At 40.1% G+C, this 60,948-nt stretch overlaps 1 protein-coding gene across 1 annotated transcript; it reads right to left on the bottom strand.

Annotated features, from left to right (window-relative positions):
- Positions 1–287: 287 nt before the first annotated feature.
- On the bottom strand, positions 288–47,790 carry tnmd (tenomodulin). Its single transcript, XM_034211819.1, has 7 exons — positions 47,659–47,790; positions 44,697–44,831; positions 21,061–21,201; positions 15,291–15,398; positions 9,101–9,260; positions 5,974–6,068; positions 288–1,957 (listed from the first exon to the last, which is right to left on the bottom strand). Exons 1-7 carry the CDS (start codon positions 47,704–47,706, stop codon positions 1,748–1,750), a joined length of 897 nt encoding a protein of 298 aa, XP_034067710.1. The 5' UTR covers positions 47,707–47,790; the 3' UTR covers positions 288–1,747.
- Between the last annotated feature and the right edge of the window lie 13,158 nt (positions 47,791–60,948).

The raw sequence follows: 60,948 nt of genomic DNA, 5'->3' as shown, positions 1-60,948 counted from the left end.
CTCTACAATGATACCAGCAGTAACAGCGTGCTATATGCAACTATTTGAATAAACACTCCATTATTCGATGTGAAATGCGAGACATAGTGAGAAATGAATTATATAAACACTGATTTTATGAACTTTTCAGAAACGCCTCGGGGGCTTTGCTCTGCACTTGTCAGTTTATTTGAAGTATGTTTGCAATTATTGCATTTGTTAAATCATGCCACTGTTTTTTACTTGACACGTTGCTTTGGGCTATTGACATTATTGATTTAAAAATAACAATATGGTTGCATTGTGAACTCCATTTATGAACATATCCATGAAACATTTACATACAGTAATATCTTTCGCCCTCTGTTTCACAAAATCCATTTTGCTGCCAAATATTGATATCACTGACATTATTATCACACCGAGCAAACATGAGTCAACATGCAGCTTTACTTACCAGGCGATGTGCTTTTATATTAGTGTAAACAATCAGATACACAAGAGAGACTATAGAAACTCAAACACCAAATTGAGGCTAAGTATTTCTTACTAATGAGCAATGGGACTAATGGATAACATGGAAGGAGGTCTGTGTATTGTAGGGATTGCATACATCTTCACTTCAGCTTTCACATCATATTGTTTCATATGATAGGGCAACTCAGATTATTAATTCAATGACATTTTAATTGGGAAAAAAACAGGAAAGGGACAGAAAGACACAGAAGGCTTCAAAGCAAACCATGACAACATGAGTGCTCCATTTTTGTCTCTCTGTTTAACTTTTGAATATTTCACATCGCTTGAATACTCTTGGGCATTTATGCACCTTGTTATTCTGATGACAGAACATCAATTGTATATGCCTATCTTACTCGCTTATCTGTTTCTTGCAGATGAGAGTTATTTCAGATCGACAGATTGAGACGTGGTGTTGCAGATTAAAATCACCTCGGCAAAGAAGAAAAATGTTTGAGGAGTCGCACTATTTAAAGCATTTTGTGGATTGCAACAAGAAAACAATGGAGCAGAAGAAAAACAGCAAAAACATCACACAGACAGCTGAGGCCTGTGCATCTACAATTATACTGTACCTCCTTAGTTTAACATGATCTTAAAACACACTTGTTATAAAGCCAGCAAGAAAGGCTTCCTTTAATTCCATTAAGTGTTTCTTTTGTTAGCTTATTTGTTTTTTTCCCACATTTGTATCACTTTGATTAGCATATGTTGTTCTGATTTCATGTTAATATGGGAAGGCTTGTATCTGCTTAAGCAATAATGAAAAAGTGGATGACAAACAACTGAGACAAAACATATATTTAGATAAATGGCACTACTCGGACTTTTGCACATATTAATATTCTGCATGTAGATTTTCTCACATTACAGTATTAGCAGAACAAGTATTTTTAATCTAAAAGTAAAAAAAAAATGACTGCATGACAAAGTCAGAACAGACAGTGCTGAAGTATTTCATTGCGAGCAGATTAGTTTCTGGTGACATCTTCCAAACTAAATTGCACCCACTCGACAGAATCAAACAGCGAGAATACTTAATGGGTAGATAAGCACAGAAAATTAGACAGCTGTAAGAAAGAATCAAAACGCTTCAAATGACATTTAGACTGTTTAAACTGACTAAAGCTCAGTGGGCCAACTTTCATATTGGATAATAATTGTGTGGTTTGCTCTCACAAGTGAAATGTAATATTTATCAAAAAGGGGGGATTTTGCACTAACAACAGTTTAAATCAAAGCGCCCTCCTCAGACCCTTCCCAGCATGCGGGCGATCCACCAGTTGCACGGCATGACGATATGACAGATGACCCTCCCTCCTTGGTAGTAATACGGCCACTGGTTGAAGCCTCCCAGGGGCTCGTGGTAGCGCTGGCAGTAGCGGTAACCACGGCGACAGTGCTGGCAGCAGAAGCCCTCGTCGTCCAGACGGTTATCCAGCTCGATTCCCACATCTCTCTGCAGAGGACACAGGGTTACAATCACACACATGATGACAAATGCCAGTCCACTCCCAAAGGCAAGGGCAAGAGAAGAAGAAGAAGAAGAAGAAGAGGGGATGGTGGGAATATATGAGCGCGCTTCGCTTGTAGGTCAGCAGAATATATGTAAAAACCAAACAAAAGGGAAAAGATCAGAATTGATGTCTGTGAAAATGCAAAGTTGTGCCATGCTTGATGACTATGACAAAGAGATCAAGATAGCAGGGGATAGTGAGCGAGCTTGATTTAAGCTGCAGGAGCATAACACATGATATAATACCCTTGACCTTTCTATTATACCAGAGGTAACACGACTTCACAACGCCCCGTCTCTGAATCCAGCATTCACAGCCGCTCTGTCAGCACTATCTTCAATCAAAGAGACTCTTACGCTGGTAGTTACCAGCATAATTACACTATTTCTTTCATCTCTGACCTCTTCACTCCCTCGACCGAGGACCACACTCTGCTCCAAAATGGCTGCCCCTCCTTCAATAGAGCATTCAAATTAGAGCTCCCCACGTCTTGGCGCCCTCCCCCTGACCTTGACTTTAAGTGCATGGCACATTCCTAAAGCAATTAGCAGAGTAATGATCGCCTAACAAGGATTCTTTCATTTGCTCTTGCTGGCTGCCTCTGAATTTATAGAGGAGCCAAATGAAACCCAAACGAAAGGTAAATTGGGTAGAATTAATGGCCCTTGGATTTTTCCATTGTGCCGGTTGGTTCATGCCCTCGTAGACTCGTGGGGGCTGAGTGCCATGCCTTTGATCAAGAGCAACTCCAAATGGGGTTCGGAGAAGTGCCACTTAACTCACCGCGCAAGTTGAGGCAGCAACTGCCCTCAGTATGCATTTGACCACGTTTCAATCTCTTTTAGTAAATGAATCCGCAGAGACAATCCGGCGCTGTCTCGTTAAACTGCTTGGATCCAGGAGTCGATGACTTCTCATTCAGAACAAAACTAGCATAATTCTTTGCAAGTGCTTGCAGTGACTCAGCTTCGTGCAATAGGGCTGAACAAAACACATCCACTGTTGGGAAAAGAAAATGTGTGGGAATTGTTTAAGAGGACAGGACCCGCAGGAGCAACTCCAGTCCCTTCAGTCTTCAGCTACATTAAGTGTGGGAATTAGGAGTTTACTTTATTCTACAAGACAGTGGGCAGTCAATCCGAGTGGTTTTTCATGCATTTCATTGGTTTATTTTCTTTAGCAACTATCAAAACATAGCAATAAATTCAACATCAGCATGATCCAAAAAGTACACTATGCATTTAATGTAAACTGTGATAAATTGAGTGAAATTACACACTCATGAGACATCCTAAAAACACATAGAAGGGTGCGACAAATTATATCTAGGATAGCTGGGTTTGATTTATTAGCATGACAAGTGCAGGTAGGCTTTTAATGATTTATTATATCAGTCAAGTTTCAGGTCATCAGCTTCCAGGCAACAATCTGTTATGGAAACAACACGAAAGCTGTCAATGGACCAACGATAATCTTATCTGCTCCTCGCAGCCCAAACTGGGGGGTTACGAAATCTAGAGCTCCGGCTCGGAAAATGAAGGAAATATTTTATTCAAATTATGCCGCGTTTATCAAAGCAAACAGCCAATGGGCATCATTGTAGCTTAAAGACAATTAATCAGAGCTATCCTTTTAAAACGGAGGGTACATATTAATCACTCTGGCTTTGAGTTGCCAGCTCTTGTGGGATGCTGCGGTGATAAGAATGGTTCACCTTGGGAAATCTGAGGCAGTCACTCAAAAACAAGCAGCATTAATGAAGAGTAAAAGCCATTACCCCCGTGCTGCATCTGATTTCATCACACACTCGGGCTCACGTATACAAATGCAAACACACACACAGAGGCACCTCTGTGCATAATACGGGGCGCTGGATATGAATGAGCCTGCAGAGTAGAAAACGGCGTCAGTCTTTCAAAAATATGTAATGAATCAAAGCACGACTCCTCTAATCTGCACACTTGTTGGTGTTATTTCACACACACTGATCACCGCTCTTCATGAGCTTGAAGCGTGTGTCTGGATGTGGCTTTAAATCTCATGGCTGAGCTCGTCACATTCATCCTGGGATCAAAACAGCAGAGATAACATTTATGTTTCAGACCCTGCTTTGTATTCCAAAGGGTTTTTTATGTAGAAGCACAGGACAGTGCAACGTATAATGCTTCACCGCTTGTCCCTGATCTCAGATTCTCATCTCATGTGCTCTACAGTGAGGTGGAATGACAGTGAAATTGGATGTAATTGAATACAGACATAGTCATGTATTTCAGTAAACACTGATGGTTTTCAGGGCCGATAATGGACTTTAGCTTCAGTGAAAATATTTCTCAGAAGGCGCAAAGAGGTCCTACATCCACAGATTTGAATTATTTCAACTATTTGCACCTCTGTTCATCCATTCACGATCCTTGATGTGAATTCAACACATTACAACCACAGGCAGAAACACCCATGAAACATGTTTACACGTGTATGTTTGTGAGGTCAACTCTTATTAGAAGCCATTTCTTACTTTATGGGTCAAGGACTGTGATACCATCGCCTCAGCCTTGTCAGATGGCAGTTATTCAGTTTGAAATGTCCAGGGCCACCTCTGATGGACAATACACTCTGACTTGGCAGCCGTGGCAAAGGTCGGCTTCATATATCTGTCAACATATGCCACAAGGACTCAAACGCTTATTCTGCTTAAGAAACCTGAACTGTGGGGAGACTTGGCTCTGAAATCCAGAAGCAGAAAAAAGTGAACGCATTGGATTTTGTGTGAGTATGATAGATGAAAGGGTGTTGGGTAGAACAAGTGCGAGCAGGAGACTGTGTTTGTGTGTGTGCTGGTTGTTTTCTGACTGTGTGGACATCTACATGAGTTCTGGCTAACACTTTTATCCACAGCCACAAGGTTTGGCTAGCACATGTGTTATCCCACCGGTATGAGCGAGGGTTCAGACTCCCAATTACAGACTGCTGCCTGCCCTTTGCTTGGTCACAAAGGCCTTTGTTATCGCCGGACCCACAAACAGAGCCTGGATGTGCTGCTGGAAAGGATTGCACTGGTATGCATTACTCAGCTGATAGTGCCAGAACATTTCAAAAGGAAAGCAGAGTTTTTCATCCCCTGGTATGTTTTAATTGCATAGCACTGCATCTCCTGCCGCAGACGATGAAGGGGAAGACAGGGAAGGCTGGGGGGGAAATTGAGGAGTTGAGCGGGAAGTGTTTCTGGGACAGCCTGATAAATGTCAACTTTATAGGACGTCTCACTTCCCTGCGTGTCTCTCACCGTTTCTCACAGCTCAGAGAAGGATACAGAGCCGACTTATTCTCCTTGAATTTAGCTTCAGTGGTTATTCACCTGTAGATGCTGAATGTGTGTGTGTGTGTGTGTATATATCTTTGCACCTGTATATGTCCCTGATATCTTTAGTGTTTAACTGCAATTTTCTGGTGTCAGTATAAGTGCATAATTCCTTTGTAATATACTGCTTTAAATGATTTCCCCTCAGCGTCAGGGATGATTAAACATTCTCTATTGAGATGCAGTATGCCAAAATATGCCACTTGGCCTTTCCAGACATTTTATACGCTTTGATAATTAAAGCGGTAATAATAAATGTACTTTATCTGTGGAGCAATGAGTGACCTTGAGTGTGCTTCTTTGTAGTGCCTCAGCAAGAAGGAAGTGAGAAGATGAGCTAAAGGTTGCTGTAAGGCACACGTTTCTGCCTTTGAAAGCCTGGATATTCCTCTCAATTAATGGAGAGACATTAAGGGAGTCTTCAATGAACTGGCCTTACTTAAACAGATATATAGAGCAATTGCCGTGCCCTCTGGTGCACAAAGTCAGTTTTAACATCAATTAGTGAGCGATTTATATGCAGAAAGAGTCGAGGCAGAGCTGGAGCTGATTGAAGTGACTCTACTGTGTCTCATGGTCCCGGCACAGAGGCACACTCACATAGTCGTTCACGGCAGGGTGGTCCAGGACGTCACGGGCGAAGCGCTGACCTGTGACCTCTGCGTCAGGTGCGTCCTCATTTCCCATCTCAGCATCTGCCAGACAGTATGAAGAGAGGAGATGTTTATGTGCTTGCAACACTTTTCCTACTGTTTTTTAAGTAAAGCTCTTAGATTAAATGTTGGCTCGTGCACTCTATTTTCCCAGTGGCTTGACATTCAGAAGAAAAACGCTGGAACTCATTCAAAGGTTTTTCATGCTTCTGTCTAACAATGTTTTGTTGTTGCTGTTGTGATACTAACACACAAATCACAAATCAATTTCCCCGGATCCTAATTAGTAAAGCCTTCAAATCCTTTTGCGGAACAAAAAAAACAAATCTCCAGATGACCATCAACAGTGAGGGAATTTCACTATGGACATTTTGTTAAGCACAGTTTTGAGGCAGTTGTATTTTACTTTTCAAAGTATTTTCATTTTCTATATCATATTATTTTCTTAAAATCATTAGATTGTTAAAGTTACTTTTATATACAGTACTGCACACACTACAATCTTGTTCATCTTACAGGTGATTTATCTTTTATTTAGGGCGAGACACGGCAGGCAAAAACATCGTTTTTCAAGTACTGGTAAATTTTGAGATTTTGTGCTATTTTGATTCCATAACATGTTTTCTTTCAGGCTTTTGGAAGGAAAACGTACAAAATACACATTTAAGTGTTTATTTTACTATAGTTTGTCTATTTGCGTCTGTAGATTTCTCATAAATTCACCAAAAGTTAGCATTCTAACGTAACATAAAGTACCGCGACCGCTGTGTGCACCATGTCAACAGAGGTATCCCTGGAAAGCTCCGTCTTTCCTGCACAATCTCATCGGATCCAAATATGGTCATTTCCTTTGTATCAGCAACCAATCGTGAAAGCACAAAGGGGTCTTAAACCAAGAAACGAAATCTCATTGGCTGGTGTCAATTTCTGACAACGTGATTCGTTCAGATGCGTCACGTGGTGTGCTAAAACACTTCCTGGTTAGCTTTCAGCTAGAAATTGAAATCTCAAAATGCCAAAAGAACGGCGAAAAAAACGTTCACAGAGAAGACGACAACAATTGTCACTTGCACGAAGCAAGGTTATATAAAAAAAAATGACCCTGAACATGAAATACCTTCACGGAGTGCGTCGATGCGCAAGCTGTCATTCAAAGAACAGGAGGGTTTAGCTAGCGCCTCACTGCAATCTTTAAAGGTCGTTTTCTCAAAATGAGTTTTTTCTCCTACTCTGAGTTCGAAATTTCAACTTCAGTAGCACGTAGAGACACCAAACCGTCCAGTTATATTCCTATCAATATTATGAAGGCTTTTACAGAAGGGTTTGTTCATATATAATTCATAGCCTGAATTATACAACATTGTATACCTACAAACATGGCGAAAATGGATATTTTAGGGCTGTTGACAGTATTTTCTGATTTATGGAATGATAAAAAGAGATATCCAATATCCCTTCTGTAAAAGCCTTTGATACTAATATGACTACAAAATGAAAGAAGAATTTTGAATCTGGCTAGATCCAAAATTCAGATTTCGATTCCTGAAATGTGTTAAAATATGTGCATATTTAATGAGATAATGGATAATTTGCATATTTAAACATGCTATTTCAGAAAACTTGTAATACAACAGACAATTGCCTTATTGTAAGTAATTAACTGGAGAAATTTCTAGCTGATACCTTTAAGTTAAATTTTTTTACCCTATTCACCTGGGGTGTCTCGCCTTAAAGTCTTACCTCCTTAAAGGATTCGACAAGCTCTGCCATTGTGGTGTTTTCCATCTGTTCAATAGAATTTGACCGTTTGTTATATGCTGTGCAATGCGGTAACATTTTTTCAAAAGAAAAGGGAACCCTTATTCTTCCTTCTTTTAAGATGTATTCATCTATCATTCATTTTGCAACAAAGAAATATATAAAATCCAATGTGAGACAACAAAATGGAAATTCAATGATTGAAAAATACAGAAGAATAGAAAAATCTTACCTGCCTAAGATACAAAAAGGGTCTACCAAGGTCCAAGGTTTTACAAAACTATTTATTGGACACTGTGGACATACTATATGACTATGCATCATATTGTCAATTATTTCGGCTTTTCTTTGATGAATAATAGATGATAGTATTTAAATGTGTTCTTTTACTCTTTGGTTGGTATGTTTCCTTGAATCTAAATTATTTATATTGTACCGCTCTCTTAGTATATAAAGTGAATATTATATACAGTATACATACAGTTGAATATGTGTTGCCCCCGGTTGCCCCCCACTACTGCAGTAACTAGACATAAAAGAAGCTCAACAAGTGCCAACATATTTTGTTTGTTCAGAAATAATACTTTTGGACATTTTTTAAAGCTATGTGAGTTACCCCTGAGAAAGCTTATCTTAAATGATACCTCCAAGTTTTGATTTTAGACACCCTGTCAATATTAACTCCATTGATATCATGACTTCACCATACATTTTTTCTAAGACTGATGAAATAAATGAGTTGCTACTCAGATCAGTCCATCTGGTTGAAATGATCCAGAGATGCAAACAAAAAGGACTCACGTATATTTTATACATTCTACAGAACTAAATATAATCATCATACAAACCCTTCAAAGTCAGATCCACTTACACCAGCTACAATATTAAAATGCTGCTTACACAATGATATATTAAAAATATTAAAAATATTAAAACACTTGTTCTGCATAATGATTGTGTTTAAGTTTTGATACTTTGGTTCATGTATTAGTCTCCTAACATCACTTTATTCTAATTAATCGATTTTGACTTATAATGGACTATTTTCCACCCTTTTTTTGGATACTTTTGCTTCAATTTTGGGAAGGCCACCAGCAAAAGAAAGCAATATTTTAAAACCTACTCTTGCTTTAGGTTAAGGATCTGTGAGATTCTTCCAACACTGACCATCACTCTTATAACTTTCTGTAAACACACAGAAGCCCAGGCTGGATGCTCATGCGGTCCCTAAGGACCTGCAGATGGTCTGTGGGGATGCCCTGCAGCGAAAGTGTTCATCGCCTGCATTTAGAGGCAGCGATGGCCCTTGCTCTCACCGCTCAGAGGGGAGGGATGGATCCAGTGGATGGGCAGTTCCTGGCAAATCTCCCAGATCTTGGAGCCCAAAAGGAAATCCGGGTTAACGATGGGCTCCTCGGCTGGAACCCACACTTGGGAGTCTTCCACCTTCATATCCACGGCCTCTGTCTCATCCACCTGCGAGAAAACACACACACACACGCACACGCACGCACACGCACGCACGCACACACACACACACACACACACACACACACACACACACACACACACACACACACACACACACACACACACACACACACACACACACACACACACACACACACACACATTGCATGTCAGAGCCTGTTAAAATGTCGAGGCCCCGCACAAAATACATTTCTGCATTTGCACTCTCCCTCCCTTGAGCCTCGCAGCAGCTCCGGCCTCGTCATTTTTATCTATCACCTTTCTGTCCGCTGAGAGGGTGGCAGCTTCTTGACTCCTGCATCCCCCTCGCCCTGACTCCCTCCTCTTTCTCTCCCTCGCCCTGTTCTCGAGCCTGCGGCACGCTCTTTCTATACATCATTGAAATTCACAGACAGTGATGATTTGACTTTTAAATGACTTTAGAAGTGGTCTTCATTACTCTGAGTGTGGCTGCAATATCGTTTAATGAGATAGACACAATAAAGCTTTGCATTTTCCTCCCCCATCCCCCCTTCACTCCCCCCTCTTCCACAATGCTTCGCTTGGCACTCTGCGCTATCAGAGGGCTTAATTTGTTGATACTGTAGTTCATGAGCTGTAAAGTAAACTATTATTGCTTAATGATAGGGACTATGTCAGTGATGTCTAATAGAGACGTATGAAGGGGATTTGCTAATGCTCTGCCCTAACAGTGCAGATATTTATTTTCTTCATGTATATGTAAATACACACACAAACAAACCCCTCTTCCCATTCCCTTGTTAATTAGCAACCCAGAACAGAAAAACAGTTCACTTGACAAATGTTTTTACAAGGTGATTTTCTCCCAGTCTAAAGCTTAATTGCACATTAGTTAAGCTTGACGTAGAATCCTAAGGCTGTAGAGGAGCAACATCATTTATATTGGGTGGTGCCCCCTCCCTCATTTTCACTCCTGTCACTCCAGCTTGATTTACATTTTCGCTTTCTATGCCGCTTGTGTTTGTCATGAAGCGACACAGTTGTGACCCGCAGAGAGGGGGGAAAAGACTCGAGCACATTCCTTTAGATTGTGTTTGGGCATGAGGAGTGTTTAGCCCAAGCTTTTGACACACTTTCCTCCACTTTCAGGCTCCGACCAGTAAACTAATGACGACTCAGAGTACGGGTGTAGCCGGGTTGGGTCGGCACGCAGAGGGGGGGGGGGGGGGGGGGGGGGGGGGGGGGGAGCTGTTGCACTCACTGTTGCTGTGGTTTGCAGAAATTAAAATCAAACTCTCAGAACACAAACAGCCCTCTCTAATTGGACCTCTTAACCACTGAAGCCAAGTGAGTCTTCTCTGGAAATAAATGGAGGTCACGACACGGGGCTCACAACATGACTTTGACTTCACAGTTGAAAAACGACTTCCAATAAGTTGCAGGAGAGGGTAAAGGTCAGCATTTTAGCATGGGGCTGGGATTTCTAAATGCCAGTTGACAAGCACAAAGACAACATGATTACAGCCTTCCAGTTTATACACACTTTTAAAAGGCTTTTCCCTTTTCATATTGACAAATGCTATATTATTAGGACATAAGCTACTTTTTTAAACTATTGGACCTTGGGAATTATGGTAATTTGTTATTTGTGGCCTGCTCCTGCTGGTGCATGTTTGCTCTCCGCCCACAATGCACAACTTAATTATACACAAGTTGCGCTGGAGTTAATGAATTTACCCTCTCCTGCCACTGTGCCCAAAATGGAGGGGGGGGGGGAAACACTGTCTAGAATGATATACTAGACAAGGGGCGCTGTGTTTGCCATTTCAACATAATTTTTCCTATGACTACCAAGAGCTTTCATATACTGTACAAAACACAGGCAGGTGGTTTAATTATTCAGAGTACCATGTGGGAAATTTAAGTCGACACTTAAGCAAAAAAGAGTGCTGGCATTTGCTAAAAGGGAATGCTTATTTTCTTTAGCCTTTTACTTGAATTTTGTTAATCTGTGTTCTTTTTTCTTTGAGTTTAACTTTGGTTCACTTTGACATGCAAATAACTGTCTGACAGCGCTGACCTTTAAAGGAACAGACTGAGTGGGAGTACAAAACTAAGGAAGCTGTAGTTTTGTATCTGTTTGTCCTTGTCCAGTTATATTTAACCTTTCTCTGAGGTGTGGCAAACCAGAGGAAACAGTCAAGCCAATCCAGCACAAGGGGCGGTCTACCAATTCAGGTTGTGGGCGGGGAGAGAGAGAGCCTGTTAATCCATTTCTGGTGTTGCAGCCACTTCCTACATGGCTTTGGTCACATTTGCAGCCAATTTGGTAGTCAGGGGACGCATTCATTCACTCAGCTTCCTACCAGCAGACGCAGCAGACAGTTTGCATAGAAGACCAAGCAGGAAACAACACTCTTTCCACTGGCAAGAAGATCACTGGTTCAGGAGAATCAACACAGTCCGCACAGAGGTAAAGACTCACCCTCTCTCAGACCACACAGGATACTGAAAGCCTGCCTTGAGAGAAAGGCGAAAGGCAAAAAATAACGTCCCAAATGTCTTCGTTAAGGGACACTTTATGTTTTACGTTAACTGCAGAGCGTCCAATTGATATTGAAGCCTACCTTTGTCATGGCTTGCCACAGAAAAGCAAACTGCCCAGCAAAAGAGACATGGTCAATAGATCATTTTCAGACTGTAGTTGATTGCACAAATACATTTTTTAAGGGCTGACCTACATTAGCAAGCTTGTTAGCTTGGATAGAATACAGTTCTACAAGTTAGCAATTCATTGTATGGAATTGAATGGGTTGTTGGGTTTTTTGGTTAGGTGCCTGAAATGAAGTTTGTGGTTAAACCCAGGCTTGCCAGGTATGTCCAAGACATACATCAGTAAATGCCCGATGTGATTTGTAATTTTGAAGCTTTAACATATCTTAAAAAGGCTAGTGGACAAATGTCTTCATGCAAAACATTAGTTTGCCCTTACTGAGCCTTGATTGAGTATGTCCCCAACTGCAGGAATTGAACTGTTTTTTTTTATTTTGTTGCAAAATAGTCCCACTGGTATTGCTGTTACGAATCAATCTTACATTTTCATGCAGACAGATATGAGTAAAAGCAAACCGTAGGACCTTGCAGGACTTTCACATCCTCTGCTGTTTTTCTGTTTGCAGTTGCTGTCTGAGTGGGAGGTTTTTGGATGCTGGGTGAGCTTTGGTCATCCATATTAAGTGGCTGTTTAATGGAGCAAGCAGCATCAGTTGACAATGTTGAGGGGTGTGAGGGAGGTGGATGGCGATTTCTGTGTCAGACTGGAGAAACTGGAATGAAGCTCAGGGATTACTCCCTCAGACGTTTCATAGAGGAGGCAAATTGAAAAGGGAGGAAAAAATCCTGGCAAACAATTCATGTTTGTCACCTGGTTCTCCCTCGCAGGGGCTGAATTTCCTTATCAGCAGCTTGCAGTTTTCCCGCAATTTTTTCCATTGTTTTTCACCTCGGCACTAAAGCCTGCCACGGCTGCTCTGAGCCATCTTTCCTAAAGCCTGTGGCTGGGTTAAGCTAGGAACCATTACTGCTTGGCTATAACCCCTGTGAGCTGGGTTTTTCCCCACCTAAAGGGAAAACTTGTGCTGCTCTTCTCAGGGGTCGCACGTGGGAGGATGTTCAAGGAGGACGGATCAGGGGTCGCTGTCTAATGTGATAACAGAGCTTGGTGAGGTCAGGCTAAGGTCACTGTGTATTACCTAAATATGATATTTAGTATATTTCTCTTGTTCAATATAGTGTTTGACATAAATAAAACATACCTTCTTTATTGACAACAATGGTAGAAAGAATAATTTATGGCGTTTCTTTGATCGATTTTCCACTGTTGTGTCTATCAAATTATGTGCAGTTTATTTATCTTCAATATAGGCCATATAAATCCAGTGAAGTGTGTTGTTTACCTCATGTATTCATTAGTTTTGCAGATCATTGGTATTGCTATTATTTATTAATAAGTGAGGTTTAGAGATGCTGGTAAACTGATTCTTTTTACCTTTGTAGAGAGCTTGGTTTTCAGTCTTTACGCTAAGCTCACCGGCTTTTGACTGTAGTTTAAAATTCACCGCACAGATACAATATCCTCAATATCAAGGTCATCTGACCCAAAAGTCCTTTTGAGAATTCCACATTAAAAGAATATTGCTTTGCAACAGCCAACATTTAAAATGTCAAAGATCAAACATATATAATGTGAAATATGTCACCACAAATTCAGCCAGTTCCTGGTGTTCATTATGTTGCTCCTCTGATTTCTCTGCCATAACTCTCCTGTCATTCAAGATCCCTCCCTCCTGCCTGCAGTAACTCCTTTTGCACCATTTCCATCAACTGACCATCCCCTCCCACCTTCTCACATGTTCCCCATTTAACTTATTAGTATTGCAGTAAAGATATTGGCTTATTTCCAAAGGTTTTTTTTCTTTCCGGCTGGATTGATGATACTCTGCCATCACCTTATTCACCTGTTCTGCCGGTTAATTTATTCAGCTCAACACTCAAATTTGCAGTTTTTTCTAAATCATTAAAAAGTTGTTTTCCTGCAATATTCTTATTTTTCCAAAACAAAATCTGCTTCTTGCAACTGAATAATTAGAAAAACATTGTTTTTGTTGCCTAAGCCTAAACATACAGGATTTGGGATGCAAATCCTAATCTCCAGTATCAAAGTCCTTCACTTTTGTACGACCACAATCCACCTTAACCTCCTCCCTCAAACTAGCATGCGGCACAGACACTCAAATATTGCCTATGAATAAAATCCAGGCAGCAATTATGTATTCCCAACTCAATACAACACATTAGTAGTATGTAAGCGTAGTTTCTAGGAGACAGGGTATATTCTGGGCTGCCTGGTTATCACTTCTTAGTCTATTTAAGGCTCCCTACTAATTGTACTTTAGTGTCATCTCATACTGCAACACTGTGTAAAACTATTCATAGTGATTGATCAGAACACCCTTATGTAAACCACAGCATAAAAACACTTGAACACTATTGTATTGAACATGGTGTTTAATAATCTGTTCACTCATGTACGTCAAAGTCAGGTCTGTTTTAGCTGGTAAAAACCCTACTCACTTTTTTGGCCTTCAATTATTCACTTTAGAGCTGTGAATTAAGCCAACTATGCTTCACAGCGCACAGAAAAAAGACCGAAATGGCCTGGACATATGGTGCTGCCTGGGCAATTAGTATTTGTAAGCATGGATCAGACATTATGAAGATAAGAGGAAAAACATAGCAAAACACTGTTTGGTTTTTGGTGTAACAGCTTGTGTTCTTAAAGTTAAAAACTGAGACTGGGCTGACAATTGCCTTATTCTGTTTTTAAAGTGAAGCAGTGAGCGAGGAGCGTCATATATTTGCCAGCTACTTCTTCCCAGCTACAATGTGAAATGTAAATGAGAGCATGCAAGCAGTAGAGACATTTGAGAGAGGGGTTTTCTCTTTGAACACACAGCCCACTGAGTGTATTGCACTGTGACATTGAAAAAAATAGAGAATTTGATTGATTGAATTTCCTCCATCCCTTTTTTGCTGAAGTTCACAACGATAAGAACCAAAAGAATCACTCTGTACTTGGAAAGGGAGCGTCGTCAATATTACAAAGTAACCGTCTTTTAAAAAATACTGTTTTAATGGCTTACCTCTCACCCAGACCTCTACTGCACCCTTCCCCCTTTAGGCTATTTGGGTAGAGCTTTTGGAAGAGATGATTAAACATTTATTTTGGCTCAAGATTGACAGCAAACACCATTTGATGTGAACCACAAAGATGCCTTGGGTTTGTGGGCAGCTCTCTGACGGTTTCACAGCACCACAAACCACAGTTTACTCTTCTGTGAGGAGGGTGGGGGAGATAGGATAAGGTGGACAGACGGAGGATTTGTGTGGTGCTCCTCACAGAGCTCTACTCTGGTTATCTCCCTACAATATGCATGACAGCCTCTGTTGCACTACAGAGGCTGACAGTATAGACAGAAAAGGCAGGAGGCATACCAGTAGCTCCGTGTCCCCGGCCTCCACCTCTGCCACTGTGGGTAGTTTCCTGGTTTGGGTCCTGATGTAGCACCTCTGATGTTCAGCAAACCGGATCCCAGTGATTCCCTTTGAAAAAAAGGAAAAAAGGAAACGAAAGGATACTCAGAAATTCAGATGTATCATTAATTAGCTTTCTGTGATGTGGATATCCCATAAGCACTGGGGCAACCGTTTTAAAATGCTCCTCTTTCTGCTGATTATCAAAGCTCTTAAAAAAGTCAAAGCAGTTCAAACCTAATGAGTGAGAAGAGGTGTGTTTTGATCTTTTTCCTTTTAGCACTATGAAATTCACGACTGCCTGGCCTTTGCAACACAGCTCTTGCTTTCAGGCTGAATTTAAGTAAAAAGGCAGGGGTGTTCCTCCGAGGATGAATAGTAGTTTGTGGCAGATAGCAGTATATATATCGCACAGGAGAGCAAAGTGACAATGAAGTGTTTTCTACAGAGAGTGCCCCCATTGAATTAGTCAGTCATAGGTCCCTGTCACTCTCTTAATCTGTGCAGTCGAGTGTGGAGTCACTCTCTTCAGCTCCACTGATGATCCTCCACCATGTGGACTGTGGCTCTATTCACTCTGACACACAGAGCCTCACAGAGCCTCAAAAGGTAAGAAAGATCTGTTAATTCTCTCCCGCTGCCATTCTGTGTTAATCTAAGATATTCAGCCGGAATAACTCTGAAAGACTCTCAGTATCTTAGATTGTATCCAATTTATTTTATGCAGAGTGGAGCTGCTCATTCAGCACACTGTATTAGAACAGACGGCAGGATCTACATCTGCCACGGCTGCTTTAGAATTGTATCAACTGAAAATTGTATGAGCCGTACCATGAAAATGGACTTGATTCAATCTAAATTTAATTACACTAACACAGTGATTGCTTTGACATCTCCTTTGAATCGGTTAACTTGACCATGTGGGTGCTTTTTCTACATATTCTGTGGTGCTGTCACTCTGAAAACCAGATACCAGCCGCACATGACATGATACAAAGTGATGGCTGTCATAATCTACCGCGTGTAATTTCTTCTGTGCGGGAAAAGGATGGAGCAATAATGGTCTCCAGCACAAAAGCATGATGTTTATGCCAGGCTTTATTGTGATGAGTCTCTGTTTAATTTGGGTCTTCTGTGTTGGTGAGCTGCAGCAGAAGAGGAGAGGGCAATGTTGTGATGAGATACAGTGATTACTGGGGTTGGTCATTTAGAAAATGAAGACAGACACATTAACACACAGATGAGAAATGGACAAATTATGTAATTTAAACACACAATGATAAAATGTCCACTTGGAGCATCCATGTGCAAGATGCTAATCTATTCATGAGGAAGATGGAGAACTTGTTACTGCATGCATCATTCAGCTCCTGTGAAGGAAGAAGTCAAGTAGTGTCAGCAGGTATTACTGTGGGACATAATCAACACAAGGGGACATTTCCTACTCTTTAAAATATCATTTTTGTGCCTGTTTCTGTTTATAACTGTAGTTTTGGCTTCATAAATCTTTGCCTAAATCACTGTTCAATGAATGTTTGTAACACTGCCCTTTTCTGGACATCAGTGAGGAGCTTCAAAATCTGTAGGCTGTTCTCCACACCCTCAGTAGTTTTTTTTGCATGATCCATTTTAACATTTTTGACCAGATGAAACGCTGAAGGGCTTTTTGTTTAGCTCCCATACGATTTGAAATGCAGTGAACAGCGGCAGAAAGAAAAGGTTAACTTTTAAAAACGTTGTTTATTTCCCTCTGACAGCCAAATCCTCATGGCTAAAGATGATATGAAAGGCAGCACAAATGGTTACAGACTACACCTGCAGAAGCATTTTATTTGAAGGGAAGGATTTGTGACAAAGAATTTTTATAATAAGTCTAGTTGATAGAATTCATTTCGAAAAGCTTTGATAGATGGTTTGACAAAACGTTGCCTATTTAGTATAGCCAACATTTTAGTTTCCTTCTAACAGTTGTTTTCACATTTTATCAGCCAAGTCTTCTACAGTATATGACTTTTAAACAGTTATAGGGTACACTGTTTGGCTTTGTTGTTGTATTGCTTCCTCGTTGATTTTGCTAGTGTTTGGGTTAGTTGGCCATTTTTATTGTGCTTCCAGTTAGCCTGCAGGTTCTCTTTTATATACTGTTTTTGTTAGCTTTCTCCTTTTATCTTGACCTGCATGCTAGGTATTTTATGAGCTATCTTTTATTGGCGTGCTATTTTTTTGTGGTGGGCAACAACCACATTTTTCTTTTGTACTCAGTCAAAATTCATGACTTTTGGATGTGGACTTTTTTGAAGAATAGACTTGTTAAGATTCTGTGAGACTCCAAAGACAACTGTTAGGTCTACTTTTAAAACTAATATTTTCTGTGTCTCAAGGTCTCTGCTTCAGTTGTGTTTTTCCTCTCTGTCCCTATTTGCAGCCTCATTCCAACTATTCATTGCCATTTCTCTACCTGTCCACCAGATGCCCTCAGACCCTCCTGTCTCAGTCACATGACTTCCTCACCAGCCACTCCCTCATGTCCTGTAGTACCCTCTCTCCTGCCACTCCCATCACCTGACCCCCCCCTCCCCCTCCCCCCACGCACCTGCTCACCTGTTTCACATTTCTCTAATTAGTCTCAGGGTGTAAATAAACCCAACACCATCAGCACTTCTCCTCCCATTCTCTTAAGATATTTAATGGCTAAAAGGACATATTAAGAAAATTAAAAAAGGAAACTCAATCTGTTGAGAAATAAAACTCTGACATTAATATTATTTATTACAGATTGGCTGCAGTCACCAGCTGTTTCTTCCAACACCTATGTTAATTTATGGATGCTGGTTCGAGCTAGGCGGGACACCATCTGAAGCTAAGAAACTAAAACAAGATGACTGACGACAGGTGAAGGATCCACCTTAACTGAATCTGTTTAGCCGGCAATTTCTGTGCTGGGTGTCTGGTGGCTGCTATGTGTGTTTTGAAGCAGACAGATGCTGTAGTAGGCCTTGTGGCAAGCAAAAGAAGAAATGCGAACAACACTTTCTGTGCTGAGTAACAATCTGTTTTGTAAAGATCTCTACATAAAAGCTAGCATTATGTGCAGTAAAGCAAAAAGGCAGGGGTCCTCTGGTTTACGGATTAGGTGTGACTCTCAAGCTATCTGTAGGTGAAATAGTGAATATGATAGGTTTATCCTACATGTCTGTGGTATTATTAGCATCTGCAATGTATTCCTCGTGGCCTTTGTGAACTATAGGCCCCCAGACCTCCGTGATCCCACTAAGGATGAGCAGGTTTAGATATAAGATGCAACAGAGAGACAGAATATTAGAAACACCTGGTAATATAGGCGCAGGCCTCAAAGCACCCTCGTGCGCCATCAGGTAAGGAACACAGTTTATTTATATTGCACATTCCAACAAGGCAATGTGCATAAGAAACGCATGATCAAACAATATATCAAATGAAATAGACAAAGAGAACGGTCTGTGTCAAACACAACACGTAACACTTTTCTCATAAGGAAGAAACATCAATGGGTGTAAAAAAGAAACTTTATTATAAATAGCTTTTTGATCCTATCTGTTGATGGTTTGCTTTCTCTACATGTTTAACATTAGATAGCCAGTTATAACTTGTGTGGTTTGTTAGGGTTTTAACCCTCTTGCAGCCTGCTGTTACGTTGCGTTTTTTAGGCTTGTGATAACGCGGTTTTTCAGCCACAATCGTGTTGGATTGTGCCAATCATTTATGTTCATGGGAGCCTTTTTATTAAACTATTTCAGTGGCATTGTTTTATTACGTTTGTGTGTTTCAAGATATGTATCATTTGTTACATTCTTTATCTCCAATCCCTATCAATATATTTTTGGCGTCACTGTTTATATCCTTTTGTGGCGAAATGTGTGAATTTGATCACTTTTCCATACCTGTACTCCACCTATTCACATGTGCTTATTGCAGAAACTCTACATTGGGGCGTGTGATGGCCATTGAACGGTTTTGAGCACCTTACAGCAGAAATGTAAATTGGTGCCGATGTGTACTTCTTAAACCTCTTTAGCACACACAAGTCTGAAAATGTTGATAATGTATCTGAAATAAAGAATTGGCCGGATCAAGATGAGGTATGGTCATGGTCTTCAAGAACTTTGGTACACCAAATCTGAATTCTGTGCGTCCATCTGAATAATGCAACTAGACCCTTCGAGTACCAACTGAGGGAAATACAGCTCCAAAAAGTCATGTCATATTAGTTTAACATAAAGAAAAAACAAACCCACATTTTCTTCTCTAACAATGACACAAACTTAGCTGAAGATGAACCCAAAACGCCCCTGTATCTGTAGCTACAGTTTTCTGATCTCATCATTGCTTTCCCTTCACGCAAATTGAAAATGATTACATTAGTTTGTGCTGTAACATAAAGTAGTTTGTCATTTTATTGAGCAGAATGAGTTTAAGGTCAATTATCCTGTGTGTGCTTTTGTTCACTTGTCAATAATATTTATTATGAGATTGTTGTACTATAAGAATGTGATTCTCTCTTAGGATGTCTTTTCCATTTCTCCCCCGTTAAAATGACTTTGTATTGGCCTGAAACAATAGCGAGTGGATTTCGCCTGTGTGGTCCTCGGTCCTGGTGGTATAATTCCCTCATTTTCAATTCCTCACACAGCCCTCAGGCTTGATGGAGATTGTTTTAGAGGTGGTTTGTGTTGCTATATTCTAACATCCGCACACAAGCTACCAGTTAGTACAACCTATTGTTTCTGTGTAGGTTTCCTTCCCCTTTAAAAAAAAAAAATCTCTAAGGTTTTGAATTACCCTGCTCACTCGCTTGTTTCTTAGTCTTTCATGGTGAAGCACTGAATCAAACAAATCTCTGCGGGGAATGTGCTTCACTAACAGGAAGTGGAACAAGCAACAGGCACATGTGTGGGTAAGTAGGACACACACACACACACACACACACACACACACACACACACACACACACCCACGATAGAACCATTTTACATTCACAAAGACCATTGTTAAAAAAGCAATAACTCGATGTATGTTTTTCTTTGGGATGAGTTCAGCTGTGTGACCAAACATTTCACAGTAAATAATGATGCAACTGCGGATATTCCTTAACCAGTCAAACAGTACGCTGCCTTTTCAGAGGGGCGTCATGTGCAACCTCCTGCACACTTGAGAGGATTTAGGAATGAAAAGTAAGGTGATGAGGTCTTCTGAAGACAAATGTGCAGTACAAAAAGGTGTGAGAAACAAATAGAGATGGGCTTTTAATGTGTTTGTCTCTGCAGTGCAAAGAAGTATACTTTGTAAAATGATTAGGAAGAAAACTGTCTTTTTGTAAAACACTTTTTTCCTGTGCTGCTGTGTGCACTCGAACACATAATCTCTAGGAGTACAAGCTGTGATTTAGCAGGCATATTTTTATCTTGCATTTCAGATCCCTGAGTACACCGCACAGTGGAGTATCATTTCCATTATTTTGTTTCTCAGATTTTCCAAAGGTTTGTCACACCTGTTTTCAATAAGCGTCACAGAAGAGTAGAACATCTTGTTGAAAAAGGAAACATGATTTTAAAAAAAGGATAAATGTTAACCGCCTCTTTGAAAAGTTCAGGATGCGAACATCATAATCCCTCCTCCTCTCAAGAAAAGAAACAATTACAGCATCAGGTTTTTAACAGGGAGGAACAGCTTTCTCGGCTTTGTTAAACCTTACATTTTTGAAGTCGTGCACCTCAAGTACTTCCTCGCTGCCGTTTCCCATTCTGAAGATCTCAATGCGCTGACCCGGGTCAATCTCCATCACACCGTCTCTCTCCAGGCCATCCACCATTGCCTTGTAGTGGTGGTCGTACACCTGCAATGACACAAAGAAAGCCTTCTGTGACTGGGCAGCATTTGTCATTGGATATATCATAGTTTTGTACCAAAGAATAGTAAAAGGTCAGAGAAAGCATAACAAGAGGGCCACTTTCTTTTGCTGCCACTCAAAATGTCACAATTGTTCATCATTTACCTACTCTGCAGAGAAGTATAAAGATAGCCTTTCTATATCTCAGATTTGTATCTGCGACCAGTGGGTTTGTAGGTCGGTGGAAACACAAAAAATGTTCCCACCCTTTGGCAGCTAACAAATTCGGCCTAGGAGGCTGACATTTGGCATGAAGGTCAAATGTGTGGGTGTGAAGGTTTGTGTTGTGTCTTCATGGTTGCAGTTAAGCGATTCACGCTTGTTTTTAGATTTAAATGGCTCTGGTTTTAACAGCCGTTTCCATGGTTGGATGAACTATCAATTTACAAAGACTTTAAGACACATTCAAGGGGACCAAATACAGCAATTTGCAGTCATTTCCTTTTTGTCCGTCTGCTTGGTACTTGTATGCGTGAGTTTATCGGAAGTATAAAAAGCTTTAGGCAGCGTCCACACGGCGGCATGCGTTGAAGCTTGCCGGTGAGCTTGTCTGAAACTCGACCAACAACCAATCACATGAATCTCCCGCCCCGGACACACAAGCACGCGGTTTGATTGGCTAGAGCTTACTGGTATATGATTTGATTGGCTGACGATTCCGCCGAAGCTTCAAAAGTTGAACATTGCTCAACTTTTGAAGCGAGCAACGCGAAGCAATGCTCCCACAATGCAGTTCGGCAAAGCGTGACGTCACCCCATTCAAAGTGAATGGGCAGAAGCGTTGAAGCTTCAACGAACGCTGCCGTGTGGACGGGCCGTTAGTGTGCACGTCAATGGTCTGCAAAGGCTTAAATACCAAAGTTCCCTGAAACGCCTCCATTTTTACTTCCGGATCATAGTGACGTCACTATGTAACATTCGCATTTTCCATTGGCTAGCGCTCCAACACATTGTACGTGATAGGCTAAGGGGCGGGACATCTCTTAGAGGTTGAATAATCACAACCGAGCCGGCCAGCTAACCAATCAGAGCAGACTGGGCTCTGGTTTCAGACAGAGGGTGAAAAGAGGTGCTGCAGCACAGGCAGTATGAGAAAAAATAAAGAGCTTTTTGAACAGTAAAGCATCTAAACATTTCTCAGTAGAGGCACACAATAGAAATGTCAACCTTGAAATGAGCATAATGTCCTCTAGAACCAAAACATTGAGCTGAAGGTGCTAAAAGGTCTGCAGGGCTGCGGTTACTGCCGAGTTGGTTTGTTATTTTTCTGTTTGTCCCTATGAAAGCCCTCTTAACACCACAAATAGTCATCTCAAATATTGATTATACCAGCTTTGAAGTATTGAAGGCTGGATATTTCCTTTAACCCACCATAATAGCCAATTATAAAAGCAACATCCATCATCGGAAATATCACAGCCACTCCAGTGTTGACAGGGTAACTTGGAAATATTGTTTCTCTAATACAAGATCTAACTGACATCCAAACTGCTGCATTCAGAAACTCACATCAGTCACTTGTGCAATTAAAATATTTGTGTTGACAAGCTGTAGAGTTAAATAGAATAATGTATTGATTGAAGGAGCCTCAAGTAAGTAAAATAGAGACCTTTGGAATCCTTTACAGTTTCTTCTCTTCACTGTTGCCTTGAAGCGGTGTTGTTTATCTCGACTGCTTGCTTATGTACTGTTCTTGGACATGCATGGATGGTTCTTAAAATTCCCTGTCTGAAAAATGATTCATGCCCACCAGCTGAAAATATGCTATTAATATTTATGTGAGGGTTGTGTTATGATGAGAAATATATTGCTGAGTTCATCTTCATCTGTCTCAGTGGCAAATCAGAGCCTCGCCAATGAGACGCATGATTAATGAATACACTCGGATGGGAGTCCATCAGGATTTATGTCCCTCATCAGAAACATCTGAATGTACTCTAACGCTCTAACACATAATTAGCTTTACACTTTTCCACATGTTCTTTTGTCTTTTCTTGCTTATACGCAGTATCCAAGACCTTTGAATACACTGCAGCACATACAGAAATTACTTTTCTTCTTTGTAGTCGGAGAACAGAGTAATAATGTTCAAATGGGATATAATTCTTAATAGAAGACCACTGTTAGAATGGCACAAGCCTATAAATCTCCATTAACACGGGTCGGAGTAGCCTTGGCTCCAAAGAGAGGTAGAACTTAAAATCGTCAGGAGAAGCCAAATTAAGATGGGCTTGAAATGTAAGTGTCAATTGAGCAGTTATGGATCAAATTGGGGCTATTAAACAGTCTGAAAGTCTGTGTGGTGAATTCAAGTTCTATTTGAGCATTTCTTTTATATTAACATAAAGGTAGAATGGGGGAATAGATTCTGGAGACTTATTGATTTATACTAAAACAGTGAATTACATTTTCAGCAGGCTATCACTTTTGATGAAAATCCAACGGTGAGAATCTCCCCACTGCACCAGGTTGAAATAGATAATAATGTATTACAACAGTTTGACTTCAGCTGGTTCAATATCCAAAGCTGCTGCTGTGCACCATAATTGGCATTCTGAAAATAGAAATGAATAGCCCGTGTTTGGCCTCCTGCGATACTTATAGGAGCTTCAGTACATTGGGAAGCTTGCGGCGTGATTTATGCTGCAATAAGGGGAAGATTTAAAAACAAACACAACACTTTGCCTCGCTGTAATAATGATGATTGTTATAAATTTGTTTTTGTGCTGACTCATTATTTGCATCCCAAGTTTATGTTTAAATAGGGCTAGTTTCACAAAATGTACTTATCTTGTACCTTCTCTAAATAGCAATTCACAGAAACTGTCACTTGGCCTAAACCTAAAAAATAATAGTGTGAAAGTAAATTAGCTTTCCAAATGACACTGAACAGGCAAATACAAAGGCCAGCACAAAGGAGAAGCTACACTCTCTGTATTAAGACTTTGCAAGGCCGATATATTGCAACTTCATTAACAATACAGTTGAAACTCTGAAACTGCTCTGACATTTAAGCTGCAGTGGGCAAGAATGTATTTGAAAACACACCATGCATGAAGTCTGACCAGAAGATCCTGAATAAAAGTACACAAATCGGCTCAATTAGAGACACTTACGTCAAGGAATTTACCACTTAAAGAGAAATGGTTTACAGTTAAGTTTGTAACAAATGTATGGTTGCACTTTATACATGATTGGATAAGATTGGAAGTTAAGCTTAGTAATTTGTTCACAGCTGCACTTTCCTGATTTCTATGAGCACAAAGCAAACTCCATTCACAGACTGGATCATGCTGTGGAAATCACTAAAGTAGTGGTCTTGAGTTTTATCTACATAAATAATAAACAATCTGCATATGTTGTGCCTTACCAGTCATTACACTTTAAAACATCGCACCTGCTAAAGATTGGATTTATTTCCTAAAATCATTATTTATGTATATTCTATTTTGCGTTCTTGATGTATATAACCAAAGATAACACAACATTTGATGGAGCTAGATCATTTGAAGTCAGTTTTTGCCAAAACTTGTTTAAATTAAAGGTTTCCTTTTATCAGTTAAGACTCTTGTTTTCGATTCTGAAATGTACTGCTAATATTCTAACAAAATATGTTTTGGCCTCATGGGGGCATTGCAACGATCTATAAGCCCAGCATGATCATTACTGCCCGTTATATAGTTGCTGGGAAAGGTTTTAGGAAACATTTTAGGCATGTTGCAGATATGGAAACATATTTATTTGAAATGTGCATGATTTTTTTTAAACACCTAATGATTGTTAGTCAAATATTCACGTTTCTCCACAAACGTCACATGAAATATCTGACTCTTTAGCCGCTTGATGTCTAATAAGTTTCACCAGCTAGTTACTGGCGTCAGCTGTTCTGTTTTCTCAGCTGGGTTTAGAGCTATTGTTTCTAAAATCAGCTTGGAGTTGTAAAGTTGGAGGCTGTTAAACCAAAACGATGAACTGCAAAATGCAAAAAAATATCCATAGAGCCGACGTGAGCTGGAAGTCAATTAATAATTATATTTGGCCTTGTTATTTATTTCATTTTTAATGTGAAAATACCATAAATTGTGATTGTTACAGACTTGACTACATGCAGTGAAACATACAGTATGTGAATAGGATATATTTTATATCTATTCCACAAACTCCTTTATAAGATAGTACTACATTTGAAACTTAGCTTGTCTTCTAAAATATTGATTTGAGAAGAAACTCTTTTATGTTATTTTTCTGGCTTTTCATCAAAAGACTCCACAGCTCTGAAATCCCATTTTAAGATTTCTTTTGGGATTCAATATTCTCAAAATGTCTTAAGTTTCTTGTCAACATGTGAAGGTCTTACTGCAGCTATAAGCAACACTTTGTTTTCCCCACAGCAAAGCATCTTCTAAGATTATGTCGGAGTGCAAAAACACTTTTCAGGAATAACAGCATAACTGCTGGTTATCCGAGAGCAAAGCAGACACAACAATACATTGATGTACAAAGATGTTGTTGTACAAAACTGAACAGTGTATCCGAGCACTTAAAGGTTACACAGCAAACAATCTTACTGGAATACACATTGATTGCTAGGAAACACTTCTGCAAACCAAGTGTTGTTATTTATTTGAAAATCTGTCCGATATCCCTCTGGAACAGCTGGTCCTTTCTCACATCACACGCCGCCCCACACTGTGGTACATTACGAGATGAAGAATTCAGATCTCCACAGCTCGGAAAACATTAAAGCTCAGAAGTGTGAGGCGATCTGCACAGACAATGCCTTGTTTATTTCCTCTGTTGGAGGTTTCTGTCTGAAGTGGTTCCTAACAACCTCCACCTAGATGCTTTCAAACACAGACTCACAGCCAATGAGAAGCGGCAGGCACGGGGGGTTGTTTGTGTGAGCAGGTTTTGGCAAGACACCCGAGGACATTAAGCAAAGGTCACGTAGATGTTGTTTCAGGTGAGTGGGTCGCAGTTGGTAGTGTGTGTGTGTGTGTGTGTGGAGAGAGAGACAGTGTGTCCATATGTGCATCTATTGAGGAGGCGGCCGTGGGAATGTGAGAGATGACTTGATGACAATATGTCCTCTTAGTTGTCCTTGAGGGTGAGGAGATAGAGGCTCCAGTCAGGCGGAACTGGATGCCTGTCACTCACGGCGGGGGAGGTGATGGGGGGGGGGGAGGCGGAGGGCTGGGAGGGAGGAAGGTGGTGGTGGGGGGAGTGCGAGGGCTGCACAGTGCATGGGCCCCCTGGGAGCCATCGGCAGGCCTGTGATAGATCGAGCTGGACAGCAGCTTAGAACAGCGTGTCCTTTCAGCTTCAGTCCTTTTTTAAATCCTCGCTGGTTTCAAAACGCCTAGAGTAGAGACGCGTGGCTTCAAATTATTTTGATAACGTGTTAAAAATAATTCTCATATTATACCGTATTTAGTTAATTTCATATAAATCAAGAAAATGAATACATCCTAAAATGTATACTGCTTGTGATTTGTGATACAAAAAACATAAATTCCTAATCACTGTTTAAACGATGACAACAACATTTAATCGTTGTTTCTGCCAAGTCCCAAAATGTTGAAACTGTAATTCACTGACAAAGCATTCAGTACAATATTCACTGTATATATATTTAATCTGTTAGAAGGCAACCACAGCACTTGGTTAAGATTAGGGGGAGATCAAGGTCTTAGTTTAAAGTGATGATCAGTGACCTCATTAACATTTGACTGAACACACTATCTTTCCATCTTAAGCACAGAGTTACCTTCATTATAAAAATAAACCTGCTTCACTGTTTGTAGAAGATTGCATGTTAATTGTTGCTACAGTAGCTGAAGCTCTGACCACTACCAGCCTCCAGACTGAGACTATTAGCATTGGTTAGCATTATAACTATAACTGTTGAGTGAAAACTGCTGATTTATTTACACTTGAGTCAATTCTGTTGAGCCATTGATTTAAAAAAATCAAAATATACCTGCTAATGTCCAGATAGAAGACATCTTGACATGTTGCAGTAGGAAAAGCAAAGGATTCAAAATACAATGATTGAAGGCTAATGTCCATTTAGCTTCTTCTGTTTTAAATTCCTCAGCGTTATACTGCATGCTGACTCACTTTCAAACTGTTACGACATACTTGAACCTGAACAATTATTATAGCAAATAAGCTTTTCAAAGTCAACATTTCTGCTGTGAAGTCGAGTCTGTAATTTCTTCAGACAATACAAATAGATATATTTTACATAATTCACGCATACTGTGAGTGACCGAGTGTGCCTGTGCTTAAGATTTAGCTTAATAGTCCGTTTCTCAAGAGATTCTGCCTGATGGCTTATTAGAGGCTTTGTTTTGAATTATTAGTGGTGTGTTGTCCCGTTAGATCACATGTGGCTCGAGAGCAGTAAACATTTCAATTGATCGGAGGAAGCTGACATTTCCTAAAGTGTTCTTTTACAGGAGAGTTGCGCTGACAATGAAATTGCAGATAGTCGGGGGGGGTGAGTCACACAGTTTGACGTCTCTACAGTTGCAAGAAAAAGTATGTGAACCCTTTGGAATTGCCTGGATTTCTGCATAAATTGGTCATAAAATGTGTTCTGATCTTCATCTAAGTCACAACAATAGACAAACACAGTCTGCTTAAACTAATACCACACAAACAATTATATGTTTTCATGTTTTTATTGAACACACCATGTAAACATTCACAGTGCAGGGTGGAAAAAGTATGTGAACCCCTAGGCTAAAGATTTCTTCAAGAGCTAATTGGAGTCAGGAGTCAGCCAACCTGGAGTCCAATCAATGAGACGAGATTGGAGGTGTTGGTTGAAGCTGCCCTGCCCTATAAAAAATACACACCAGTTTGAATTTGCTATTCTTAAGAAGCATTGCCAGATGTGAACCATGCCTCGCACAAAAGAGCTCTCAGAAGACCTACGATTAAGAATTGTTGACTTGCATAAAGCTGGAAAGGGTTACAAAAGAAAAGCCTTGATGTTCATCAGTCCACGGTAAGACACATTGTCTATAAATGGAGAAAGTTCAGCACTGTTGCTACTCTCCCTAGGAGTGGCCGTCCTGTAAAGATGACTGCAAGAGCACAGCGCAGAATGCTCAATGAGGTGAAGAAGAATCCTAGAGTGTCAGCTAGAGACTTAAAGAAATCTCTGGCACATGCCAACATCTCTGTTGACGAATCTACGATACGTAAAACACTGAACAAGAATGGAGTTCATGGGAGGACACCACGGAGGAAGCCACTGCTGTCCAGAAAAGACATTGCTGCACGTTTGAAGTTTGCAAAAGAGCACCTGGATGTTCCACAGCACTACTGGCAACATATTCTGTGGACAGATGAAACCAAAGTTGAGTTGTTTGGAAGGAACACACAACGCTATGTGTGGAGAATCCAAAGGGTTCACATACTTGTTCTTGCAACTGTAGATTCTCTCTGCTGTAGCACACCAAATGTTGCATTGTTGTTTTTGTAATGTCAGGCTGGTGAAGCCTTTATTCTCCAGGATTTACACATGTGAAGTTTTATTATCATCAAATATTTTCAGCAATTAATTCCAGCTACAGTGTAAAGTGTCTTTTTTGTGAATCGACCCAAAAATGAGAATAAAACACACTTTTTTTTAATGAGGTTTGTGTCCTATGCAGGTTTAAAAGAAATCATTGGAGTGCTCAAACTCAAATCAGCAAGGCATGGAGAATCAGCGTTCGCACCAGTGTTGCAGAGGAAGCTGTCTTCTGTGTTTCCCTTGTCTCTCATTGTCCTCAACCAGCATGCATTTTTCTGAGCACAAGTATATTCACATGCGCCGTCACATAACAACAACTAATGACTCCCAAATACTCCGGTTGCACTCTAGTTGGCATGGTTGTTTTTTTAGGGTAAAATGGAACATCTTTGTTAGATACTTTTCATATTGCCACTGCAGAGGTGTAACCTTTATGAATAAAAGCGAACACAGCTTCTGCCGGAACAATTCATCTTCTTCTAGGATAATGACAATTAAAGACACACACACACACACACATTATGAAGTTTCGCCAGAAGCACAAGAAAATTACTGTAAATGAAAACAAACCTGTGTGGGGAATTGTTGGAAACGTTATACATTAGGCAGAGGTGAGAGTAGGAGCAGGTTTCTATGGAGATATTACTCGAAAATGAGGATCCACAAGGGGAATAATTACAGCTGGTATAGATTTCCCACCCAGGAGCAGCAGTGCAGATGGCCTTCACACATTTCAACACATGTTCTCAATATACCTTGTCAGACACTGTACTGTATGGTATGCATATTTGTGGATGTGTTTCCCTGGCAAGGTGATTTTTTAACAGATTTTTTTATATAGAGAATCTGAGAGGAAGAGATAGAGAGGGGGATTTGATAGTGTGGTGTCTCGAGACCTCAGGGATTATGTTTGTGGACACTGATTATCAAGCCTGTCAACTACCAAGGCCTGGAGAATTTGGATAAATGAAGTAGGACTGCTCTCCGGTTGCCAAACACATGCAGGCTGCTGTTTGACGATGGCTGCTGAATACAGGCAGCTGGTTCTGGACAGGCGCCAGCTCAGAAAATTCAATTTGGAAAATACTGGTCAGTCACTAATTCCTCATCAACTTAGTTGGTACAGGGTAAAATGAGCCTCTGCCAGTGCACAAAATCAATCTCACTGAACAACCTGACTGCAAACAGAAACACCATGCAACATGTTGCAAATACTGGAAATACAGTATGTGGCTGTACGTTATCCATTTACAGTATATGATGACACTACTTGTCAATTTATGCTTTTGAATATGTACTGAATGTATAATAACAATCATTGAAGCCTGAAAATGTTTACATAAACAACCAAAATGCAATTTTACTCGCACAAAATAGCAGAACGATTTTCCACAATGTTTATTGAAACATTACAAAGTGTGCTAGACATTTGCCGTTTCCCTTCTCATACATTTTCCTTCCTACTAAAACGTAATTAACTTTACCATCTTTGTGCTTGCTCTCTGTTGTTTATTGTTTACCCTGCAGCTTCTACCTTGACCCCGACCACCTCTGTATGACATGTTTAAATCCCTATGATATATCGCTTCCATCAGTGAAAAAACCCCACATATATTTCTCTTTTCTTTAGCTTTCAGCAGGTTATATAAAGATAGCTTTGAATTCCTGTTGATCTGGTAATGATGCAGTCAATCGCACAATAGCTCTTTCCCATTTTAGACCTGATTCTTGTGTTTTTTTAACGTTATGCTGAATAGGGCTGCCACTCAGTGGACATTACAGTTTATATCGACGGTGAATGTCTGAAAGTTCTATGGGCATAAAAATGCCTGTTGCCAACAAGAGGCTTAAGAAACGCCCCCACCTCTTTAATACAGCTCGATTATTTTACTTTAGAGAACTTGTGTGAAGTCATGGTTGCTATTAGAAACACACCAGTTAGTTTAGTGAAACCCCTGAGTGTCACAGAAAGTGTTAAATTAAATTGTATTCTCTGTTAATTTATATTTTTACTTAGTTAAAATATGCTTCCATGTAGATCAATAACCACACCAGGCTTTCTTGGCAGAGGAATCTTCTAAATATAAAAGCAAAACATGCAGTTTTAACTTTAGTTTGGAAGCTGTATGCCTGGGCCCCGTCTCTAATGAGAGGACTAGTCGAGCCTTTGCGCATCCAAGCAATTAAGAAACGTTGCCCTCTGCTTAACTGCAGGAAGTTCTTTCAATAGCTCCGACAAACTGAAAAGCACAAAAGTCCCCTGAAGCCTCCACATGGCATGACACATAATGAAACTGTATTTTGATGAATTGAATCATGTTGTTGCACCTTAGCTTCACTCTTGCATTTCTGTGGTATCTTAAATGTTTTGGAAGTTACTCAGAAATCATTATGTGGGTATGTGGAGTATGGAGCATTAAATGGAAATCTAAAACTAGATTGCCGTGAAGGGTTAAAGTGCTTTTGGGAATTCACCCAAGCAATTACTTTAAGCATCAATTTGATGTTAAAATGTTTTACAGCTGCCAATGCCAAAGGCCGGTTAAGGAAAATGCTAAGGTCATTAGCCTTTCAAAGAATAAGCTAGAATGTGTCAAATTGCAAAAGCTTAATGGAGCTGTCCTCCTAAATCACATTAACACTGCTAAAACAAACAGCTGGCAGCAATATACCTCCCTTCTGAGCCAATTTTAAATAGTGTAGTAATACAGTGTATTTTTCTCCTTTTAGCAGATCATTCCAAACACAGTATAGATGTTAAGATGCCGCTCTCAGATATTTCTCACAGAGCAGCAATGCAGTTTAAACACTGAAACATCAGTGGTAAGAGTCACATTTTGAGACAGTTTCTCCAGAGAAAAGAGCAAAAGCTTCTTTCTACGTCTACCAGTTTGCACTGTTGTTCAATTACCACACAATTGCAGCCATAGGTTTAAAGAGTGCATTTACGAAAGAGTGAATTATGACATTTCATCACATCTAACACTCCTGAAGTGCAATAAACGTCACTAACTGATGATGCTTAACAGTGTAAGAGTATCCGAGAGTGGGTTTTTTCCTTTAATGTGCAGCAGACTGGAAAACTATATTACTCTAAGTTTATCGACAACCACCACGAAAAAAGCTGTTTATGTGGGGGATAGTGGAGGTGGAAATGCTTGAGCTTCACACAGTAATGGGTTTGAGTCTCTGCCCTTAATCAGATTGGTATCAGATCGGTGTCGGGTAGCGCAGACGGCTAGTACCGCAAGATATATAGAAATTCCGTTTTTTAAAGATGTTTGAAAGGAACATCAAAACAGTTTGAGAAAAGGCTCACACTTTGTTGCTTCCTTGATAACGGATGAATAAGAGGATTGATCCTCAAATATGACAACAAATATGAGCATCAATCTTCTTATAATATTTTAGCTAGGAGACTGTTAGCTTCAACACAGTCTCACGGCATTTCGTCTATTAATTTGTGTTCACCAACACGATTTCGCCCTTTTTTTCATGTCACACAGAACGATTTTAAAAGCAATGTAAATAATAACAAATTAGAAGGAAAAAAAGATGACAAAAAATACAGATTTCAGTATTCTGAGGACCTTTGCCCCATTTATTTTCCTCGCGGACGGCAAAAAAAACTCAGATATTATACAATTTAAAATAAAAGGGATTAGGTTTAGGGTTAGATATTGAGTAAGAACATGTTTTTATGAACCACACAGCTTCTGGTATTCCAAGACCCGACCGGACAAAAACATACTACCAATAGAAATACATTGCTTTAAAAATCGTTCTGTGTGACACAAAAAAAATGCGAAAATCGTGTTGTTGAACACGACTCAATATATTAAATTAATTTCGTGACTATAACACGAAATGCCGTGAGACTGGGTTGTTAGCTTAGCTTAGCATAGAGACTGAAAGGAGCAGGACACAGCTAACCTAGTCTCTTTCTTTAACCACTATCAACTCCTTTACCTCACAAAAAAACATGTTATATCTAGTTTATTTATTGTAAAAGTATCAAATCTGAGTTGTAAAGGCGGGTTATGGATAATTTCTGAAGCGATTTAATGCGGGAGTTTGTTAGGAAATTACCAAAAAGCTTCTCCTTATATCTGTTATCCCCTAGTAGCAGAGATGGGGCAGTGTTTTTTTAGTTGCCTAGTCTATTCTAGTCTGAATGATTCATTGATCATATATCTGAGTAAGATTTTCAAAATAGAAATCTATAGCTGTGCTGTGTTGATGAATCATATAAGCACTGTCCGTGGTGCTGATGTTGAATGCAGATTTGTTATTGTGACTTTTTTCTCCGAGTCTAACTTTTGTGTCAGTTTTGTCCTGAATCTTTAATATTCTCTAAACTATACAGCTATAGGTACTAATAGTCTCTGGGGAACAAAACAAACTGGATCCGCTTGCCTGGATAAACTGTTCTAAGCCATCTAGAAAAGCTACAGCAACTACATACATCACAACACATTTTTCTTAACATTTAAGTCTGTGTCAGGATCGAATCAATCAGATACTATATGAGATGTATTTGCCTAATTGTGCAGAGAGCCAGGCTAGCTGTTGCCGCTGCTTTGAGTCTTTATGCTAAGCTAATCACCTCCTAGCACTAGCTCCAACACGTAACACAGAGACATTAGAAGGGGACCAGTCTTTTAATCTGACTGCCATCTGTTTTCTGTAAAAAGCCTATGAATAACATAAAATATTTTTCTTGGCTTTCCTCTGTTGATTCAATGTGGAGACAGCAACCGTTAAGTAATTGTTTCTGTGGATCTCTTTATTGGCTTGAAAAGTGGAGAGGAGAGGAAATAATACTTCTTTAAAAAGAGAAAAACAGTTACCAAATAGGTTCTTCCAGGAGCACCTTTCTGTCAGGAATAATGGAGCGTGGATATATCTGAGGGCTGCTGGGAATATATGGAGCATATTTGTGCAGTAACTCAAGTGGAATTTTGGCAGAACTCACAGACTATCATACTTCTCCTGTTTTATTTTCCTTGCTGAAATCCATTCATCACAGAGCCTGTGAATCTTCAACATAGCCTACCTTTTCTCTTCTGTCAACCTACTCATACCTGAAAGGGATGTAATGACCCACTTTCTCTCCTTGTCCCCCGGCGACTCTGCCGCTTACCACGTTTGACCACCTTGCTGTGGTCGACTACAGTCTGCAGCTGTTGTTAATTTACAGGAGCACTGTGCACCCTTTTTCAGCTCTGAAGCACATATGACTAATCACACCAGCCATTTTAAACAACTTGAGCTTTCTCTGGCAATAAATCACCTTGATACGTGCTATTGTGCCCATAATAGAGCTGCGTTCAGGAGGGACTGTGCACGGGGAACTTTCGGAGCTGTTTAGTACTTTTGGTCAACACACTATTGTGAGACAAACTCAGGGACTGGGACACATTGTTGTTTGTTTCTATGATCTCAATAAAAATCAAAGTGAAAATAACAAAGGGCTGTATATTCTTTATACAACAGTCTGGGGAATATGACATTTCCCCAGACTGTTTGCTTAAAAAGTACATTCTTACATTCTTACCTTTTTATCTTTATTTTCAGGACAAAATCCATAACACACAATCTTATAAATATGCCTCAGAGGTTTTTCTAGACAGATTCTTGTGTGTGCATGCAAATGTGATATTAGCCTGAGCATTTAATGAAATGTTGCTGAGATAAATTTACCAAAGTTTGATCTTCTTTCAACATGTTGTTCCCTGTCAAAGATGTGTCTAACTTCTGCTTAACACGTTTCAGCTAAACCCCAGACAAACTAGAAAGAGGAAATAGCTGCTTTTTTCTCTTTACCTCGAAAACTCAGAGAAAAAAGGGACCTCCAAGTAAATATATACTTTTTATCTTCACCTGCCAACAGTACGGAGAACAGAGAGACTTCACAAGGCCTTTAAGGATGGTGTTAAAACAACTTTCTTAGGACATGACAAATGACGTAACATCCCTTTTAATACCGTAAGCCAACATGAAATAGATACAACTTCCACAGTATCATCAACCAGTAGTAAAAAATGAATTGAAGTTAAACGACACAAAGGCCTGTACTTTGACTCTGTTGTACCATTTCTTTCTTCCTCCTGTCATTGTATGGCACCGTGCTGCAGCCTCCCTTTGTGCCTTGCCTGCCTGGTAACCGCTCTGCAGAGCTGAGGAACAATCTGCTGCTTGTCAGGAGTACTGAATGAATCCTGTGGCTTATTTTTGTTTCACAATCTGAAACAGACTTCAGACGACCAAAGGCTGCGAGCAGAGACTGCAGGCTTCTGACGTGTGGGGCAGACAGTCACAAGGTGAACGACCTCTATCGTGGAAACGTCTCTTTGTCGCTCTGCTGGTTTCCAGCCACCTCCTAATAAATCAACAAGAGCACATTCTGGGATCCAGCAGCTAAGTGGCATTTAAGAAACAGCTTGTGAGAGCTGTAATGCTGCAATTTGGATAATTTAGACGCAAGGCAATACTTTTGGCCAGATGAACCGCATTAACAGCAACTGGAAAGTCTTTCAAGTGACTAAAGAAAGAAACTTAAAGTCCAAGTAGCATTATGTTAAAAGTCAATGATGGGAGAACTTAACTCAGAAGGGCACATTTTTTTCCCATTTGTTCAGGTTCACTCAATATTGGGGATGTGACACATTTAAATTCACTGGCAATACACCAACAGATGACAATAGATAGTCGCCTTGTTATTTATCAGCAGTGCCTGTAGTGCATTTATCTGAGTGCCAACTTATGCATTAAAAAATTGTGCGTGGAAAGCAATAAAAGCCGGTCTCCATTCAGCTTACTGCAAAAATGCCAAGATACTGTGTCTGCTGCAAACACCAATAACGGCAGCTTCTGCAGACGTCTACGGTTTAGTCGGGATGATCAAAGTCGAAATCACTACAACAAGAGCGCCATCGACTCTTCTTTTATCATAACAAAGCTGATATCCCAGGCATTACTTCATCTGTGCCTGAACACATATAACACAAGCCTGCGATGCCTGTAACAAGGTAGACCGTTGGAACAATCCCTTACAGAGCTTCTGGGAGACATACAGGCTCATAATTGTTCAAACATTGTTTACACCATGCCTCTGCCTTGAAGACACAATAAAGGAGGGAGTGATAGCCCTATGCAGAGACACTGGGCTATAACACTGGGTCTATTGGTACTGATGAGAAGCTCTTGGTCTGTTGCCATGGCCCCTGTGTGGGTTGCATGTCAGTACTGCTCTGCCCCTTCTTTTTAATAACACTGAAAAATACTTTGAAGGCCCAATGGGAGAACACAACCCATTATGCTCCCAATGCTCTGGGTCTGTCGTTACAGCCTCACATTGTCTCATGCTATTAGAAAAGGAAGAGTGTCATTATGTGACTTGGTTTTTCAGTTTTTGTAGTTGTAATGAAACCTATGTTACATCATGGTCAGCCACTAATGAAATACTTGCAAATTGAGCACTTTGAAATAGCAAATTAATTCTTTGCAGTATATTTTTCTGGGGTAGAAAATGAAAGCAGTAGCCAATATGATTTTTTCTCTTAGAATACAATTAATGAACAGCCTTTTTCCTCTCTTTCTATCAACATAGAATTATTAGCTAATGTCAATTCCGTTAACACAAGTGTTCGAAACTCACACTCATTGACTATTTCATTAGAGATTCGAGTGGTTTTTGCAACTATTAGAGTTCATGAATTATTAATAACCATAATAATTACTGTATGTGTCTAAAAACATTTCCTTAATCACATGTCTCTATACAAACATGATAAGGTCAGATCTCACCCTGTCATATGTTCGTATAGGTTCTCATTATATCATTCTGAAAGCAAATCCCTGCCTGGATGATTATCACACTTTCTTTGAGAGAATAAAGCACTACCTTTCTCTCTGTCGCACAAGGAGGCGGCCATACGAAAGGTACGCTCAGAGGTCTAATTAAGATATAAAACATTCTTTCAATTATTAATGAATTCATGCTCTTTGCAATTTCATAATGTACCGGACATTTCAATTACCACCTCTAGCTACTGTACCTGCACCTTGAGTTATAAATATCTGAAATGTGTTGCATGTATTATTATATAATAAAATACAGATATACATTAGGGTTTATTCCTAACACTATTTAAATTACTTACAGTTTATTATCCAGTGATTAATGTTATGCACGTTTGGAAGTGTAAACATGTAAAGATGCACTGTATAAGTGTATAAGTGTTAGGATGTTTACACTCCAGTCTTGATGGACAGGGTCAAATCTGTTTCTCAGCAGGAATTCATTTTGATATTAATATGTAGTTTATGACAGCAATGTTGTTAATTAAACCCTGCAACATTTCGCCCAGGCTATTATTTGTTCCTGCCAGACAGCTAATGAGCCCCATATTATCTCAGCAAGAGACAAAAGCCCAGAGGACACTCTGTACTTTAAGGAGTCTGTGGCGCCTCGTGTAAATGCTTAGAAGAAAGCTGTGTTTCCAAAACGACGCTTCCCTGCCTACTGATGGGGGAGTAGCAGTAGAAATGTAAAAGACCATCCTCCTCCTCCTCGAATTACATATGATTTGGACGTTTCCATTTCATCTGTCCACGCTGTAGCTGCTCATGCAGGTCAGTGGGTCAGCCCCGCTGCCACCAAGAACACCCAGGAAAAGATCTTGACAAGCTTTATCACCGTCAGATGACAAACTGAAGTACATTTTCTTGGGAAATGAGTCACAGCAGCAGAGTAGCAGCTGCCATCAATCATACACGTGGTGTTGAGTGCCAGATATCTACACATTCACCTCACAGTATGAAAAACACCCTACACTGTACTTAAGTGGCTCCTTGGACAAGTTGACCTTCAGAAAAACATAACCACATATTATATGTGGCATAATGACTACTTTTACTTTGAGTATTTTAAGTATATTTTGATGCTGATACTTTTGTACTTTTACATGTAACACAGTAATCCTACACTCTGCTACTTCTACTATTACTCAAGTATAAGATCTGAGTACTTCTCCCACCTCTGCTTGTAGCACAGAGGCCGGCGGTCACTATGAAAGCTCCAGCCTTTGGCCCTCGGGGAAACGCTCTTCCCACACATCCACACATCCACTTCCCACACACATTCACTCTCCTTCACCACTTGATTACTGCCCTCTACATCTCAGCCCTGTTTCAATGTATTGTATGCTCTTTGTTAACTAATCAGTTAATTCATAGACATTATTATTCATACTTTGGATTTGACTGACGTGTATGCTTAATGAGTTTCAACATTTTCTCCTTTCTTGACAGGCAATGATTGTACTTGTACATCTTGGTTTGCTTTGCATATAGATCCAGCTAGCCTGGATATTTAAAGTCTATTATTTCCCCACTCTAGTTTGTCCCTTTTCCTAAATGAATAAGATATTTTTGACTAGTCGTAGCGGGAAAAGCACACGTAAAACCAACATTACCAATAACTCAATGCAATGCAGAACTCAGCAGTGTTATTATTCACAATTCGGTTAAAGCGTTGGCTGTCACAAAGCTCTTAACATAAATCATTAAAAGTTATAATAAAGCATATTTACTTTGGGTCGGTTATGGTTTTTAAGGATGGTGGTGGAAAAAGTTTGTCTGGAGTCCCGGCCAAGAAACTCATGGCAGGATCTGCTCTCCACTGAATGGATTCTTCTGGTTTATGGTGATGGATTCATATGGATTAGTATGGATTGACAACATCTGGAATGAATACCTAATCATTAATGATGTTCATTACTGCTCTAAAAACTAAGCTGTCTGGCTTACTTTTCTCATTTCTGGAGTAAACACTTGAAGTTTCACTGGATGAAAGATCTCCTTTTAAAAGTATTATTGCTGATTCTTCATGTTTATTTCACCAATAAAGCAGCCCTAATAAGCCTTGCCGGTCCGGATGCATGTCATTATAATTAGCTAACATTCCAACTTTTCGAGCAAGTCTTCATTTTCTCACATAAAAAAGACTAATCAGCTAAGGTTTTTATCATGAAGTGTGCGACTGAGCATCAGACCTAAAGGGGTGATTTAGATGCAGCTTCTCTCTTCGCATATGTAGCAAGGTGACTAATGGGGCAAACCCGCCAAAAAGTCAATGCAACCTTTTAATTGCTGACAGATATTTAGCCGAGCACTCTGACATACCCATTTTCAAGATTAGAGTTTTACTCGTTTTAAAACATTTCTGATCTGCAATATGTTACCAAAGGACAGATGAACAGAGTTTTTCCATAGTGCTGTTCACTTCTCTGCCGTAGCATCGTAGCTGTGAATGCACTCGGAGGCTATAAGCGTTGCAGACTTACTGGGAGAGTGAAAGTGGATGTGAAAGCTCAATCACATTCTACATTGTACAACAGAGCAGAGGAGTCTTTCTTGGCAGTCACACTGGTGAGACAGAGAGGAGAGAAAGGAAAAGAGAGAAGTCTGGGGGGAGAAAAAAAGGAGGGCATTTGTGTCTGTTTACCCACCGCACTGTACATACTACATGCTTCACATGAGCTGCTGGTGAATTGGCAAAATGAAGTACTGGCAATTAAGATGCTGATCTTTCCTACACTAATATTATTCTAGCTTCTAAAAAGGAAAATTACAGACGCACTAAAGTGTTGTACGGCACAATAAATAACTCCCGGTGGGCTTTGCAGCGCTGTCACGCTCTCTGTAGCAGTCGCAGAAGAAGGCAATGTGCCACAGCCGCCATGAAGCCTTCCTACCTCAGGCACTCCACTGGCAACAATTTAAAACAACTCTCTTTTTGTTCTTCGCAGTCTGCAACCCCTCCCTCTTCCTCGCTGCTCCCCGAGTAGAAGGCATAATGCATCATCTTAGGAGGGAGCCTGCAGCGGCCTAATTTACCAGCCAGGGAGAAACACAAGTGGACACTGGCCTGCTAATGGATGAATGAGCCTGACGTGTAAAATCAGAAAAGATGACCAGACTGAGGGGCAGGCCTCCCAAAAGGTCTTGCCAAACCAGCTGTTGAGATAAACCTTGTTGCCTCACCAGAATAATAATTCCCCCATACGAGACTGAGTAAACAAACAGAGTTTAAAGAGAAGATAGTCTTGTTTTTTTTCCTGTAGACAAACTAAGAAGAAAGAGACAACAGAATCATATCATGATCAAATATTGTTTCTCCCCCCTTCCTGTTGCATGTTGACATCTGGACACTGAGGGGACTGTTGGGCATTCACCGCCTACGAGCAATAAATAAACAAAGGGGCGCCCGGCCTTGAAAAGCCGTACACCTGTGACCAGTGTGAAAGCAGCAGGCGCAGCACTGTTCATTAAAGAAGCCGGTCCTGACAGTGAGGCATTTAAGAGGCCATCAGGAGCGACAACTCAGCAGCTACCTTGGGAGCAGAGAGGGAAAGGCATCAAGGTGAGCAATGCAATTTCAGCTTGAATAATGGAGCACTTTCCTCCGGTCTGACATTCATGTATTTCTCGGGCAGATTTGCCGTACAGACCAACAACACCTGTGAGCTCTTCAATGTTCAACAGGAAAAAAAGGTTTACACAGGTCCCCAATTACTCTGTGCCTGGCTGCTGGTCTGCAGATAATCTCGCTCAAAGTGGTTCATGAATTAAAAATAGGACCAAATGTATCAAATCTAATGATATGAGCATTTCATTTAGGATGCAGTGCGCTACAGACATTACACACAGCAGACATCCACATCTGGATTTCATTCTTCACGGTTTTTATAAATAGTCTTGCAACTTTCTCTCACCTTTTTTTTGGATCCCCCAGTCAGATTCCATTTTTCAGGGAGTTACAGATGTAAACTGGTAATAACAGAGGATTCATTTACAAGGAGGCAAAATCCCCCAGTGCGACTTGTGGCCCAGAACAATAACGAGTACATGGTAAACAGAAATTTGCCGTAAGCCAAAAGAGAATGCCGAGGCCCCTTATCTACACACAAAAACACACAATGCACACTGATGCGTACACAATCACATGGGCACACACACAACCACGCCCTCCAACGCACGCACGCACGCACGCACGCACGCACGCACGCACGCACACACACACACACACACACACACACACACACACACACACAAAGAGGCAGACACACAGGCAATGATGGCACACTATCTTCCCAGAGCCTGTGTAACAACATATGTTTTCAGGTAATTAAAAGAAGATCCCAAGTGGTTATCATGCCATATTGAAATACAATGCACAGAGCAAATTACAATTCTGCGCTTATTTGCACAAAGCCGGGTGCACAGGGTCACGTTACTTTCAGTAAACTGTATGACGAGAATATACGACAAGTGTTTGTGGCTGCAGTCTGACTGTGGTTTAAACTTCTAATTAGATATGCTGAGGTCAAAGCAATATGTAATATGTGATACATGATGGTACGTGTTGGCTAGTTTGAAAGGAAGTAGCAATTGTTTTTAAGTGCAACAACACAAATTACACTATTTAGCACAAAAGAGTTTTAAGCAGTCATTAAAATGCAGGAAGTGATTTAAGGGTCGGAATAAGTGATTTTTTTGGAGCAGAACACACTTTGTAATCAATGTTTATAGTAATAACATCTAAGGCAGAGACAGGGTTTCCTTAGCTTGTGATCTTCAAAGCTGCGGATTCTTGGATTTGTCAGTTTTGATCCATCACTTGAAAAAGTCCAAGCCCTTGTATTTAAACTGGCAGTGGAGCATCATACTGTTCAACACCACCTTCTAGTAACTACTTCCTCCTGCACCTCTTTCATTTGTTCACAGGCAGAAGGATGTGACTCTTAAAGCTAGTTTGCACCTCTCAGTCTCAGGTGTTTAGAATGTGAGGAAACCACAACTTTCTCTGCTAACTCTTTTTGTACATTTCACGCTTTTCCTTTTTTCAATGATTAGTGTGCTGACTATATGGCGTACATTTTTTGGGTCCACTTGGCTTTTTCTGAGCACCATCATATTTTTTCAATGAATTCCAATGAGAAATGAGCGCATACCAACAGAAGCATGCCAACATCATTCACTGAGGGAAGACACAATGGCTTAAAAACTCCATATGTTTCTTAGCCCTGCGTTTGATGTCCACCTTCAGATGTCAGTCCTAATGTCACTCACCTTTTAAGCTCTTTTCGGTTAGCAGCTCCTGAGGGAAATATCTGGCGCTTCAGCTGCTAAATGTTCCTCAATGTTCAACAGATAACCTTCTGTCTGTAGTGAACAGTGAGTTTATCAGAGGTTTTTAGTGAAAACAGCTGCAGACGATGTTGATGGGAGCCAGAACGGTAGAGTTGCAGACAGCGGTGGATGAAGTCCCGACACATTTTAGAGGAAAAGAATGAATACCACAGTGCAATTTATTAAAGTAAGTACAAAAGTATTAGCATCAAAATATACTTAAATGACCATCAGTAGGTGTGTGTGAAAGGGTGAATGCTGACTTACTGTATATATATGCAAAAGTGCTTTGAGTGGTCTTAAATACTGGAAAAGGGCTACAGTAATGCAGTCCATTTACCATTCACAAATCCGGACAATTTTCCCTTCAAATGTGACATTTTACATTAGCCATACATTGTTCATACAGATATATATGTTATACTTTTTTCCAGTCAACTATAGCTCTCCGTGGTGTAAAGTATTTTACTGAAGTACTGTTTTTTAAAAAATGTTTAAAGAAATGTTTCTTTACTTGAGTTTTAAATTTTTTTTACTACTTTGCACTTCTACCCCACTACAATTCAGAGGTGAAATGTCTACTTATACTCCACTACATTTATTTATTACCTTTACTTACTTACTGTTAAATATAACAACACTTAAATAAGACTTTAGTTACTTCTGGAGTAAATTCACAAAGTTATTATAACATGTTCCACCTTTGCCAGCTGTCATAAATACGTGAATGTATTGATTCATTATAATACAAACATATACATGTATTTTTCTTAAATGGGCAAATGTGGATCATTCGTTTTTTAGTACTTGAGGTATTTTTGATGTTACTTTTGTATTTCTACTTTTACTTAGGCACAAGACATTTGCCTCTGGTAGTTGGGCAGTTGATTTGACTTTAATAAGATATAACGTCCCATCCAAGGACCATGCATATGTGGTTAATCTTGATAGGACCATATTTCCAGGAAGCCTTGAGCTGTGGAAATAATTAAAGCCATTATAATCATGGTCACATGCACAGGTCTCTGAGCATTGTATACAAACTAATGTTTTCCATATGTGTAAGGTCTCTGGTGAAGCCTTGGACTTTAGTTGAATTGTATTTGTTGAGTTGTAACCAAAATGCTCATCTCTGAGCTAAAATGGCAAACAACCCCCACTCAACTGTTTCCTAAAATAAATGATGTACCCTCCCTTTGGCTTCAGACACTGCACTCCGCTTCCCAGAGTCTATACATGTAGGTGCCAGACACTGCTCAGGATTAGCTGGTGAGTCAAGTGTCCTGCTGCATTGCACCCAATACCTGTTTACAACAAGGTGCTGGCTGCCATGTTGATGCAGGAGAACTCATCCATCCATCCATCTACATCTATCAGTCCGTCTCTTTACCTTCAGAGTGTCCTGATGCTTTTACTGAGCATACAAAGCTGCGTTTTACTCGCCTGAGGAAGCTTCTTTTTCCATCTGACAGACAGGTGATTCTCCTTTTTGAAGTGTCTCCTTCTCACTCACTGAGCAGGAGGCCAGAGAACCAGCCTCCCCCTCAAGACCCCATTAAAGCAAAACCCAGGGTCCGCAGGTTTGATATTCATCGCCTGGGCAACCTCTGCCATCAATGCATTTTAAGCCACGTGAGAAGGATCACAGCTTATTAAAGTGGAAATAATGACCGCTCTACCTCCGGCATGAAATATTTAACAAGGACAAAGGAGATGGCTTGTAAGTGATTCATATCTATGTTGAAAGGAGAGAACGTGGACAATGGAGGATACACAGGAAGTGCAGTTGAACCTTGGCTAACCTGAGCGTAGAAAAGGCTGAAAGTTTTTATCTCGATGGAAGTAGAAGGAGTGAAATAATGGAAGAGGGTGTTCTGAATTAATGTTTATTAGCATTTACAAAGATGTTGGTATAACAGCAAGCGACATCCTGTATGAGTGTTCTCCTCTGTTCCCCTGTTGGCATTAGCAGTACACACAAAGCAGGCTTATGCATCCAGGTTTGAAGTTTACGTGCTCAATTTGAACCCTCATCTCACTGTTATAATCTTCTTATTTGCAACTGTGCTCAGAATGTAGCGAGCTTCCCATTTCTGGATGTGAAATCCTTGATGTATTTTTCCTCCTGCCTTGGGTAAATTAGCTTTTTAATTTTGCCCCTTGGGGAAAGGAGCGGAGTGAAAATGCTCTGCATCAAGTGCGATTGAATTGGATTTTACAAGATGAATTTCCAGGGACAAGAGTTTATCCCAATTACATTGCCAAGAGGTTTCAGTCCTGCTGCAGCCACTCTGGTCAACAGCAATTAGGGTCAGCTTTGAGTTATCAGGATCCGTCATTGTGAGGAGATGTTTACAATGTGTGCAGGAAGTAGATAAATACAACAGGCAGACATTTGCGGCGGTAAAAAAGCGGCTTGTGGTTTGGTCCAAGATTTCATGAAATTACAGATCTGACAGCCAAAACATGAGCAGAGCAAAACACAGCTGTCTTTCCGTAGCCCACACATCTTTTAATCTGGCAGAATACAATACAGGCTGCAGAGGCTGCCTTTGGCTCTTTGTGTGGCTATCCATTTTCCTCACTCGCATATTTCTTTTCCTTGAGGGAGCCTGTATGATTTACTGATGTGTCTTTCATCTGAGGACCACACTTACGACAGACAGTGGCAATACGACTGATGACTGGTGAGCAATGAGGTGATATTTGGACTTACCTTCCCCAGACTGGGGCTCCACAGATATCTCAGGCTGACAATGCAGAGACCCAAAACGAGGAAGACCAGAGCCAGAACCAGAGCCACGCGCTGGTACGTGTGGTACTTGGCCTTCTTCTCCTTTCCCGCCTCAACCTGCAAACAATAGGGTTTGATATTATATATGGCATATAAATCAGGCTGGTTCTTGTAGCTATACTATAAAAACTGAATTTGTACGTATCCCATATTTCAAATTTGATATGTATGCAATCCCTTTTGAATACATAGTTCATGTAGAGATGGAATAGAGACAAAATCCACATAGGGAGGAGCTAGAGGTGTTTGGGAGGGTCTAAAAACTGGAGATTTGACCCAGGAGAAACCAGTTTGTGTCCTTTGTGAAACCAGAAGTCAGCGTTGATTTATTTGTCACGTAACTTCCACACTTTAGAAACAATACTTCCGTAGTTATTTTAACCCAAACTTCATATTTTCCTAAATCCAGCGAGTATTTAATCCATAGCTTCAGTATGGCCAAAATACTTAGAATTACACCTTACAGCCTGCTTTGGTTTAATTTGATTAAATAATTGATGACCATACAGTAGGTTGATTCCCATAAGCGGAGGGCTTAACATAATTGAATGTTTGCTGAAATGCACCTTGGGAGTCGAGGCTTACTTCTCTCCCAATTGTTTAAATACCTACGATGTGTAGCCAATAAGAACGTTTTCCAAAAGTCCAAGTATTGATTTAAATGTGAATTTTTATGTCTGAACTTCTAATTCATACTTATTTTATTTTCAGCATTGTTGTACTTTTTTTCTACATAGAGTTCATTGGTAGTGTTTTCTCTCGTGTAAAGTCGATAAACCAACGAGAAGACTAATGACAAAAATAACCATCCCCATGCCAGGATTACTAATGAACAGACTGTACTACTGCCACAGAGAGGTTACGTTTATTAAACTTTTCTTTAAATGAAAACTCTGTAGTCTATTCCCGAGGCTCAAGGCCATAAATGAATAAAGACAGGCTTTTGTTCCAGCAGAGCTCCAGCAGGGAGAAATAAAAGCTTCTCATTCACACTGGACCCCTTTTGAAGGTCTCGGAGGACAACAGAAAAGCAGATATGTAAAATAAAAAACGGAACCAAGCTCAATTAGCAAAATTGGTGTTGCTTATCTTCGTGTCTCTTAAAACGACGATTAAGCAGCTTTGGTTTTTCTATTGTGGCCGAGGCTGTTAAAGTAGTTAAGCTGCAGTACATTGGGCAGTACTTTAAATGGCTGACTTCCTAAAATAATATGTAGGAATCATTTTTTAATAATAGCTAGATAGCTTTTCCCGACTTTGGACTTTGGTATAATTTGAGATACTGTTAAAATATCCCAAATAGTCCTATCCAATCCAAATAATTCCACATAGCCTTTTAATAATTCATAAATTAAAATATATGTGGCGTTGCGTACAGGAAATCTCATATGTGCTTTGTGGATTTAGTTTCTGATTGGTAAATACATTAGCAGTAGGACTTTAAGGAAGAACAGAGTACACATTATTCTACAAAGACCCCTACAAAAATAAACTTTTTCCATTAATTCCAAATTTTTGAAATATTACAGACAGTAGCAACAAAAGCATGAGGCGCATGAAAGTGTTTTAAATTCCTAAGACTTGATGGAAAAACAGAGTGCTACAATCAGAAAGCCAGAAATTCCTATCATTGTGAATTTTTCAGAGTAATGGGGAAAAAAGAAAAAAACCTGTGGCTGAAACCCTCTGCTCTCCTGTGGCACGTTGCATAAGCAGTGGAAACTTAACTGGAGGACAAACCTCTCTCTCTGCCTGCACCTTGCATTTTGAATACTCAGAGGAAGAAGGTGGGATTGAGAGACAGACGGACAGAAATAAAGGCAAGGATGGAGACGGAGTGAGCAGTCTGAGTGCACACAACTCGCCAACTAGTGTTTAAAGGTTTAGGAGTTCAGAATCAGCCTGGCAATTTCTCTCAGGCTTTGTGAGGAAAAGTGCCTGAAGCCCCATGCTGTTATCATGCAGGGCGGGGCACCTCCTCGAGAAAACTGCAGAAATAGGAACGCAGCCTACATATCCGCCAAGCAGAAGCAGTGGTTTATCACACTGAGATACGCTCATATAAGTATTTGAAATCCTGTGAAAACTATTCTGACATTTGCAGCCACAGTTAATTTCTTCATCATCATCATCATCATCATCATTCTCCATCAGTCAGCTAGACTGTGGTTATGTTGAGTACCTGATACAACACTGCCTTTTCTTTGATGGACAGAAGAAGAGCTTGCTTTTCACACATATATATATAAAAGATAAAAACACTGTGCTTTGCAGACACTTACCCCTGCTATTACTCTATACAGTAAATAAGTTATGCAACACGTGAAATATGAGTGGTGGAAAAAGTTCTCAGCCAAAAGTCCCTCCTCCTCCTCCCCCTTTCTTCTTAATAAAAAAGACATACAAATAAAAATCATAGTGTATATTTGAATGCTGTGGTTTGCATTTGAGAAGCAAGAATATTCTTTATACAAAGTAAATACAATAATTCAAGTGAGACTGAATATAATGGAAAGAAATAAAGAAGAGAGAAAGCCAAGGTGAAAATCCAAAATGAATTACTTTTGAGGATCTTCAGCTCAATGAGCAAGAGATCAAGCAGCAGCTCCTTTTTGATTAAAAAAAAATCTAACTTCTGACATATTTAACTTGTAGCTTACACTCAAATATCACAGGATTCCCCACTTTTACTCCTGCTGCCACCTACATTTAATTTATAGAGCTGTAAAAGTTTAAGGGTGCTCCCATTTTTCTAACTCTGTGGTAATTTAAAATGATGCACAGTATTCATAGACACTAAAATTCTGGAATTTATTTTACATGGGTATTTTGCTATCAATATAAGTGCAATAAATCAAATTTAAAAAGAAAAAAATGGACTCACATCTTTCCACAGAATCTGTTGACTGCTGGATTTACTGCTTGCGTCCATGATGCAAGAGCACAGGAGGAATCTTTCCGACTTCTTAGCTAGGGAAAATACTCTGCGTGGCTGAGAGTCCAAGCTTCATACCAGTGCTGTAATTTGGGAGTGTGCTGAAGGGGAGGGAAGTTTCAGGTGGAGTGGAATTTCTGAAACATTTGTGATAGCCATTAAAAGCAAGGCAGATGTCTCCCCTCCGTCCTGCTCCCATTTCAAAGGTAGCAAGCCATGAGTGGATTCACTGAAAGATAAACCCTCTGTTGAATAAATTACAAACTATACTTATTTAAAAAATACAGTAGTGATTCTCTACTTTCAGAAGAATCTCGCATGTAAAAAAAAAGAAGAAGTACATCGTACCCACATAGTGCAGATGCCGATGTTTTCAGTTATATTTTTGTGAAGTATCAAAAACAGTTCAAGTGTCTGCTCTCTGCTTTTGTTCCCCAGTCTGTCAGTCTGCACACTCAGCAGGTACTGTAACAGGTACAGCAAACAAGAGCTGAGATGACTGAAGAGCGGCATAACGAATGAGGCAGCCTTATAAAATGAAAGTAATTTGCACTTGTGCACATACAGGAGTAAACTAAGGGATGAGCCAAAGAGTGTTATCTGAGGACAGATGTTTAGGGCTTGCTTTATCACATAAAATGGCACATAAAAATACTTTAATCCATGATTATGACGTTTTATTTTTAATTGAAAAACACTTAAAATGATATCTTCTACTCTCGTTAAAAACGAAATATATGCAATTCATTTTAATAATGTAAATTCTGGATGGTAGATATCTCCTACTTCACTTTATTTAGTTTAGTTTATTCCCACATAATTTCTTTCCAAACTTGTTGTAATGTCACAAAGCACTTCATACCCTCTTGTTTGGGTACACAAATCTACAACTAAGTGTATTAAAATATACATTTTTGGGTGGGGCGGAGACTTTAAGGCATCTTGTTGTAAGAGCTGTTGCCCATATCAAACAGATAATGCAAAGCTACTTTCAAGGGCAACCAAAAAATAAATACAAAAACTCAAAATGTTTAATCTCAGCAATGTTTTTTTGTCTATGTTTCTGTTTTTGTAAAAGCTGAGACTTCATTGCCTGTTATTTTGTTAATTTTAAACAATGCAGGGGTTAAATAATACCCTCGATGACACTAACATATTTGCCCCCTCAGAACTTTGTACTATTAATACTTTTTGGAAATGTCACTGTGCCAGGGAAGGTGTGATCGCACCTGCAGTTATTTTTTACCTTGGGTCAGAACTGTGATGGAAACGTCATATTTCTGTTTGTATTTTTAGCTTCATACTGTTCAGGTTAAGATGGTCTCTTTACCTGTAAACATATTAGTAAAAGTCATAAAGTTAGTCAAGGTTTGTTTCCAGCCGACTGCTCTGCACTTTGTAATGTAATATTTTAATGATGTGCTGAAAAAAGTCAGACAGAAGAGAGTGAAAGAGATTATGATAATGACATATGATGAAGGTCATGGGCATGATTCAGACCAGACCCATCATGATATCCAGCTGTTTTCTGTAAATTACCTTCTCTGGTGTTCATATCACTAACACACCTCAAGACACACCAGTCAGGGTCATCATTTCCCTACCCTTTTAACATAAATAATGGATGTTTCTGGATTTTGTTCAAAGCCAACATGATTTTTGCACTTGTCATTGTTTTAAAAATGATGGTTCTGTCATTATTAGAATGATATCCTCGTGAATTCATTATAGACACATGCATTTCCAAACATTTGGTCTACCTACGCTGTAAAATGTATTATCTCTACACACGGCACGTCTGTCCGTCCTGGGAGAGGGATCCCTCCTCTGTTGCTCTCCCTGAGGTTTCTCCCATTTTCCCCTTTAAACTGTGGGTTTTCTCTGGAAGTTTTTCCTTGTACGATGTGAGGGTCTAAGGACAGAGGGTGTCGTATTGTCATACTGATATTCTGTACAAACTGTGAAGTAAACTGAGACAAATGTAAATTGATTGATTGATTATTAGAGATAAGCAACTGAATCAAATTGTTTAAGGCTATCCAACAATCTGGCTACGGTGAAATACTTTAGAATGCCAGAGAATACAAACTCCTCACGAAAGACTGACGTTCAACACAACCATCTTCTGCCGGCCGTCACACCCTTTTTTCCCCCTGCCCCATACTACATATAGGAAGCACCACTTCCTGCATCCCGACTAAACATTGGCAATGGAAGTAAATTATCTAGCGGAAACCTCTAAAATGAATTAAATGTCCCTCTTTTACCTATATACAGATTACGGTCTTATTCCTGGCATTGCAACATGTAATTTAAGATGGTCTACTCTATAATGTATGTTTACAGTCATTTGGTGACACCCTCCCATATAGATCAAACTGAAGGAGCACACACATGTTCAAAAAACATACAGTTGCAAGAACAAGTATGTGAACCCTTTGGATTCTCCACACATAGCGTTGTGCGTTCCTTGCAAACAACTCAACTTTGGTTTCATCTGTCCACAGAATATGTTGCCAGTAGTGCTGTGGAACATCCAGGTGCTCTTTTGCAAACTTCAAACGTGCAGCAATGTTTTTTCTGGACAGCAGTGGCTTCCTCCGTGGTGTCCTCCCATGAACTCCATTCTTGTTCAGTGTTTTACGTATCGTAGATTCGTCAACAGAGATGTTAGCATGTGCCAGAGATTTCTTTAAGTCTCTAGCTGACACTCTAAGATTCTTCTTCACCTCATTGAGCATTCTGCGCTGTGCTCTTGCAGTCATCTTTACAGGACGGCCACTCCTAGGGAGAGTAGCAACAGTGCTGAACTTTCTCCATTTATAGACAATTTGTCTTACCGTGGACTGATGAACATCAAGGCTTTTAGAGATACTTTTGGAACCCTTTCCAGCTTTATGCAAGTCAACAATTCTTAATCGTAGGTCTTCTGAGAGCTCTTTTGTGCGAGGCATGGTTCACATCTGGCAATGCTTCTTAAGAATAGCAAATTCAAACTGGTGTGTATTTTTTATAGGGCAGTTCCAAAGGGTTCACATACTTTTTCTTGCAACTCTACATATGCCTGTTGATAGGGAACAATTAACAATTCGACAACAATTTCTCTTATCCAGTGACTTGATGGACCATTCATCATAGATTCATTATCCATGATGATGCGGTCTTTTTTCAATCGATAGGTCTTGGGTTCGATGGTTTCCTTGGGTAAGATACTTAACCCCGAGTTGCTCCGGATGGCTTGGCCAACGGTGTGCGAGTGTGTTTGAATGTAAGCTTACTGAGGCAGGTATTACCTTGGATGACAGCCGCTGCCTCTGTATGAACTGGTGTGAATTATGACTGGTATATTTCAAATGCTTTGTGTAGTCCTAAAGAATGGTGCTATATAAAATGCAGTCCATTTACCATGTATCATACTGGATATGATTTTTATTGTTATCACAAACTGGTAACGCTTCACAAAATAGGTAAAGTGAACTGCTCCCATTGAACCTCTCAGTATAAATAAGTACAAGGAATGAATGGCACTCCTCAAAAATAGCCACTGAGGTTCAAGTGATAAGAAACAAGCAGATATTTGGCTGTTGATTAAGAGTTAACTCATCAAGAAAGTGGCAAGCTGTTCATTGTTAAATATATGTAATTGAAGCAGACTCTATGGACATTTCTAAATAATAATCAAACAAAAAAAGTTCTGTTCTCAAGGTATTTGTCATAATCTATATTGTCTGAAATGTATGGAAGAGCTACTTATTACCTCCTTTAAAACCTAATGAGTATCTTCGGTACTTTTGTTAAGTGTCACTCAACTTTATTACGAGCCATCACCAAAACACACGATCACTTTTTTATTTCAACATGTGATGTGATGGGGAGTGAAGGATGAAGCCCACCTGTGTTTGGCCTATTTATGAAAACCACCTGCCAGTCTTTTTTTCCAGAGATAGCACACAAAAGCAAAAGCTGATAAAGAAAGTTTTTGTGGTGATTTCCCGTTTATTAAAAACACAATTTCACGAGCTAAAAGTTTCACTTCACACTCGATTTCCAGAAGTGAAAAACGACAGCTCGGTCAATACCATCGGAGGTGGAGCGTTCCGGGTGAAATTGGTCAACCTGCAAGCCTTTAGTGTGCCAAGCAACATTTGAGCACATATTAAGTCTGTCAGATCTGATAGCTGTGGGACCTCGTCAGCTCTTTCCCATTGATATAAATCTTCACAATTACCGTGACATTTTGCTTGGGTAAATCAAGCGACGGGTCTTTCAGGAATAGTGTTGTGTCAGCAGCAGAGTGGAGCATCCTGGGACCCTCATTCCCCCGATAGCATTCAGCGGCAGGCTGGGGGCTTTCACACCTGCAAAATAGAATAAACAGCAATTTAGTTTGGAGTGCATACCAGATACTCACAGATTAGAGCAGAGGTTGATGGGAGCAGCCTTAGTAAACCAGGAAGAATCACAGAATAAACATTTACTCTTTCCTCTTCAAGCTTCAGGCCTGATGGCTTTGATAGGAATTTCTGTCTTTTGTATTTGTCACTTTTGTAAACACAGATTGAGCACTGTGACCAACAACGAGGCCCATTACAAATCCAACAGACCAAGTTGGATCCTGTGATTTAAAGAAAATATATAAATAGACCGATTTCCATCAGACAACCGTAGTTTTGCTCAAACCGACTTGTCATACTATACAGGCAGACGCTGGCTCCAAAAACGTGCAGAGTATATTCTGCTCTCTTTTGCAGTGGCCATCTGGAAAAAAGCTGTTCCTTGTTTGCTTTCCTTGACTCTAAAGCCAGCCTCCAAAGCCTTGTCGAGCTTCTGTCGCTCTGAGAGAAAGATGTGGTGGAAAACCCACACAGTTCCCACGTGCTCATCCACATTCATTAACTGTCCCTTCCCACATGAAGGGAGACTTTCACAGCCAAAGAAGAGAATAAGATGCGGAAAGAATATGTGCATGAGAGATGGACGTAAGAAGAGGGAGGAAAACAGGACAGAGAATCATTTGTCTCTTTTTTTTTTTTGTTGCTACACAGTGACAGAAAGAACACACGCCTGTGGATTGAATCACAATTTTGGGAGAAACTCGTCCATACAGATAACATATGACGTATAATCCTGGGTGATTTGAATATCCACCTCCTGGCTCTTACACCACCTCAGTCTTTTATTACAGAGGTAGCGATGGGGGAAAAAATGGGCTCATGATGAACGGCAGTCACAGATCCTGACTTGGTCTGGAGGAAAGATCTGAGAGCCTCCATCCGTCATCTTTCAGGATCCTCCGTGCTCCAGTGACGGTAGGAAGGAAGTGTACCTCTGCACAGGAAGTTTACACAGCGCTCGGTTTCCCAGGAGCCTCTTGGTTCTTCAACAAAGTGCAGCAAGGATCTGACACATCACGCTGATATACTACTGCCAATTCTTAAGTGCAAAAATACTCATGAGTGAAGTAGCAGCAGCAGCCTTTATTGCTTGTCAAAATATGCGACTGTACGCGTCTACAGTTCAGGTTCATTTTCAGTATTTATTGTAAAGGGGCAAAATTGAGTCCATTAAACATCTCTTCTTCTGCACACCTTTTTTAATTTATCTAATGTTCTAGCAATAAGTAGCTGATTGACAAACATTTGAATTAAAAAATGGCAGAAAATGCTGTTTGAGACTCTTAAATATATGGAGATATACTGTAATGCTTTTCTGTCACGTCAAAGTTCATATATTTTGGTCTGGCACTGATAAAACAGGACATCTAAAGACTTCTCTTTTTGATGGTTTTGGGTTTTGGTTTGATGGTCTAAAACCATCTTTTTTTCACTCTTTTAGACGATACATCAATTAATCTAGAAAATAACTGATACAAATACAAATAATCATTAGTTGCATGCAGTGCCGATTCTAGAGTCTGTGGGGGCCCTAGGCAAACATTCACTGGGGGCCCCTCGAACCAGCTTTTCATCACCACGCACAGCCGACAGCCCCCCCCCCCCCCCCGGAGCAGAGCAAGGCAATGAAATGTAAAATAAGAAGCAGCATTTTCCGGCGCGCTATGCATGGGGCCGCCTTGAGGGGGTTTCGCGACATGTCGTTGCAGTAAATGAAAGGGTGTTTCATTGCTGTGGACCCCAAGCAGTCGCCTGCCTTGCCTGTCTGCAAGCATTGGCCCTGGTTGCATGACTAACATCCAGCTGGGGTTTCTCTCTGATATGCACCTCATTTATCTGTCATTTGATTAATAAATCACAAAATACCCTTTCTTCGCAGGATACCATTATTTTTTTAGGATACCTTTTTAAAAAAAAACCACACACATTTGATCGTAATGGATACAAGACAAATAAATACAAAACAAACATTACAAACAACTTTTCAGAAAACCCTACAATGGGTTCTTTTTTTCAGTAAAAAGCAGCACTGCCCTTTCGACCTCTTTTTTTCAAACAGTGTGCAAATGTAAATCCCTTCCACCTTGTTACAGTATATATCTAGATAACTTTAACTTATTAAAAGACTATCTGTAGTCGTTGTAGAAAAAAACTGGTTTTAAGTGAATTCGCTGCCATTTTCTTTGAGAACAAATGCAATAAAGTGCAGGCTCAAAGAAAGGCTTGAAGTTGCTCATTTAATTCGCTCTTGGGATTACATTTCCTAATTCAGAAATTCACACCGCCTCCCTCTTAAAATTGTAATAGCTAAAATTTTATAGCCACTTTAAGGTGCTCCTTCTCTAAATCTCCCCCTCAATTTTGCCAAAGATAGTTTATGGATTACTATTTTAGGGAAGAGTTGTGCAAAGTGTTTTTAATTTTTTAAGGTCTCATGCTGTCTTCACCTTTCTGTGAATGAGCTGTAACAGTCAGAAATAGAAATATTTTGCACATTTTATTCATAAACATATCCCGAAGTTCATCTCAAAAACACAATTTGCTAATTTCAAAGTACGTATCAATTTATATCAAAGTATGGGACTCTAAACAGGAGTATGTACCTTCTCTACGGAGTTTCTTTGAGGAAGAACAGATGAATAGGAATATGGATTATGGCGCTGCAAATCTTCCAATTCCTAAATTCATTTCCCAAATCTCACCTTCGAGTAAAGCTACTTGCTGGGGGATTTTCTCAATTTCTTGCTTGATGGAACAGGTGTATTTACTTACATAATTGTATTCCTCATCCAATTTATAATGCGATTAAATATTAATACAATCCTGAGTTTGAAGAGGGGCAGATCTGTGAAAATCATCTAGACAGCAATATTGTGAAATTGTTCTTCTTGCTTTGCAACTTTTCAAATCATCCATAAATGAAAGAGAAGCAATGATCGAGAAAATATTCTGCACCTCAGGATGCATTGCAAATGGTTTTTCAACAAATAACGAACTCTGAGTGGAAGATAAAAAAGGTGCAGTAGGTATTTCTCTCTGTGATGATCTTGACTCATCTCGGCTGAGCTTTGTTTAGTTAGCAGACGAGCTCTCGGGGGGAACATTGAGTTGTGAAGTCGAAGTGGAACTCTCCTGAATGAGCTTTGAGCTTCAAGTTCCCAATATCCCAGCATGTGTGCCTCAGAGTCAGACAATAGAGCCAAATGCAAGTCATAGCCAAATCGTAATTACCTCTGCACCCTGCAGAAGCAGACCAATTGACTCCTCTAGATGAATGACAACAGGTAAAGGGCAGTGATTAGCCGCAGGCCTCACAAGCTTTGTTTAGTGCAGAGGGAGAGGAAAATTCTCTATATAGGGCAGAAGATATGCTTCACTTATTACGCTCCTATTATTCTGTAGACTTATTATGGGCACAGTTCTGCTCAGTACTGGAAACTTTGCTCGTCACGGCCGGCTGCCGGTGCACACACAGTCGAGTGCATCCAGATATCAACTTGTTTCTGTTGTTTGCTCCTGTTGTGAAATCCTAACCAATTACCCCATTATGTATCGTTGATGAGAATTCCTATAAGTGATTCATATTGAATTAGTTATCATAATATTTATATTTTTGGGCCCATTGTTTGTCTTTAGTATGTCAAGTAGTTATTCACAATTAATGAGGGTAAGTCAGCTTTAGATTTTTAGAGACTATTAAGAATCATCTTGGTGAACAACATTATAAACACGCAATGACAAATGTTACTCTGCTTTTTTTACCTTTGCAATCCAAAAGAAGAGCTGTAAATCCCTGAATGCTGCACATAGAAAATATTACAGATAAAATGTCCTTTAGTCAAACTGACTGCTCAAAATAAAAAACACACTCATTTATAACTAGTGAGAGACATCCGCCTAATTACAACCTAGGTGATAGAACCTCAATGAAAATGATTAAATGGTGTACAAAGGCTCTTCGCTCATGAGATGAAATACCCATTTATTTTGGGAATATTGATTATACATCCATTAGTAAATAGGTAGTTAATTGTATTCAACTTGATGTGTAATGGAAGCAGTAATAGATCTTGATTATAAATCTGACCCTATTATTTTTATTTAATAAAGTTTTGCTTTACGCAGAAAAAGTTGAACCCTTTAATCCATAACATAGACGAATAATTACCATCAACAGGGTTTACATTCATTGCATGGATACATTCATTAAGAATGATGTGGATCCAACTGCATTTTTCTGGTTCAGGCTTTGGGTTCTAGCATTTGTTACGTGCCGGAGTGAGTGCTTGTGTGTGTGTGCTTTTGTGTGTGTGCTTTTGTGTGTGTGTTTCTCTCTCTCTCTCCTTGATTGTCTCCAGGTGCAGCCAATCCCCAATCAGGGCCTCCTTAAAGGACCTGAGGAAGGCTGCAGTGGCCTCTCCTTCTCCTCTGGCTGCATGTGTGCAGCATGGTGTCGCTGTCTCTGTGTGAGGCCTGTGTTTTTGTGAATTGTTAGGAGATGGGCTCCAGTTTATCTTTGTGTGTGTTGTACTATTTAGTAGTGATGGCGAGATGAAGCCTTATGAAGCTATGAAGCTTTCCAGCCAATTGGTTCGCAAAAGGGTTCATCTCGTGAGGCTTCATCATGGGCTTCATTTGAACACAAACCCCCCTGTTGGTCAAAGTGTGTAAAACAGGCAGATTGGACATCTCAACAATGTGCTCAATCTCATACCGAGTTCCCAATGAGTAAAGCCTTAGAATAACTCTAAACAACGAACATTAAATCATATTTTCATGTTAACAATATTGTATTTATTACAGTTTAATGATTGTGATTGAAAATCCTAAGGAGGCTGGTAAACATTGCAAAGAGGGATTTGTATTCCTTAATAATATTCGTAAACTTAACCATGTTGTAGCCTGAGAAAGGCTAAACCATATCAAAGAATACATTTATTAACTACATTATCTCATTTAGCTGTAGCTTTTATAAACAACAAAAAATACATATTGTTCAGTCGTTGAACCAGGGACCCTGCGTTCATGAGTCAACTTCTTTCCAGCTGAGCCACAGCACACACGCTGAATCTCCTTGAAAACACTGTAAGATATGTATTCCTGTATTTATTGATGTTTTTATTCCTACATTTATTTATGCTTGTATCTATTTATACTTATGACATGTTCCGACCTCTATATAAATGAGGGTCTGAGCTTTCTTGATTCCATCGTGTCACCGGGCCCGGGTACAGGAGGGGTAATATGGTTCTTATTATCATGGCCGCTTTAATGCACGGGCTGATCTGGGCTGAAGCCCAGGGGCCTACATAGATCGGGGGCCTATCATGAGCCAATAAAAAAAAATTAAAAAAAATCTTTTTTTTTCTTTTTTCGGGTGTTTTATTTTTATTTTAAATAAACAAAGTCTTGGCTTTCAGAATATGAAACTTTTATTTCCAAAATCACACGATAAATACATTTTTGAAGCTTGTAAAGGGAAGAAGACAGCTCTCCCTCGCCACTCTGCTGTTCCGCAGCGCTGCTCCCCTCTCTCCGCTGAAATTATGAATGTAAGGCGTATAGTAATCATAGATAACACGGCAGGGTCCGTTACGGTTTGTTTTCATCTGATTTCAAATAAACAAAGTCTTGGCTTTCAGAATATTAAACTTGCTTCGGCAAATTCAGATGATACATACAACTTTGAAGCTTCGGCATAATTATAAGCGGAGAACGGAGTAACTTGACGTCACAGCAGGCATAACAACAGCCGGTGTTTCTCGTGAGTGTTTTCCCCGGGAAACAAACACAATACACACAAACGCAAAAATACACAAACACACACGTATACACACACACACGTATACACACACACACACACACACACACACACACACACACACACACACACACACACACACACACACACACACACACACACACACACACACACACACACACACACACACACACACACACACACACACACACTCGCGAGCTTCCCCCAGACCAGTAATCCAAACAAAAATATCTTTCCTCCATACTATTTTGATAATTTGCTCCGCTAATCAATCAGATCGATGGATTCCAGAGATTTTTCTCAAAAATGTTGACTCCGTAACAGTCAGTGGTCACTGACAGCCAATCAGAATGAGAATATGTTTCACTTGTGACTTATTCAAATTGTGAGTGATTGAGTGACAGATGAAGGTTGTTTAGGAGAAAATGTCGGAGAAGAAAAAGTTTGAGAGTGGTGCTCGGAAAAGGAAACCTAACACTGATGTCAATTGAGCATGACATTCTTCGTGAGATGGATTTTAAGAACATCATAAATAATTTTTCGGAAGCACTGCAAAAGAGGTAAGGCAATGCTGCACTATTCATTGATTCCCAGTAGCCTGCAGGTTTAAATGTGTTGTGCATCGTTTTACATAACTAGGTTTGTGTTAATCCACCGGAGATAATGATCATTCTCATCTACTGATACCTGGCATTGAGGCCATATGTTGCTGTTCATGGTGCTGAATTAGTGGTGTGTGTGTGTATGTGTGTGTGTGCAGAGCCTGCCGAGGCTATAAATTACTTTGATTTGTTGTTTAAATAGGGGGCCTACAAAAAAAAATCAGCCCCAGGGCCTGATGGCAGGTTAAGGCGTATGAGGGATATCCATGGGTATTATGAGCGTTGTGGTTCAACGGTTCAACCGATCTGAATCGCTTCGTGAAGCAGTCACGTGGTATCGACAGGCAGCGAGGCTTCGTTTGTCATCGATGACGTCACTGGCCCAAAACGATACAAGCCTCGGTACATGCTTTACAAAAAGCTTCGGGGATTACTCGACACACGCTCCGAAGCCTCGGCGCAACAGTAGCGTGGCGTGGGGAAAAATGTAGGGGAAGCTCATTTTTTGGGTTGGGTCAATAACGTAACCAGATGAGTGATTACAGCGCCCGGTATCATTTTACACACATTTGTATCACACAGATGCAGGACTTGCACACACCTGTATCTAACCGAAAGGTCCGCACGCACTCTTCAGCTGAAACTCTCTCCTTATTAATTTAAGCATTTTACTTATTAATGTATGCAGACAATCACACAATCTATGTGATTTTTGGATTTACCGTGCCTCTCAATTGCCCGTGACAGGTTGGCAAGGTCGATGAATCCTGAAGTTGCACAAGGATTGTTCAGGGAGCACGAATCCTTGTCAAAAAGAAGACATGGCCAGCAAAATAGACGCTGACGTTTAGCGCTTCCAGTTAGCCACTCCGTGCGGACATAAATGTCCTCATTGAACGTCCGATTATCTCCCTTTTTCCTCTGTGTACACACAGCTCGAGTGCGGGCATTGGCCTGTCATCTGATTTAATTTTTAGTTGCTGCTGTAGCGGAAGTTTAGTAAAGTTATGTTTGATTAAGTACGCCAAATCTCCACCCTCCATAATGCTTCATTTGCTTGATAATTTCTAACGGCGGTGATGACAGTTACAGTATTAAAACTGATGTTGATGTGATTTGATTGGATGGCAGTGTCCAATCAAATCGCCAGCCGCCCCTGAAGGGAAGCAAGAGGCGGCTGGCTTCCCTTGGCATGGCCCTGACCAATCACAGGTTGGCAGGGGCATCACTTTGGCCTCATCTGATTGGTCAATCCCTCAATTTTTTTCACCAAGGGAAGCCAGATTCGGCTGGCCTCCTCTCGCAACAGAGAGTGCAATCTACTGTTTCACCATAACATCTAGAGGGGCGCTGTTTGTTTTACTCTTTGTAAAATACTCAATGAGAATGGGGGAGCGACGGGCCGGCAGCAACACACAGCAAAGGAGAATTATCGAAACAAAACAAAGTGTTTTTATTTATTTATTTAAATTATAACTACAATCCGAAAAAACAGGGGAAGCCTGGCTTCCCTTGGCCTCCGGGAGAAAACGCCACTGCGGCGCAATACGTAACATCACTACTATGTAGTCACTTTCTTTTAACAGAAAGTTGTTCTTAGTTAGCCTACTTAAGTTTGTTTTGCAAATTGGCTGGTGAGCCTCTTTACTTTTTTATTAATTAAAACCTCACTTTGTGGTTTCGGCAGTCAGTTTCCTCTCCTTTTTCTCTCGCCCGGTTGTTTTTGTGTTTTGTTACTTCCCTTTGTACCCCTAGTTTAGGAGGGAACGTAACAAATTGCAAAACTCAAATCATACAGATCAAATGACTAAGGGGGTCGTCTATAGTGAAAACCCCACAGATAACCCAGACTTAATGGTTCACCTCAATTTATGAAGCTTTAAACCATATTTAAGCTAACTATTCAGAATACCCAAACTGGAACAAAAAAGCTCTCAAATATAGTTTTACTGTGCTCACTCGGGACGAAACGACAGACTGACACGTTCAGTGAGTGATTATTGTGGAGTGTTTAAAGAGACAGAAGTGGAAACCAACATTTTAATTGAGAGTAAATGTTGGACCCACTGCAAATGAATGATAATGTTGCTTTGTCACTACTAAATGTGTAAAAAATGATGAATTGACATGCAAGCAGACCCGGCGCCAGAACAAATCTGAAGGGAGGGCATATGATTTTCATGGGAGGGCACACAAAACCGTCATGTGCTGTGGGCCTGCGGCACAATATATATCAAACAGCGAGGCCAACAGCATTGCGTAAAGACGCACACTTATCGCAAATACATACACAAATAAAGGGCAACATAGAAACCACTTTTGAAACATTGTGTGTGTGGCAGCACAAACACTGGTAAATCACGAGCAAGGCACACTGGTTAAGGATGGCAGCTTCCTCATCGTTGCACTCGGAGAGAAATAGAGACGGACACGATGAACTGTTTAGCCCGCCTTGGGCATG

This window comes from Gymnodraco acuticeps, unplaced genomic scaffold (assembly GCF_902827175.1).
Source record: "Gymnodraco acuticeps unplaced genomic scaffold, fGymAcu1.1, whole genome shotgun sequence".
NCBI classification, from domain to species: domain Eukaryota; kingdom Metazoa; phylum Chordata; class Actinopteri; order Perciformes; family Bathydraconidae; genus Gymnodraco; species Gymnodraco acuticeps.
The sequence above is the reverse complement of the archived record's forward strand: the minus strand, read 5'-3'. Positions and strand labels throughout refer to the sequence as shown.

Excerpts from the sequence above, each read along its gene's own strand:
- tnmd (XM_034211819.1), bottom strand. The coding sequence starts at position 47,706 with ATGGACGCAAGCAGTAAATCCAGCAGTCAACAGATTCTGTGGAAAGAT. Across the intron at positions 15,399-21,060 it reads AGGTGCACGACTTCAAAAAT|GGAATCACTGGGATCCGGTT; the intron begins GTAAGGTTTAAC and ends TTTTTTTCAAAG. Across the intron at positions 6,069-9,100 it reads CCATCCCTCCCCTCTGAGCG|ATGCTGAGATGGGAAATGAG; the intron begins GTGAGAGCAAGG and ends ACTGTCTGGCAG.